The sequence below is a fragment of the Hipposideros armiger genome, unplaced genomic scaffold, assembly GCF_001890085.2.
Source record: "Hipposideros armiger isolate ML-2016 unplaced genomic scaffold, ASM189008v1 scaffold_540, whole genome shotgun sequence".
NCBI classification, from domain to species: Eukaryota; Metazoa; Chordata; class Mammalia; order Chiroptera; family Hipposideridae; genus Hipposideros; species Hipposideros armiger.
In genome coordinates this window covers 2,329-65,206 of record NW_017731890.1, presented here as the reverse complement: position 1 = coordinate 65,206, position 62,878 = coordinate 2,329, and the positions used below count along the sequence as shown (strand labels likewise).

The following is a 62,878-nucleotide window of genomic DNA, read 5'->3' as shown; positions in this document are numbered from 1 at the left end:
GGGCGGGCATAGCCCACCATCAAACAGGCAGTCTTATTGCTAGGAGCATGTGCTCTCACCAGCTGAGCCATCCTGCCACCTGTTGGCAGTTTAGCAGCAGCTCAGCTTGGGCACAGCGTCACTGGTCCATGTGGGAATCAAACTCGCAGCCCTGTTGCTCAGAACTCGTGCTCTTAAGCTAACTCTTAACCAACTAAGCCACTCAGCCAGGCTGCAAATGTTTTTTCAATAGAGAAGATAACCTCAACAGTTAGGATTTATTGCCCTGTAGAACATTAACCAGTTTTGTATCTAACTTAGCAACCTTATGAAGACTCCAGGGTTCTTTTTTGGGGGTTGTTATTGTTGGTTTTGTTTCTACTGAACTCCTCTCTTCTCTCTCCACAGGTAGGCGTATATAAATGTTTTTTTCTCAGATTCTTCATTAAACTAACCACCTTTGTCATCCTGCTGGTTCCTTAAGCTACAAATAACACTAACGTATGCTCACGATATGTTCCTATGAGATTTGTGTATTTAATATTTTGAAAACTAGACTGTGAGAAGCCTTTCACAGTATTTGGCTTTCCCCCCTGCCGATTAGGCCACTTTCTGTGGGGGCGAGTCCTTCTGTCTTTGGTTGTTAGTTTCTTCATCTATAAAATGGGAGCGGTGGGGGTGGCCGTTCTGACTCTGACGTGATATTTCTAACTCCTCTCACAGAGAAGCAAGACTGACATGATGCCATCAAAAAAGATGGATGCTGGAAGGGATGTTACGGATCATGTGGGGCAAACCTTCCTGCCTCCCACCCACTCCTTTGTCTTGATAGATGGAGAAAATGAGGCTCAGAGAGGTTAGGTAATATGTCCAAGGTCACACAGATATTATTCATAACGATGATTTATTTTAATGTGGTGTTGGACGGTATAAACCTCATGAATTTACATAATCCCTCAGCAGCCCAGTCAGGGGGCTCTTTGTCCCATTTTACAGATAAAGAAACTGAGGTCCAGAGGAATGATGTGGCTTGCCCAAGGTCACACTGATTTTCTCCTAACTTCCTGAATCCCAGGGAGCAAGAGAGAGGCTGGCAGGAGCAGCTCTGGTTTCCCCTTTCTTAAACCAAAGCATCCTCATTTGTATCTGTTGAATATCTGTTGGGTGGCACATAAGATTGCAAACGAAAAAGAAGTCCCCAAAGCTTGAAAACCCCTGCCCTCGGCCATCTTCATCTGCCCACGTACAGCAGCCTTCCCTTTTCTCCTCCTTTTTTGCCTCTCCTCTTCTCTCCTGTGAAAATCTCAGAAAAAAATTAAAGCCCACAGTCACGAGAAGAAGCAGAAAGACATGGTCAGCCCAAGCATGAACACATCGGTCTCTAGTCTGGAAGAGACAGAGTCACTCAATCTAAAGAAAAGTGTTCTCAGAGTCAAAGCTGGCAAGGACGAAAGGAGCTGCGCTGGCAGGGACTGAGCACCTTGTCAGGGAGAGTAAGTAAGGTTAGATGCTCCAACCAATGTTAACAGCAAGTCTCCAGATAGTAGAATTTGTGCACTTTTGTCAGATTTTCAGATGTTGATAAAAGCTAATTATTGGGCCGGCCGAGTGGCACGATGGTTAAGAACTGGCTTGGGACGCCAGAGGGCCCCGGTACGGATCCCACATATGAGAGCCAGTGACACTGCCCTCCACAGCTAAGATGCTGAACGACAGCTCAACCTGGAGCTGGGCTGCTGTGAGTCGACTGCGATGGCGTAGGCTGCAGCCCCTGTGGCAGTGGGTTGCCATGGGCTACCGTGTGTAACCAGCAGCCAGCGTGAGCGGCCAGCAGCCGCAGTGAGCGGCCGTCCAGAAGCCGGTGACTGATGTGCCTTGTCCGGGAAGAGCGCAATGATGGTGCCAACTTGGGCCAGTGAAGCAACGTCCTCCACAACTAGACTGAAGAACAAAAGGACAGCAACTTGTCTGTTCCCCTTCCCCCAATTCCCCAGCACTGTTCCCTTCCCCCCAATACCCCAATAAAAATCTTAAAAAAAAAGCGAATTATTAAGTGTTTGTCATGAACCCCTTGTTTTGTATGTGTATGATGTCATTAAAACTTCACAGTAACCCAATAAGGTAGAGTCTGTTGTTCTCAGTTTATGAATAAGAAAACCAAGGCCCTAGACACCCTGTAAATGTTCGTTGAATGAATGAATTTCAGCAATGGTTACTTGATTACATTTTCTAAGCCAGGGTGTTAATCAACTAACATGAACAAAGGTAAACAATTGCTAGACAACCCATCCTTAATTATATGTCTTTAATTGTAAAAAAGAAAAAAAGAAAGAAAGAAAGCCAAGGTCCCTGGAGGTTAAGTGTCCTTCCAAGGACATGCAGCTAAGAAGTGGCAGGTCTAGAAAGCTGATTACTGAGCTTCTCGTAAGAAGCTCAGTACTCTTCTTCTTTCTTTGTGCTTTTCCGTATTTATAAGTTTTTCACAATGAATACATGTTGTTTTCACAATCCTGAAAAACTTTTGCCTTGCTGTCCCTGCCCCCACATCAGCTGTGGCTTGGGGTAGGATGTCCAATGTCCCAGTCTTGCTGAGGTCTGCTCAAAATGTCCCTGGAGGGCCTCTGGCCCCTGGGGCAATGCCAGGGGCAGGTCCAGAGAAGGAAAAGGGAAGCGGGAAGGGATGTGAAACTTGGCCACTGGCCGGCACCGCCCTGCTCAGTGTCCCACAGGGGTCCCCGGGTGGACGGCAGGAGCAGTCGAGTTGACCACGGCAGCCAGGTGAGGTTAGTGCCCGAGTGCGAGGGGGCTGTGAAGTTCAGGGGACCAGGGAGCAGACCTAGGAGGCTGGACAACTGAGGCAGGGAGGGAGGGAGGGAGGGCACTGCCAGCTAGTCTGTGCCAGAACGGGATTAGGTGGGGCACTGATCCAGGACCCAGAATCAGGGAGTGAGGGGACCTTAACTCCTTGGACTTTGGGGGAAGCTAGGAGGTGGTGACACAGGCCCATCAGCTCTAGCCAGAGTCCCAGAGTTCCTGGGTCCTGGCCCCACAAAACACAAGAAGCTGGGAAAAGACTGGGAGGTTCAGAGCCCTCTAGTAGAGGGGTCCACAGAGGGGACAGTGGGTGGCAGACAGCCTGAAAGGAGCGAAGTGTGTAAGGGGTGAGTAATGTGTTGTATCTGTGTGTATGCATAGCTCTGCTGTCTGGGTGAGAGAGTGTCAATTAAATAAAGAGCAGGCTCAATAAATATTTGTTCAATGGAATTGATCATCTGTGGGAGTATATGGCAGGTGTGTTCAGGTGAGTAAGGGATGGAGTCTATCTGGGTGTCAGTGTGTCCAGGAGTGTGTGGGTGAGAGGCTGTTGGTGTGTCTGAGTGTGTGACTATGGGTGCTCTCAGTTGCAAGTATGTATCTGTGTGAGTTTGTGGTTCTATATATACATGTGGGTTCCCTGGAGCTGGATGGAGCGTGGACGTTGAAGTTCCTGGAGAAGGAAGCGGTGCGCTGGTGGCGGCAGTGGTGGGGATGAGTACGTATCACTGTGTGTAGGACTCAAGTGTGTGAGCTGGGCGTGCATGACTGTGTGATGTCCAGCCTGCCCGTGCGCGGCCGTGTCTCCACAGTGGCATCATGAATCCCAAGCGGTGGCTGGTGTTCTGTGCGCTGGCCGTGTCCCTGACCTCTACGGTGACCCAGAATGTGTGCCGAGCACCGAATGGGAAAGACGGGGCTGCAGGAACACCTGGCCGACCTGGGAGGGCAGGCCTCAAGGGGCAGCGAGGGGACCCAGGTAAGCACCTCTCCCGGGACCCCAGCCCCTCATCCCTTGGCCTGGCCTGGCCTGGCTTCCAGGGTGGAGTCTTGAGGGTGGCACTGAGAAGCAGGAGTCCACCTGGGTCCCCCACAGAAAGCCCCTCCAGCCTGAACTCGGTCCCAGGGGCTGAGGAGAGCCTAGACGTCTCCCTGGGCCATGTTCGCAGGGGCCCAGGCCTCTCCATATCCCGTTTACTGCCTGGGTCCTCTTTCTTTGGTCACCTTCCTTCTCTGGAGAATCGGTTGCTGCAAGCGATGAATAATAATTGTCCTGAAGTGGTGCCCAGACCTTTGTCATTGTTCAGTTGTCAGAACGATTAATGCTCTAGACTTTAGACTCAGGAGCTCTTGTCTTGCTTGCTGTGTGACCTTGAGTAAGTCACTGACTCTCTCTGAGACTCAGTTTCTTCATCTGTAAAATAGAGTAATAACCCTAGCTGGCACATAAAGAGGGATCAATTAATAGCAACTATCCTTTTTGCTTCTTTCCACCACCCCCAACTCTGTCCCCTGCTTCCCTCTCCCCAGCCCCTTCAGGCTTCAGAAACTCTCCCATTCAAGAAAAAAGCTTGAGGATGAAGGAAAAGAGGGGAGGACATAAGCAGAGTGGGACAGGAAAGTCTCATGGAATCTCCCCAAGCGTCCCAGTCCACAGCAGACCAGAGAGATCTGCAGAGACCTTTGCAGCAATTTGCATTCAGGCATCCTACGTGTAGTTCCCAAAAGTGACGAGGTCAGGGTCAATGGCCAGGTGGCGTGGAGTGCACAGCCGTGGGCAGGAGCACCACAGAGGAGCCAGTGTCCTGCTTTTCACAGAATCTGACATAGTCACACGTGCCTGTTTACGCTTCTCTCCACTATATAGAGAAGCAGAGACTCAGAGTGGTCGAGACACTTGCCCAAGGTCACACAGTCAGCCAGAATCAATGTTTTGAAGGCCCAGGCACTTCCCTATCCTCTATCCCACAGCATTTCAGGGTCCCAGCCATCTCTCTGAGGATGGGCAAACACTAGACTCTCACTCCCAACCTGGCCTTTCTCCCCACAGGGGCCCCTGGCATCCGGACAGGCATCCGAGGCCTTAAAGGAGATGAGGGGGACCCTGGGCCCCCTGGAAGCCCTGGTAAAATGGGCTACCCAGGGCCCAGTGGCCCCTTGGGTGCCCGTGGCGTCCCAGGATTGAAGGGCACCAAAGGCAACCCAGGAGACATCAATGACCAGCCGCGGCCAGCCTTCTCGGCGGTGAGGCGGAACCCGCCCACGGGCGGCAACGTGGTCATCTTCGACGTGGTCATCACCAATGAGGAAGGCCGGTACCACAGCAACTCAGGCCGATTTCTCTGTGGAGTGTCGGGCTACTACTACTTCACCTTCCAGGTGGTGTCCAAGTGGGACATCTGTCTGTCCATCATGTACACCAGGAGGGGCCAGCCCCCGCGTTCCTTGGGCTTCTGTGACACCAACAGCAGGGGAACTTTCCAGGTGCTGTCTGGGAGCACGGTGGTCCAGCTCCAGCAAGGAGACCAGGTGTGGATCGAAAAAGACCCCATGAAGGGCCGCATTTACCAGGGTTCAGAGGCGGACAGTGTCTTCAGCGGCTTCCTCATCTTCCCGTCCTCCTGAACCAGGGAAGGACCCCGCTCCCAAGCGTGGCCTCCTCTGCTCCCTGCCGTGTGTGTGACATGGCCCCGCTCACTCCACCTCTCTGTGTCTATGCTCTGCTCTGTCAAGTGAGGATGCTGTTGTTTTAGCCGAAGAGAGATCATTTCTTAGAACCCTTCCTGGAATAAATACCTGAGTCTGTCTGTGCTGGCCTGAGGTTCAGTTGCTATCCTGGGCATTGGGAAGGAGGCATAAGAACGACAATTATTGAGTGCTTGCAAGGCAGGCCTGTATTCAGTATTTTACACTATGTATTTGGCAGGTCCTGGGGGCCTCATCGACCTGGGTTCAAATCCCGGGGCCACCATTTACTAATTGTGCAATTGTGCGCATGTTATATGACTTCAGTGAACCTCAGTTTCCTAGTCTGTAAAGTGGGAATAATAATGGCACTTACCTCAAAGGGTAGTTGGAAGGATTAAACAGCTTAATATATGAAAATTGCAGAGCAGTGCCTGGTTTATCGTAAGGGCTACACACATTTTAGCTATTATTATATTTTGTATAATCTTTACAATGGAGCTCTGAGGTTGGTGTTATGACCCATTATTTTACAGATAATGAAACTGAGGCTGGGGGTTGAGGCGGACATAAAGCCCAGGTCAGTGTTTTTATGCGGAGGAGCTAGGATTTGATCCCAAGTTTTACGAATGCCCAAGCCTAGGTTTCACTGTTACCCTTCCCAGCCTCCACAGCCACACGACTGACAAATGACACACATGATTTCCAACCCTGAGCCAGAAAGGCGAGGGCTGGGCTCAGAGAGGGGGAGCAATTGGCCGAAGGGCACCCAGGAGTCCTCCCCGAAGGCAGTTTCCTGAGCCCAGTCCTGGGCTCCCACCCTGGCAGGTATGGAGGCGGGGGCTGCTGCCTGCTGGGCATCCTGCCTGAGCTGGGGACTGGGATGGTGGCACTTACCTCCTTCAAGATGTATGTGGGCCCATATTCCTGGACCAAAGCTCATCCGCCCCTCACTGACACATGGACACAATGATCTCCCTCGGTACATACTCGCTCCCTTAGACCCTTTCCTGCACACCCCTGGACACAACCACATGACTTATGCCTTCAAACCCACAAGACACACCTGGGGATATAAGTGCCATCATACACACATACCCCTGCCTCAGACACCTGAGAGCCCCCTGTAAACCATCAGGAATACTCTTACATACAAACCTTGAGACGCGTGCCCCAGACACTCCACAGACACACAGGTGTACACACCTTCCTCTCCTTCCAACATGCACATGCCTTAGAAATGCCCATGTTCTCTCACACACTGAGCTCTACGTACTGTGACACTCCCACGGGGACTGTCTCTCCCATCCATAACTGACACACGAGCAGCCTCAGGGTCCGCAACATACGCACAGCTCCCTACACCCAGCCCCCGACATCCACCCAAGACCCTCTCCTGGGGCTGCCCCACCGACAGGCTTTGGGGGTCAGGAAGAAGAAAGTGACCCCTCTGTAGCCCTGGGGCCGTGCTGGACTATGCACAGCTCCTCCGTCCCCCTTGGGTTTCCAGTCTGCCACAGACCTCCCCTTGTTCCCCAAAACACACACACCCATGGACTGGGAAAAGAAACAGATCTTTGAGCACCTACTATGTGCTGGACTTTTCATAACCATTGATGCATTTAATCCCAGCAAAATCGATGAGTACACTGAGGCTCAGAGAAAGGAGACATCTGCCCAAGGTCACGCTGCTAGAAAGCGGCAGGGCCTAGATTTGAATCAGCTCTACTGTACCCCAAAGTGGAGGGCTTCTTTCATTGCAGTGGGACGCAAAGAAAATGTCAGGGGTGGAGGACCCATTCGTGGCAGGAGAGTCCAGGCTACAGAGATGGTGGGTGGGGGCTGCTCCTTACCCTAAATTCCACCCATACCTACCCACTTCTGTGGAGGCAAATCACTGGCTGCTCTGGGAGGAGGAGACCTAGCTGGGCCAGGCAGGCGGGGCAGGGAAGGGCTGAGCACAGGCCGAGGCTGCCATCTGCTGGACAAACTAGACCCAGGCGCAAAGGAGGTGAGGAAGATAGGAGCTCAGGTGCCGTCCAGCCAGTCAGTCCCCCTGCCCCCACTCCCACCCCTGGGGAATCCCAGGGCCAAGTGCATTTACGTCCTTGCTCTCCTCCCACACGCTGCAGCCCCGTGCAGGAGGGTAGAGGGATCAATGGGGAGACTGAGGTCCTGAGGGTCAATCGCAGGGGAGAGGCAGGCCTCTGAGCATAGCATGGGGCTAAGCATCGTATGCATCACAGAGTCCTCGCCACTGCCCTGCAGGGGAGCTATTGGAACCCCTCATTTATAGAGGAGGATCCTAGGCTCAGGGAGGTCAAACCACTCACCCCGAGTGAGCTGGATGGCAGGAGTGGGGTCAGGGTTGCACTCCTCTACAGCCTAACACCTCCTTCCTCCCGGAAATCTCAAATGAGGAAAAGAGGAAAAGAGGAAAGGGGGCCTCTCCCAGCTCTGCCAGCCCAGCTCTGACTGGCAACCGCTCACAGGCCATAACAGACTCCAAGACCAGAGGCAGGGGTACTGGAGGTGAGGGAGGCAGTGCTGGCGGGGAAGGTGAGGTCTTCAAGGGCCCTGGCAAAGGAAGCAGTGCCAACATACAAAGCCTCCCACACCACCCAGTATACAGATGGGAAGACTGAGGCCTGGAGGGGTCAGTGGTCTGCTGAAGGCCTCAGGACAAGAGGGTGGCAAGGCTGGAAGGAGGCCCCGAGGCTGCTGACTCTGCAGCCCAGGGAGTCTGTCCACTACAACAGGTTCCTGTCATCAAAGCTGGCCCATTCTGATCATCCACCCCCACCTATGGCAAATGGGAGGGGGCATATGGAAGTTTCTAGAATAAGGTCTGCCACTTGACAAGTGCATATGAGGCTTGTTTCTGGGGGCAGCTACGCAGAGGGGTCAGAGCAAGGCTTTGGACCCCAAGAAACCACTCATTTTGTGACTTTGGGCAAAGACTTCCCCTCTCTGAACCTCAGTTTCCTCATCTGTAAAGGGGGTTATCACTTCCTCCTAAGGATGTTGTGACACAGCTGTGTCTGGGCACAATAAGTGCCAACAAATGGGGATGGATATCAGATGGGGCTGGACTTGACTCTAGGGGAAGTCTGCCCAGGAGGCTTATGCTCACACACACACTCTACCCTTCACCAGATCCGGGGCAGAGGACATTTCCTCATTTCAGACACTCATGACCCAGGGGTGTGGGTACACGGGGGCATCACTGCGGTCAGCCTCGCTCAGCACGCAAAAGAAAGTACTGAGTCAGGAAAAATTATGGGAAAGGGGATGTGGGATTGGGGGGAGGGGGAGGAGAGGGGGCCGCCCAGTCTGCTCTGGGCCCTCCTTGCCGTGTCTACTCTGACATGGTGTCCTCCTGCCTGGAAGAGGGGACGCAGATCTGAGGACATCTCTGCGACCAGACCAGAAACCTCCCATTCCCCAGGTGAGGCCAAGACCCCTGTCCAGGCAAGAACAATGGCAGTTTTCCCCCACCGGCTTCCTGAATCATGGCCCCGGGGACAGCCTGATATGTGAGAGGGAGGGGGGTCCCATCCCTGCTGAGCTAGGTGCCTGCGCTCAAGGAAGAGACCCCGCTCTCCCTCCATCCTGTGGGCCCAAGGGCTCAGGGGCCTGGGGAAGGGAGGGAGGTGGAGAGGGGGGTGACATCGTGCTGCGCTGGGGGGGCCACCTCAGCTCTCTCCCCAGGATGGACAGGGGCTCCAGCTCCTGGGCCCCCCTGGGCCTAAACCTGCTGCTACTCCTGCTTGTACTGCCATTTGGGGGCCAGGCCAGCGAACAATGCTACGGGATCCCCGGAATGCCAGGCCTGCCCGGGACCCCAGGGAAGGATGGGCACGACGGACTACAAGGGCCCAAGGGTGAACCCGGTGAGTCCGCCGGCCTGGTGGGCGGGGAGCCACCTAGGGCCTGGGGGCAGAGGTGGGCTGACCTGGGGGGAGGGGGACAGCAGCTTGAGAGCAAGGAGTGTGGTCCCTCCCGCTACACCTGCTCCCAGGGCAGAGTCCAACTCTCATGGCAGGTGGAGCCCCTCTGCCCTCAGAGCATAGGCCTCAGGCCTCCCCGGTTCCACCTGATAGCGGGGAGAGAATACGAGCACCTGCCCCAGATGGCGGCAGGCAGGCAGGACATGATCCATGTGAAACCTTTGGCAAACTCTAAAATGCTAGGCTACTGTTTTATTACAACCCCTTTACTACCTGCCCTACAACATGGACTCCTGGGGGAAGGTGGGGCCCACCCAGTGAGTGTATACAATGCACAGACACCCCCCCTCGGGTTCAAAACCCAGCCCCACCAATTCCCACCCTATGAACTTGTGAAAGTGACTTAACCCTGGAGTGCCTCTGTTTCCTCACCTGTAAAATGGGGGAAATGGTGGTCCCTACTGCACAAGGGTGCTGTGATGATTAAATAAGTTTAAATATAAAACAGTATTAAGCGCATGGTAGGTACCGGGTAAGAGTAGGCTGTGGCTGTTATAGCTACTATCATTGTTTTTACCAGAGATCTGTGCTCCCCTCCCGCCCAAGGATCTGGGTAGGTAGAGGGGCGGGGAGTGAGAGGTCAGGATCCCAGCCACAGAAGTTTCCGTTGGAGATTCAAAGGCAAGCCCCAGCGTGTGCGAAGGGGGCTGAGGACATGAGCGGGGCTGGTGTTTTGGGGGGCCTAGCTTGAGAGCGGGTGCCTACTGGGAGGCGGAGTGTGTCTGGAGGTGGCATGTGTGAGGTTGAGGTGGGTTTGGGCAGAGGTGATGGGGCGTGGCTAGGGGGACAGTGGGGGGGGGGCAGTGGACAGGAACGCCCTTAGGAATTTCCTCACTGTTTTCTTCCCTCCTGGCAATATTGTGGAATTCTATCCACATTCCAGAAGGAATGCTCAGGTTCAGAGTGAGCTGAATGAGAACCCCAGGTCTGCCGTTTTTCTGGACCCTGTACTTCAAGCTGCCTCAGGCCATCTCACTGCTCAGGGTGGCTGAGGGCCACCAATTTTTGAGCTCCTTATGCCAGGCAGAGCTCCAAACGCTCTACATATATGTATCTTATGGAACAGATAAAAATGTTACCTCTATTTTGCAAATGAGACAACGTAGGCCAAAATCTTTTGAAGAACTGAATTTACTCCCATTTTATAAGTGTCAACACGAAGGTTCAGAGAGATTGGGCAATTTTCCTGAAGTCACACTGAAGAATCCTGTTCAATTCCAAAGGCCACGCCTTTAACCATTACCTTCCACTGCCCCTCAGGCCCCTCTCCCCACTCTGTGTCCTGCCCCCTCCAATCAGCTGCGGGAAGACACCTCAAAGGATGACACAGGGTCCCGCTCAGCATCTGACAGCTATCGCAGGGACCTGACATTACTGAGCACTCCTTGTGAGGGGCCAGCACAGACCTTCTCCCACCCCACGCCTCCAGTGGCTCTGTGGATGATGCCCTGATCTCAACTGGGCACACAGAGGCTCAGGGAGGGGAGGTCACCTGCCCAGGGTCAAGCAGCTTGAAGCTTAGGGGGGGGGGATCTGCTGGATCTTCCTCTCCTAACCTTGGGACGGACCTAAAAGATTCACAAGCCACATAGAGGATCTCTCACAAATAGGTCTGCACAGACACCCACCCCTAAGGAAGTCAGGAGAGGAAGCAGCCATGAGGGCAGGGAGGGGTGGTCAGAGAGGGCTTCCTGGAAGAGGAGACTGGAGCCAGGCCCTAAAAGACGAGTATGGTTTGGATGAGGAGAGAAACATTTCACGGAAGGTCAGATGATCAGGGCCGTAACAAGAATCAGACACTTTGACTAAGATTCAGCCAGGCTTGGTTTTGAGTCCTGACTTTACCTTGTATCACCTTACATGGCCTTGGGCAAGCCTCTGGCCTCAATTTCCTCATCTTCCACACGAGGGAAGTTGAACCAGGCCAGCTGTTGTCATAAGGAGCTAAAGTGGGCTGAGGGGGGCTGGCAGAGCTGAAGAGAGCATCCCCCTTAAGGGGGCAGCTTCTCTTTGACCCCATCCAGTGATCCCCATGTGCTAAGCTGGCCAGGGAACAGATACAGGTTTTGTGGGGTTCTGAAGCCGATAAAAATGTGGAAGGTCCTCTTTAAGAAAAAACAATACAAAATTAGGGATACATTTGATTACAGGGAGGGTGGTGTTATACACATCTGCACACGCTACACAATTGTATTACAACTATACACACCCAAATCGTGCGTGTGAAATTGAAGCTCTGTGGAGTATGCGGAGGTCTCTGTTTCCCTGTTTTGATATTGTGCTTTAGTTATGAGAGATGTGCTGTTGGGGAAAACTAGGTGAAGGGCCCATGGGACCTCCTTGTCCTTTTTATTTTTCTGCAACATCCTGTGAGTAATTATTTCAACATAAAAAGTTGAAAAAAAAACAATTATAAATATAAAATTAGGCCAAAGTTCTTGAAGGGGCTGATGCAAGTTAATGGGGCCTGAAACGTAAGTTTCATGAGCTTTCCAGGAAATCCGCCTCTGACCAATCTTCTGATTTTTGTCAAGGAAAACTAAGGACCTAGGCTTTTAGGTGAGGTCTGTATTTGTTCATGTTGGGCTCCAAATAAATAGTTTTTAAAAAACGTTGTGCAGGCCAAACCGAAGGTATCTGAGGCCACACGCTGTTGTCCATGGGCTGACAGGCGTGGCCTCTGACATGCTGAGATCTCATCCAGCTCTGACACCTCCTAAGCTTGCTAGGTCTTCCCTCGCCATCACCAAGGCCAAGAGACAGGTGGCATAGCCAAGGTCAGAGGGCAAGTCTGAGGGGAGGCAGGGCTTGACCTAGAATCTCCCTCCCCTCTGGCCAGCATATAAGCTATTCCCGCCTCCTTACTCCCTACACACTTTTCTGAGGTGGAGGGTCCATCTGGGGGAAGGATGCTCTAGAGACCGAACGCCGGTGGTGTGTCCCGTGGAGGGTCCATCCAGGGTCCCTCTTCTCTGTCTCCTGCCCCATCACTGCCTTCCCACCTGCTCTTTCCCCAGGAATCCCAGCTATCTCTGGAACACGAGGACCCAAAGGTCAGAAGGGAGAAGCCGGCACACCTGGGTCTCCTGGGAAAAATGGCCCCATGGGACCTCCTGGGCCTCCAGGGATTCCTGGAGACATGGGGCCCCCCGGGGAGCCAGGCGAGGAGGGCAGATACAAGCAGAAGCACCAGTCAGTGTTCACAGTCACACGGCAGACAGCCCAGTACCCAACAGCTGGCAACCTGGTCAAGTTCAACACAGTTGTCACCAACCCACAAGGGGATTACAACACGAGCACGGGCAAGTTCACCTGCAAAGTCCCCGGCCTCTACTACTTTGTCTACCACACGTCGCAGACGGCCAACCTGTGTGTGCTGCTGTACCGCAGCGGTGTCAAGGTGACCACCTTCTGTGACCACATGTCCAACAGCAAGCAGGTCAGCTCAGGTGGTGTGCTGCTGCGGCTTCCAGTGGGCGAGCAGGTGTGGCTGGCGGTCAACGACTACAATGGCATGGTGGGGACCGAGGGCTCTGATAGCGTCTTCTCCGGCTTCCTGCTCTTCCCTGACTAGGGGCGCAGGCCAGCTCCAGCCCTGGACCGCCCCACCTCCCTCAGCTTCCCATAGAGGACTTGCTGTGCCGAATCCTTGCTCAGGCCATTCTCCCCACCTAATGGACTCCTTCTCCAGGAAGCCCACCCTGATACTCCATGCCTCATGAGTTCTCTCCCTTCTCTGAGCTCCTGTGGGAGTCACTGCTTTGACACGTAACCAACACCTCTAGTACTGTCATTAGTTTTTTTAAATAAGTTTTGGAAGAGGCAGGGAGATACATAAATAAATGATTAAATCAATCAATATGCATGGCTCTGATTCCTTGCTGCCAATTCCTAGAAAGAGCGGGTCTCTTTGTCTTTAGCCTCACACTTGCCACAGCTGTCTGTGGGCCCCAGGCTCAGACAGGGCATCTAGTTGGGGCTCTGTAAGGTTGGTGCCAATTTTGAGACACTCAGCGCCATTTTGGGAGAGAGATGCTCAAGTGTGGTTGGAGGTTATAAGCCGTTCCCAAGGGGCCATCTGCTGTCACTTGTTTGGGTGGGAGGCCCTGCTCACAGGTAAATGGGAGGGTGTTTTTATTCCCAGACCTGTGTCAACCTATGTTGAATTTCAGCAGCACCTGTGACAGGCGGGGTTTGAGCTCAGGTAAGCCCAGCATAGACAAAGACCAGATATGCAATGAATTTGTGCCGAATTAATGAGTGAATTGGGGTGAATGCATGAATAAGTTGGGTAAATGAATGACTAAAAGAGTAAATGAATGAGTGAATAAAAAAATCACGATAGCTAACATTACTGAGCACTTACTATTTACCAGGCACTATGCTAACCCATCTATTAAATCATTTAATATTCATGACCACACTCTGAGGTGGGCATTTATGGATCAGAGAGAGAGTAAGACTCTGTCTCTGGGACATCTGATATACTCTGGGAGCCCCCAAAAGACCATCTAAAACTGCTGCTGCCCACAAGCCATCAGGGCTTCACTGTGGGGTTCCTGAGGGTCGGACCTAGCAGCTGCAGTCCTGGTTGGGGGCCAGGAGGCCAGGAGGCCATCAGCGGCAGCACTTTCATTGTGGTGACCATGAGAAAGGGTTGACAGTTCAGGATCGAAAAGATAAAAAGTGTAACTTTCCTGTGCAGATGGAAGGTCCAACCTTGGAGCCCAGTGAGACCCACTCAGGCCTAGGACAACCTACTCTGGCCTGGCTGGGACCTCAGCTTGGTTCCACAAAGCCCCATGGAGTTCACAGAGACACCAGCCAACTGAGTTGGACTGGGAGAGAAGTGGCGTGAGCCCAGCTCTACAACTACCTCCATCCACTGGCACACCTTTGTTTCTGAAAGGGACTAGTCACACCTGTGCCTTTGCCCGTGATGTTCCTTCATCTTGCAGCACCCCCACCTCACTCATACCAATCCTCTGTTCATACTCTACTGTCAGGATTCAACAAAGATCGCCTCCTCCATGAAGCCTTCCCTGATGCTCCCCTTCGTGTCCCCATAGTGCCTTGCACAGACTTGGACCACAAACTCATGATTCTTTAGCGCCCAGGTCCCCAAACTTGGTGGTGCAACAAAATTACCTGCAGATTTATTTATAAAACAAAATACAGATTTCTGGACCCAAGCCTTCTTTATAAAGGTTTGGAGAAGATGGGGCTGTGGGTGAGTGAGCGCTTTGCCTCATAAAGCCAATGCATGTGGTCCACTGACTGTCTTTCATGCACTTACTCACTTATTGGCCTGCCTCTCCTGCTGGACGGTGAACACTCTTTGGGCAGGGCCGCTCAGACACATAGTAGGGGCACAGGTTAAGTGCCAGACGGGAAGGAGGGAGAGATAGACACACACACACACACACACACACACACACACACAGAGTGAGAGCCGAGGCAAGGGCCCAGGAGCCTGGTCTGGCTCACAGAGCCGGGGTGCCCCTGCCAGGGACAGGGCCGGGGTCACGGGGCCACGCCATTCACAGCTCCTTCCCTCAGCCACTTAGCAGCCTGCCCCGCGATGCCCCAAGTGATACATCTCTCTTCTCATTTCTCTTTTGCTTAAAAAATCAATACATCGTTTATGTAGGTCACAGTGTCAGATCAGAAACCTGTACTTTAGAAACGACAACTTTTGTGCCATTTTTATTTTCCAGAATTGTTTTCCTGTTGTTCTCCCTTCACCAGGAGAGACGGGCCTTTGAAAATGCCACCTGTCTGCTGGGCTGAGGGGAGCCAGGCGAGGGTTTTTATGGGGGACAGGAAAGGAAGGGGTGGGAGTGACAGGAGCCAGAGGGAGACACCCCAAGCTGCAAGGGATCTCTCATGCCACAGAATGTGGAGCGGTTTAGGTTTCTTTTTCCACACTTTATAGGGCTCATCCTTTCTCCATCAGGGAGGCAAGTCAGCAATTTTATGGGTACAGAGACCACCTGATCCCTAGCCTAGGCCTCCCCCTAATCCAGGCATGGCTCCTGTGCCCCAGGCTCCAAGGATTCTGTCTTTTCTTCATGTAAATCATACTGTTCCCAGGTTTGCATTGTGCCCACCAAGGGCTGGGCACTCATCTGAGCCCTGGACATGCAGGGTTACCTTGCTGGACCCCCACATCAACCCCAGGAGGTGGGTGTCCATGCCCCTGATTCACAGATGGAAAAACGAGGTCCATAAATGTGCCTGAGGCCACACAACCAGAAAGAGGCAGAGCCGGGATTCAAACTTGGGAGGGGCCGATTCCAAAGCCATGCCCTTCCCCCCTTCCCTGCTGCTTCTACCCCCAAGTTAAAGCCCATCTTTTCCCATTGCCATCAGCCACCAAAGAATTAGAGGCCAGGCCCAAGTGGCCTCAGGAACCCTCAGACAGACCCCTGGACCTGCACCCTCCTAACCCCTCTCTTCCTGCCCAGAAACCACCACCGTCTCCTCCTCACCCAGGCTTCGGTCCCTTTGGGTCTGTAGTTGGCTAAGCCCAGAAACCCTTTGGTTTTGTCAAACTAGCCTTTTTACCCACTACAGTTAACGATTTCCATCAAGCAGCATCCACAAGCTTGACAATTTTCTATCTCCAAGCACAGACGTCGAGAAGGGCCCTCCTGGCCTGGTGCTTGCTGGGCAACCACCCCTGAGAGGGGCGTCACATCACCTTAGACGCAGCCTCAGGAAGGGGCTGATATCTGGTGCCAGGATGCCTGACTCTGAGGCTTGCATCTGCCAGTTGCATGAGGTCTGGGCTTCAGCAGTCACTTCTTTTTGTGACATTTATCAGAGGAACAATGAAACTATTGTGCCGTTTGATGCTTCACACCAGTCTCCCCCAGTAGAAGGGACACTCCATGGGGGCAGGAACCAGGCTGGTCTGCTTGTGGCCCTATCTCCAGCATCAAGCACATAGCGGCTCATGATAAATCTCTCCCCCCTGAGCCTCAGTTTCCCCATATATGAGACAAGGACGATGAGCTGGGTGACCTCCGAGCCCCGCTCCAGCCCCAACTTCATGTGATTCCAGGATCAACAAGCAACAGGGCCCCCTGCGAGTGCCTAGTATTGTGATCAGCTTCAAGCCCTGCTGGAAGCAGAGGAAGGGGTATAAATAAATAATGACCACATTTAAAATTCATTTTTCATTACTAGATTATTTTCTGAGAACAGGAGAAGAGCAGGAGTGCAGACTGGGAAGAAAGCAGAAGAGATGAGCCCAGAAAGGGGATGCCTGGGACATGGCGTGATATTAACAATTAACATGCTCACTGCACTTTGCAGCTAACCCTCCCCTTTCTCCTCCACTGTCCTATCTGAATCTCCCCCGCCCCCTGCCCCCGTGCTCCATGCTTTCTGTAGAGCAGGTGTCATTATGGCCTCATCATATAACAGAGGAAACGGGGCTCTCTTGGGTTCCCTTGGCTGAGAACGTTTAGCTGGTAAATGGCAGAGTCAGGTTATGAAATAAGGTGTCTGACTCTAAATCCAGTGTCCAGACACCAGGCCGGCCGCATTTTCATTTCATTGAGGAACACCCCTGTTCCCTGTAGAAGATCATGAGATCAGAGGTCCTGGCACTGAGCCACCAGTTGTGGACATTTCCTAGCACAGCCTGTTCCCCCCACAGCTGCTGAGTTGGCGAAACCAAACTCACCACCCATCCACCCACTTACAATAAGCACCTCCAGATTGCAAAAACCGGACCTGAAACTGCCTGAGAGCAGCAGGACAGGGTGAAAGTGAAGTGACAGGGAGGGGGCTGGCCTGCTGGGCCCATGGGAGGGGGCCGTCAGGGAAAGGCCCTTCCCGTCTCTGGGGAATGGAACTTCCGCTTTGGACAGAGAACAGCAGGCTCCCAGCTCCTGGTCCCACTGCTGCCCGGCCAAACAGCATCACAGGACGCCAGGTTCCCAGGTGAGGATGGGGCTCAGTGCCTGGGGGGACTGGCCAGCAGGACCAATATGGCGGAGGGTGTTGACTCCCAAAGTGTAGGCCTTACATCCCCTGCCTCAGTGCGTGCCACTTGGGGTGTTTGACAGTGTGAATTCCTGCCCGGGCCCAATCCCAGACCTTGGGAATCAAACTTTCTGGAGGTGAGCTTGGGGGTCTGCTGCTACCCAGGTCTCCAGGTGATGGGGAGGCAATCTAAAATGGGGAGCCACCAGCAAAAGGGCTTTGGGGTCCCCGAGACTCAAGCTGAGTCCTGTTTCTGTCTCTTAGGTGCTGGCGATCTGGGGCAAGTCAACCTCTCAGCCTGAGACTCTCTCTGGGGAGAACAGAACCTTTCAGGGGTGCTGTGTGTCCTAAAGGAGATCGAGCCCACCCAGTGCCCAGTGTTTAGCACACTACCTGCATCAAGATATGTCAGAGGCAGAGGGGAAAATCAGAACCCAGGTCCCCCTCGGCCCAGCCCAGCATTGCTCCGACACCTGACTTCTCATATTTCCTTGCAGTCCGCTGAGAAAACTCAGCTTCACCCTTTCAAGGAACTAATTTGACTCGCAGGTGGAATTGTGGTTAGTTAGTACTGAAGGAGCTCAATGTTTGTAAAGGAGGGGGTGGGATCAGGCACCACACCCGAGACCATTTAATCCTCTGGCAGTCCTGTCAGAGAGAAGCTAACTTTGCCAAAGGGGCTCAGAGAGGTTCAGGTACTTGCCTGGGGTCATGCAGTGAGATAGTAGCAGATTGGGGGGGAGGGTGGGGGGCAGGGTTCAAGGTCAAGTTGGCTTGACTCCAAGTGAGACGGAAAGGGACTGTTGGGGCTGGAAGGCTGGAAGATGAAAGGGTCAGTGATGTGGGGAAGGACGTGAGGGGTAAGGCTGATGGTGGTCATGCATGGTGAAGGCAGGGGGTAGTCAGACCAGATGAGTTTTAATTCTGAACCCAAGTCGGAGACTCAGTGGTCCCTAAAATGGGCCAGAACCTAGATCTTTCCATGACTCACCCTACCTCTCATTTCCCCAAGGTCAGGACCCTGCACCCCACCCCGTATCCCACCCCCACCTTATTGGTCAGAGCTCTCCATCCCTGGGCTGCCTCTGCCTGTGAGACCCCCCTCTCCCTGAGCCTTATCTCTCAAAGGGACCAGATCTTCCTTCCAACTAACTTCTGTCACGTCCCCAAATTTGGGGATTCTTGGATGATGGTGATACTTTTTTAAATAGCTAACATTCAGTAAACATTTCCAACATGCCAGGCGCTGCTGTAAGCCTTAACTCACCTGTGCTCCCACCAACTTTATGAGGTAGAGATTAGTATTATCCTCATTTTATAAACAGGGAAACTGGCAGGGGAAGAGATGTGACCCGCTTGAGGCCCTTAGCTAAGTGGCACAGGTCTGATTGGGACCCCGACAGTTGCTTTCCTTATAACACTCCAGATCCCTCACCTCTGGTGAGTGCTTGCTGACTATCAGCACCAATAATAGTGACAATAAAAGCCCCCCCTCCCCAGGCGCCGGCTTCAGACCCAGCATTGCTCTAAATGCAGCCCATGCATTAGCGCCTTCTGTATGGGCCGTCTGGCTCCAAAGCCCATGTTTTCACCACCAAGTACAACAGCCTCTTAATGTAACACCCTGTGAGTTTTAAGATCCAGCGGGTGTGGGTTTGAATCCCAGCCACACGGGGCTGTGTAACTTCAATCAAGGTTCTCGCCCTCTCTGTGTTCAGCTTCCTCATCTGTACAATGAAAACTCAGGGATGCTTTCTCAGGGAGCTGTTGTAAGGGCCAAATTCAATGAGACAATGACATGCAAAGTGTTTGGCACAGAGCTTGGCACCCGCTAAGTGCCCAGCGCATGGATTATTCAAGTCGTCAAACTGTCATTTTGTAAAACCTCCAACAAGAGTGGGAACTGAAGCTCATTCAAAGATAAGTAGGATCTTCTGAGTCATTTTCTCTTTGGAACAGGGTAGAGACTAAGCCAGTCATTCGCAGCCCTGGTTACGTGCCCGCTTTGTGGCCTCCCTGTGTTGGGTGCCCAGCACAGGGTCTGGCATAACTCAGGGTTTGGGGCAATTAATTGATCAAGACCAGACTGAGGGGGCAAGGCTGATTTTCTGAGCACATGAGCCAAAAACCAGCAGGTTTTTCTGGTCCCAGGAAAACTTCCACATGCCAAATTCTGGGTTGAGGCAGAGGGGGCATGAGTTTTGCCACAGCTCTGCCATTAACCAACTCATCAGGCAGCTGCGGGCAGGTTGCTCTCTGATATTTGAGCCTCGGCTTCCTCATCTGCAGTATGGAAAAATAATCACAACCCAATTCCCCAGGGTACTGTGAAGATCAGACCACAGCAGCAGCAAGTCTGAACAAGAGCTCAAAACTCCATGAGCCTCACATGGGTCCCCATAGTTATCCTCAGGCGTGGGCAGGGGCCACTCTGCTCTCTCATTTTCAGAGCAGGAAATAGCTCAGCTTCTGTAGGTTGAAGGTAATGAGGGAAGTCTTCCTGCAGGAGGAAGGCTTTGACCTGAGCCTTAAAGGATGGGAAGAATTTGGATCTGGGCAAAGGCGGAATGAGCTGCCTTGGTAGATAATGAGCTGCCCACCACTGAGATGATGCAAGCCAAGGATGGAAGAGCCCTCAGTAAAGATGTTATTGAGAAGACTTAATAGTAGCCTGAGGGTTCCTCAAAAAGTTAAACATAGAAATACCATAATACCCAGGACAGTAATTCCACTCCTAGGTATATACCCCAAAGAATTAAAAACAGGTTTTCAAACAAATCCTTGGTCATGAATGTTCATAGCAACACTATTCACAATAGACAAAAGGTGAAAACTTCCCAAATGCCCATCAGTAATGAATAGATAAACAAATTGTACTATGTCCATACAATGGAATATTATTCAGCCATAAAAAGGGACAAAATACTGATACATAGTACAATGCAGATGAGCTTTAAAAACATTATGCAGCGTGAAATAAGCCAGCCAAAAAGGGTCACATATTGTGTAATTCCATTTCTATGAAATGTCCAGAACAACTAAATTGGTCGAGTCATAAAGCAGATTAGTGGTTGTCAGGGGCTGAGGGGGAAAGTGGGATTGGGGAATATGTTTAATGAGTACAGAGTTTTATTTTAGGGTGATAAAATATTTTGGGACTTGATCGAGGTGGTAGTTGCATGATATTGCGAATGTGCTAAATGCCACGGAAATGTTTGCTTTAAAATAATCAAATTTATGTAAATGTCAGCTCGATTTTTTTTAAAAAGAATAGGTTAAGGGTTGGACTAGATGACTTTTAGGGTCCCTTCCATCCTGAGAATTCATACCAGGGGTTACCGGCTAGGCTGAGCAGTTTGAGACAGCCTAGGGCTTCTGGTTCTCTGGGATTAAGAAACGGTCAGCACTGCCCTCTCACCATGGCCCACAGCCCTTTGGAGGGGCCTGAGAATATTGCACCAGAAGAGATGAGCTGGGATGCTGGCAGGGACACCGGCTTCAGTGCCAGCCAGGCCTGGGTTTGAGTCCTGGCCGCAGTTCTTCCTATGTGACCCCAAGCAAATGGCTTGGCTACCTTGAGCTTCAGGGTCCTCTTCAGTGTTGAAATAATTAGGGCAGCTCCCAGGATGTAAAGTGGCCCACTGTGCAAGCAGCATAGGCACCCTGACTCATGAGAACACTTAGAATAAAATCCAAAACCCGCACACCCCAGCCCTCAGGTCCTCACCTCCTGTCACTCTGACCCCTCACTCCCCTCTGGCCACACCGGCCTCCCTGCCGGTCCTCCGCCTTCCAGGCTCTGTCCTACCACTGGGCGTCTGGCCCCACTGTCCTTTGCCCCTGGGACATCCTTACCCAGGCCTTTTCTAAACCTTCAGGTCTTGGCCTACACATCACTGCTCAGAGACGCCTCCCCTGACTAGAAAGCTTTCCTGGTGGGAGGACTTCCCTCACAAAACCAGCCACCTCCCACCCCAGCCCAGGAACTCTCCCTCTGGATACCCTTCCCTTCCTGGCAGAGCTCATTACTGTCTCTAACTGTTTCTGTTCACTTGTATGTTGACCTGTTTATCATCAATCTTCCCACAGAATGTCAGCTCCAGGAAGGCAGAGAACATATCTTTTTTGTTCACCATTGTATTCCCAGCACTCAGAACAGGGTCTGGTAGACAGGACAAGCTCAGAGAACACATGATGGCGGAACAAACAAACAAATAACTGAACGACTGAATAAACGAACAAACTGAATGAATGAATGAATGAATGAATGAATGAACGAACGAACAAATGAACAAATAAAAAAACATGACAAGTCACCACAGTAGTAACCTACCACATCTTCTTATCCCCCTACAGGAAGCAGCTGAGACAGTGCAATGATGAAGAGCCCAAGGGGTGGCGTCCTGGCACTGCTGCCATTGCTGCTCCTAGGTTCACTAGATGTCTCCCAGGCCCAGAACAGCTGCACTGGGCACCCGGCCATCCCTGGCACCCCGGGGATTCCTGGGATACCGGGCTCCGACGGCGTACCTGGGACCCCAGGAACAAAGGGAGAGAAAGGTACTGCAGACTCTTAGACAAACGAGTGTCACTGACCAAGGCCCCACCTCCTGCCTCCCAAGTCACGGTTGCCCACCTTAGAGATGGCAAAAGCACTTATAAGTCCATCAGCTTGCTGAGCCCTAGCAATAACTTTGCAAGGAGGGAATTCTGATTCCCATTTTAGAGACAGGACAACTGATATCCAGAAAGGCTACTGACTTGCCCAAAGGAGCCTAGTAAATGTTGAGGCTGAGACCAGACCACGTACCCCTTACCACTAACCCAGGTAGAGAGAGAGTGCCACCACAGTCACACAGCCCTGAGTCGCCTCCAGGGTAGATGGCTTCACCTCTCTGCGTTGCTTATTTCCTCACCTGTAAAATCAGGACAATGATACTTTTGCAGGTTGTCACAGGGTTCAAATGAGACATTGTGCTGTAAAGACAACCCCCCCCACCCGTGAAGTCCAGTTCATTCATTCATTTACCCATAGCCTCCCACTCTCCCTACATAATTTCATTTTAATCCTACGAAATCTCATCATCCCCGTTTTACAGATGAGGAAGCTGAGCCTCAGAGACTCTGACTCAGTCAAGGTGGCACAACTGACAATGGCAGACGTGATGTGAGAAGCACATTTGTCTGTCCTCTGAGCCCACAGTCTCAGCCACTAAACTCTGCCACTCTACAGGGAAAGAGGTTTTATCTTGTGTTGTGCCAAACCGAGGGGTAGCGGCTGCTTGGAGTGATGGAGTGGGAGGATTTGAAGGCCCACTTCCAAGTTTAGCAAGAAAGAATGCCGGGATTGATTAGGGATGTCAGCCACGAGGGAGGGGGCGGGATAGCACATGTGCCAAGCATTCATTATCCCTGATCCAGGCTTATACCTGAACAAGGGTTCTATATGAGCTGGTGAGGAGGACCAGCTCAGCACCTTCCTTAAGGAGACACTGCTTCCCACCCACAGGTGTCAGTCCCCAATTCTGCCAAGCATATCACAGACTTGGAAAGCTGGCTGGAAGGGAACTTGGAGGCCCTCTCTGACCAGCCCCCTGGTTTTCACAGATGGGAAGCTGAGGCTCAGAGAGGAGCAGGGACCTGTCCAAGGTTACATGGCCAGGCCCCCTGCCTCCCAGCCCAGGGCCCCTTCCTTTGGTTTTGTGATCTCAGCCTCTCCTTTCTGCTTTTCCAGGGCTGCCAGGACTAGCTGGAGACCATGGCGAGTTCGGAGAAAAAGGAGACCCAGGGACTCCTGGAAAGCCAGGAAAAGTCGGCCCCAAGGGCCCTGTGGGCCCCAAAGGCTCTCCAGGGCCCCTTGGAGCCCGTGGTCCCAAGGGTGAATCAGGAGACTACAAGGCCACGCAGAAAATCGCCTTCTCTGCCACGCGGACCATCAACACGCTCCTGCGGAAGGACCAGCCCATCCGCTTCGACCACGTGATCACCAATGCCAACAACAACTATGAACCTCGCAGTGGCAAGTTCACCTGCAGGGTGCCCGGCCTCTACTACTTCACCTACCACGCCAGCTCACGAGGGAACCTATGCGTGAACCTCGTCCGAGGCCGGGACCGCGTGCAGAAGGTGGCCACCTTCTGTGATTACACCCAGAACACCTTCCAGGTCACCATGGGCAGCATGGTCCTCAAGCTTCAGCAGGGGGAGAACGTCTTCCTGCAAGCCACGGAAAAGAACTCCCTGCTGGGCATCGACGGTGCCAACAGCATCTTCTCTGGGTTCCTGCTCTTCCCAGACCCAGAGGTGTGACCTATGGGGCTGAGTCACCCCCTTCTCAACCCCTTGCCTGCCAGTAATGCTCAATTTACCCTCAACACCACCCCCATCCGGCCAAAGCATACAGCAGGGCTCCATGGATGCTGAATAAAAGAGTAAATAAACTCTTCAAGGCCAAGGAACAGTTGTCTAATTCAACTCTATGTCCTAGCACCCGGCACATAGTAGGTGCTCAGAAGTGCTGTTTGAATGCTGGTTGAATGACTGAACAGTGAATGAATAAATGAATGAATGACATCTGAAAACAGAAACTCTATCTAATTGGAGGTGACTGGAGGACCATACACTGTGTCCAGCTCTGTGACAGCCACAAAGTGGGAGATGGGGAGGAAACACCATCTATTAAGTACCTACTATGCTCCAAGCACTGGGCTAGACCCTTTCCTCATTCTCTCATTAATCCTCACACTCATTCTTGGAGATAGGCTGCATTGTGCCCAGTTTACAGAGGAAAAAACTGAGGATCGGCGGGATGAATGAATTGTCCACAGCAGAGCTGGGATTCAAGGGTAGGTCTGCCTACTGATGACCCAAAATGTCTTTCAAGGCAGCATATCTAGGCCAGCCCCTAAAGGGGCTTTCTGCTTATAACATCACAGGTACCTACCCAAGGGATCAAGGGACCTTCCTCCAAAGTCCCAACTGACCTTGAAGCCAAGAGCTTTCCCCTTTTGATTCTCTCCACATACTCTCCCTCCCAATATCTTGCAACCTGGCACAAACTCAGCCATCCAGTTAGAACAAATGTCACTCCCCTGCTCAATAACTTTCAGTGGCTCCCCACTGCCAGCTGGATTTAGTCCCAGCCCATGAACCTGGCCTTCAAGGCTCTCTATGGGTTGACTTTTCTGTCTGACTCCCTCCTTGGCTTGACAAAGGATATTCCACTCCAGACCAACTGGGCCCTTTCCATATTCTGTGCAACCTCCATGCTTTCCTGCCTCACTGCCCTCATTCTCACTGTTCCCCTTCCACTCTGCTTATCTAAGTGAGCATTTTTAAAAACCTCATTCAAGCAACACCTCCTCTCTGAAAGCCAACCGCTGCAGCCTCACAGCTCTCATTCCTCTGACCTGTTCTAACCCCATTTCCACTTGCTCAGGTCTGAGCATGCACAGCCTACATCTGGCTTTTCACTCATGCCCACTCCATCTCTCCAATTAGGCTATGAGTGCCTTAGCCTAACTGGACACTGCCCATCTCTGAATCCCACAGAGCCCAAGATGCACAGCAGCCATTCAATAAAGACTCGCTGCCGGATTGGCCAAGCCCACAGGCATATGACTTGCCCAGAGTCCCAGCCCTGCACCTGCTCTCTACAGCCCCTCCCTACTAGCCCTAGTCCACTAAGACCACCAGCCAATCCTGACCTGAGGTAGGAGGGATTTAAGGCACTCTAGCCTATCATTTAGGGTCATGGCACTAGTCCAGCTTCCTGTTGGGCTGGCCTGTTTCTCAATGCTCCATTCATTGGTCATGGCTTCCGCCCATCTCCTGGGCCTCAGGCCTGGCCTTTTTTGACCTGCCCCAACCTCAGGTTTTCTGAGAGATACCTGGAGCCTTTTGTCCAGGGGCTGGGGCTTCTTTTGCTGCTCAGCCCTTTCAGTACAACTGTTTGTCTGGTCTTTGAGACTAGTAATAACAGTTATAATAATAGCAACCACACCACAATTGAGTTACTGTGCACCCGGTGTTTTACATACATTAGCTCATTCAGTCCCTACCACAAATCCTAGAAGGTACATAGTATTCTCCCCATTTTATAGATAATAATCTGAGCCTCTGAGAGGGCAAGCAATTTGCCCCGAGTCACACAGCTGACAGGTACACAGCTGGGATTGGAGAAACAAACTGCTTCTGTTTGGCTCAAAGCTCTTGCTAAACCTGTAAACATACCACCTCCTTGCCACCCTCATCTGCTGGAATCCCCTTTGCAGCTCCCTTCCACAGTGCTCCAGCCTCTCACCTGACCCCACTGGACCTCAAGTGTCCATATTCTCAAGCCTCTGCAGTTGGGTCTGTCTGTATGGGGTTATACTTCACCCCAAGGACAGATTTTGCTGCTGGTGTTGAGCACATGCAGGGCACCCCATCTCCCTGGAAGGGCCTAGGCCAAGCTGGCCATAGCCAAGAAATCAGAGCTTGTCTCTAGTGTTGCTTCAAGCCAGCTAGCTCTCCTGCAGGACCTACTCTCCTCTGAGGCACTGGCTCTTGAGTCAGACAGACCCAAGTTCAAATCCTGCCTGGGCTTCTTACCAGCTATGTGACCATGTCAAGTGACTGCCCCTGGTCTCCTATTTTACCCTCTTATAAACAAATGGTGCAACAGTGAGCTTCCTGGTACACATCCTTGATTCTTTTCCCGGATGAAATTCCTAGAAGTGGACTCCCTAGCCTAGGGGAAAGAATGTGCAAACTTTGAAGGCTTTGAGATGGGTTTCCAGATGGAGGGCTGGGCAGTTAAGGCGGAACTGCCAGGCCAGCTCCAGGCTTGCTGCCACCAGGGGGGAGCAGACACCAAGAGAAAGGCAGGCTGGATGCCGGGTTGGTTGACTTATAGGTGAGATGCACCCCCCCCTTTCCCCCCCAGGATGGGAGCTTCTTGCTCCTCCCTATCTTCTCCCAAGCCCATCCCCCTTCCTGGGAGGGCTGTGAGCTTCCAGGGAGGGGCTGAGAGTCAGCTTTGAAGACCCAAGTTCCTCTAAGCCAGCGTTTCTCAACCTGTGGGTCGCGACCCCTTTGGGGGTCGAACGACCCTTTCACAGGGGTCGCCTAAGACCATCGGAAACCAAAAGATATTTACAGTACGATTCATCACAGTAGCAAAATTACAGTTATAGAGTAGCAACGAAAATAATTTTATGGTTGGGGGTCACCACAACATGAGGAACTGTATTAAGGGGTCGCAGCATTAGGAAGGTTGAGAACCGCTGCTCTAAAAACCAAGGTCCTCAAGGTGTGGCTGCAGCATCAGTACCACCTGGGAGCTGTCAGAAATGCAGGTTCTCCAGCCCCACCCAGACTGACTGAATCAGAACCGGGCCCTGCAATCTGTGTTTTAGCAAGCCCTCCAGGTAATTCTGATGCAGCTAAAGTTTGAGAATCACTGCTCTGGACCAGGAGCTGCCAGACTTCCTGTAAAGAGTCAGAACGATTTTAGGCTTTGTAGGCCATACAGTCTCTGTAGCAGGGAAACGGCCATAGACAATATATAAATGAGAGTGATTATGTTCCAATGAATCTTTACAGATACTGGAGTTTGAATTTTACAGAATTTTCACGTGTCACGAGATATTTTTCTTTTGATTTTTTTCCCCCAACCATTGAAAAATGTAAAAACCATTCTTAGCTTGCAAGCTACCCACACCCTGTGGGCTGGATTTGCCAATCTGCTCTAGACCCAGTATAGCTCCAGGCTTGGAAGGAGAGGAGCAGAGACTTAAAGCCAGAACCACCTGACTCCCAAGCCAGTGTGCCACCCATTAGGCCAGTCAGTCAGTTTCCCACCTTGGCATAAGGACAGAAAAACTCTGGGCCTCGTTGCCCTTGACTGTAAAACGGGCGTTGCAATCCCACCCTGAGTGATCTGAGGCACTGGGTCTGCAATTTTAGTGGGCAACAAAAACCCCTGAAACATTGTTGGTGTCTAGGCTCCATCCCAGAGGTTCAGGCTCTGTAGGACAATGGTCTCAGAGAGACTATTCAAATCCCAGCTCTGCCGCTTACAGGCTGTGTGTTCTCAGGCTAATTACTTAACCTCTCTGGGTTACAGTTTTCTCATCTGTAACACGGAAGTGATAATCACGCCTACCTCTGACAGCTTATGAAGGCTAAATCAGATTCTATGTACAAAGCCCCAGGCACACAAAAAGGGCTCCACAACTATTAGCTGTAGTTATCAGTGGTGGGCTGTTACTGGAATTGGGGTGCTGTGATGGCGCAGGGCTCCTCAAACTTTCATGTATACAAAAATCACCTGGGGTCCTGGTGAAATGCGTATTCTAATTCAATAAACCTGGGTGGGGTCTGAGACATTGCTTTACTAACAAGCTGGAGTGGCTGGAGTGGCGGGGAGAGGGGGCAGGTGTTGAGCTGGTGATGCTGAGCTGAGGCCACACTTTAAGTGGCTGGGGTTGTGAGCACTGGTTCAGCATGTTGTAAACTTGAATTCTCTGGCCTGTGGGCAGTGTTAGCACAGGGGCTAGCGATGGCGGGTGCTCAGTGACAAACCTCTACTGTTATTGCTGTCATTGTGATCATTGTGATTAGGTTCTGAGGTAAGAGTGAGGGAGTTCACGGCAGAGAAAAGGACGAAGGGTGGATGGTACATTTCCCCAACGCCGAACACCCCTTGCTCTGAGCTCTGCGGGTCCCGCTCTAGTTTGTCCTCCGCGACCCTGTCTTTCTGGCCTCCTGCTGACAACAGGGCACCAGGTGGATGCTCCCCTACCCACCTACCCAGCACACACATGCCCTCCTTTCAAAGCAAGCTGTGAGCTGCATTTATTTTTGCACGTAGCCAGGCGGCATTCTCATAGACAACACTGTGGGCCAGATGCAGGAGAAAGGGGGTGTTTGTTCAAGAAATCCAGCAGGGCCCACCCAGGGAGGGACACCCACAGCAGCGAGGGAACCTAGAAGAGTAGGAAGTGCCCTGGATGGGAAGTCAAGAGCTCCCAGCTCTAGGCTGGTCTTGGAACCTGACTTAACCATGTGACCTCAGAAAAGTTGCTACCCCTCTCTGAGCCTCAGACTTCCCCACAGACGGAGTCTAATGTAGACTTCCCGTACATTAGACTCACTTATGATGAAACAGATTCTCATGCCTGCCCCATGCCTACCGGTTAGGAACCTAGGGGAGCTCATGACACCCATAGGAAAAAGGAGAAGAGTTATTACAAGTCACTGACCAGGAAAGAAGCCATGGCCAAGTCCCCCATGGCCTCACTTACCCAGCATCCTCGCCTATACAGAACACAGCTAGGACCCAGAAGAGAGCAAAGGAGGCCGGCAGTGGACATCTCACAGCCCACAGAACCCAGACGATTCATGCTCATCAAATCAACAGATTAAAACATGGATGTGTTAGTTCATATGACTGATGGATTAATCTTTCTTACCCCAGAAGTACAGGGCCTGGAGGTGGATATATGTAATATATGCTCAGTAAATAGTGGTTGAATGTAAGGAAGAAAGGCAAGATAGAAGAAATGTCAAAATTATGTCCTAACCAGAAAAAGAGGGAAGGTAATAATGTTCCATGGGCCCTTGGGACACTTTGCCTGGGAAGGTTTGGCATTTCCTGGGGCAACAAAGGCAGGCAGGCAGAGAGGAACCTGAGATCATGGCTGTGCTGGTCATACAGACATTCCTCCATTTAATCCTGGCAACAGCCCCGCCCCCCACACAGGCATGGCCGCCCCGTTCAGAGACAAGGAGACTGAGGTTTATTCCCCAAGGATGCAATAGAGAACCGGAGCCCCAGAATCTGCAGCGAGACACATGTGTGTATAGGTCTGCATGGCACATACTTGTTTGGAAGCCTCCTTTCTCATTTCTGCTCCATATCTTCCTGCCTCCCCCATCTCATTTTCCCATTGTCTTTCACAGATTCTTCACATCTACACCATCTCATCATGTACTTGTCCCTATAAGCTCTTACAGCATCTGGGGAGCAGAGAGGCAAACAAGCTGACAGCAGAAAGAGGGCAAGAGAAGCAAAGTATGTTATACAGGGCACCTACTATGTGTCAGGCCCAGTGCCCGGTGCTGGGTGTGCGTTCTCACAATTGGCTTCTCGCAAGAGCCCCACCAGGTTTAATTCCAGCTGGGTGACCTTGAGCAAGGAAGTCACCTCATCTCTGAGCTGTTGTTTCCTCGGCTGTGAAATGGAGTGATTATTGGCTAATATTGGTATGAGCGCTAAATGAGCTAGCGTGTGTAAAGGTGCCTGCCTGGAGCATAGTAGGCACACAATCGAGAGTGGTTATTGTGAAGAACCGCATGCCACACCTGACACGTAGGGAGTCCCCAACAAACGTTAGCATTCTCAGCTGTGAAATGAGGCTATTGGTTGTGGTGAGGCTCGTTTGATGAGGCAAAAGACCTTTGCAAAGTGAAAAGTCCTGGGCCCCTCTTAGGACGAATTTCCCTTTCTCCCTCCAGCCTGGGTTTGCGGCTGCGTCACGGTGCGGGCCTGACTGCAGGCTCGGGTTCCTGAGTTAGCACCTTTCAGGGCAGCTCTCCCTGTGGGCACAGGTATCACAGGGGAGACAGCTGGGACCTCGTTAAAAAGCTGTTTGCAGACCTTGTTTGGAACACGTCAGCTAATGTGATTAAAGACAGTACATAAATGTCAGCCTTGCCGGACTGCCCCAGCTGGTTTCCGGGGAAGGAGACCTGAAAAATGTCTTCATTCCTTCTGTTTTATGGCTCAGGCCATCAGCAGCTTGTACAGAGGGCGTTCGCCGTGCTGGGAGCCTGTATTGGGCCTGTGAGGAGTTGGCAAGCAGGACTGTCTGCCCTCAATCTGACAGGTAATTGTGGGACCTGGACCTCCCTATCCCCTTTGAGCCTGTTTCCTCATCTATAAAATAGGGGCAATAATCTATGTGCCATGGACTAGTAAGAAGATAAAGGTAACATTCGTAAGGCACCCAGGGGTACCTCAGCGCCTCCAAGAAAACAACACTGTGGACACCGTGGGGAATTGAGATGCCCCTTTCATTGACTCCAAGCTAGGAGGGACGGAGATCCTCAGTGTCAGGACATTAAAGATAGGTAACGGGGCAGAGGAAGGTGCAAGGGCACTGGTCCCAGAGTCATTACCTTACTGTGTGGCCTCAGGTAAGTGGCTCCACTCTCTGGGGCTCGGTTCCCTCATCTGTAAAATGGGGGGTTTATCCCTGGCCTGTCAGGCTCTTCCTTGTGGAGCATTGTGATGAGGCCACAGTCTGGCTTGCCATGTCCTCGCTGGCCCTGGTGGCCAGGGCGTGGAGCTTGCCCAGGTCCTGGCACTCCCCAGGCCTGGGTTTGAATCCTGGCCCTCTCCACTGGCTGTGGGAGTGTGGGCCAGTCCTCTCCTACCTCTGGGCCTCCTACGCTCGTCAGCAGGAGTAGGCATTCGCTGTGGCCAGGCCCTGAGAGGCAGCCTGGTGTACAGAAGGAGCACTGGGCTGGGAGCCAGAAGGCCTGGGTTCGAGTTCTGACCTGAGCATCCACTTACTCTGTGGCTTTGGGAACCATCCTTCCCTCTTGAGCCTCGTTTTACAGATAGGTTTCCCTATCTGTAAAAGGAGGAAGCTAGGCCATATGATCTCTGGATCACTTCAGCTCAAGCACGTTGCATTCTTCCAGGAAGTGAAACAATGGTTGGGTCGTGGACAAAGGCTGGTTTAATGATTAACAAAGGGACAGAATCGTATGGCGGGAGAAGCTTCTGGGTGCTGTTGGAGTCCCCAGCCAGGTTGAAAGATAAACCCAGAGCAGAAGCGAGCTCACCATGCTACTACCCCAAGCCCCAGATAAAGGTGTCACGGGGAGACCTGCTTCCCAGACCCAAGGAGAGTGGGGTGACGACAGGGGAAGGGAGGTGAGATTCCTTTTCACAAATTGTTCTTTAGCCTCAGAAGAAGGAAATAACAGCGGCTAACATTGACTGAGCTCCTCCTTTGTTTCAGGCTCTGTTCTAAATACTCCTTATGCCTTATCTTGTCTAATCCTCGTGAGGCAGGTACGATTATGGTGCCCATTTCACAGGTATGGAAACTGAGGTACAAGGAAGTTACATAACTTGGCCAAGCCCTCACAGTGGCACATGGCAGAGCCGGGACGTGGACTAAGACAGTGTGGCCCCTGAGCCTCTCTCTTGATGTATCAATGATGGGGAATCATTGAATGAGCACCTACTGTGGGCCAGGCTCTGTGTTAACTTCTTTACAGCATGATCTTCATTAATTGCAGCAGCATCCTTAGGAGGAAGGCATTTCATTAATCATAATTTGCAGATGAGGAAACGAAGGCCCAGGGGGATAAAGTGCTTGCCCCAGTCACACTGAGTTGGGGTTCTGACCCAAGTCTGTCTCAGTCCAGGGCCCATGTCTGTCCCATGGCACCAGGCTGGACAGGACCTCTCTCTAGAAACCTTGAGGGGGTGCTAAAGCAGGTGTCAGGAAGAGATAGAATTGTGGCTGGTGCAGAATATGACAAAAGCCCTTCAGGTCCCCCTCCAGAGCTGGGAAGGGGGGTGCAGGACATAGCTAGGTGATGGGGAGACCCCCGCAAAGGATATTTGGGAGCTTTGAAGGGCTGTTGTGAAGTTCACATGACATCAGAGGCATAGAGGCAGGTTTCTTTATTGAGTATCCGCTGCATCCCAGGCATCACACTAAATTCTTTGCATTTATTGTTAGCAGATTCTTATTTGTGATGTAGGTACCATTATTATCATCCCCATTTGATGGATAAGGAAACTGAGACTCAAACAGGTGGAGCCATTCGTCCAGGGCCATACATTTAGCAGGAGCCAAACTCAGGTCTGTGTGTCGCTAAGACAGTGCCTTTTCCAAAGGGGTGCACTTTTCCTCCCAAATTCAAGGGCTCAACCAATCTAAAGTGCACAGCATGGTGTCTGGTGGATAGCAGGTACACCGTAAGTGGAAGGCTGCCCTGTCCTTCCTAGCCCCCTCCCAGGGCCCTGAAAGGGTTAACTCCCCTGCGGGCCCTGGTCACCCCGTCAGCCCCCCATCCTCTCCCCTGCATTATGAGGACCAGACCAGCTTCTTGTTCCAGGCAGCTGACGGGTTCTCTGCTCAATGGTTCGCGCTCCAGATATTAAATTACTCAAAGTATTTGGCCTGTCCCCAAAGCGGCTGCTGCCTCCTCCCTGCCCCCGCCACTCACCTCCCAATACAAGGTCAACGTTCTTTAGTAGAGGGGGTAGCTCAGAGTATGAAGTGAACTTATCTGGAATTAGCCTGCGTTGGGGGATCAGGGAGCCTGGGAAGGAGGAGGCTTTGGTACTGTTGGGACTTTCCAGGGGAGGAGATCCTGTCTGTGACCCCCATTCTGGGTCCCAGGTCTGTCCTGAGCTGAGGACTGCTCCCCAAATCCCAATACTGCAGGCTATGGAGAGGCCCAGGACTCCTAGCCACCCCAAGTCCCTCAGGACAAGGCCAAGGGTGACCTGGAATAGGTTCCCATTGTGTGAGGGGTAAGTGGGCTCTCCTCTCGTCTTCCTTCCCCCACTCAGTTGTCATGGCAACCACAGTGCGGGGTGGGAGGCTGGACCATTCAGCTCCTGGCCAGGCTACCCAGCATGCTCTATTTTTACCCAGTTTCTCCCTCACTGCCCTTCTGCAGGCAGGGGGGTGGGGCTGATCCTACCCTGTCACCAGCCTGCAGAGGGTTCACATCCAAAGGTCACCACCTCCAGTCCCTTGCCTTCAGATGGGAGGTTTTCCTGCATGGCCTTCAGGAATGGGACTTTCATGAATGTGGTTTGACAGAGAATGATTTGGGGGGTCTCTCTTCAGACCCCTGGAGTTAATGAAGTCAGTTAAGCCCTGGGATTAGAAGGTCGGGGTCATGGGTACAGCCCATGTTTGCAGAGTAACACCCCACCCCACCCCTAGCTCCCACCAGCTGTTTCAGAAATGCCTAAAGCTGGTTGTCTAGGGAACTGCGGAAGGAGCGTGGATAGGGCCTGGTAACTCCATCCCAAGTACCCACAAGCATAGTCCCTCAGAGCACATACAGGCTAGGCAGTGGGAGCCTCGCCGCCTTTTCCCTGCCCAATGGAAGACATGTTTTCATAATAGTAGTGCCTGCATTAGCCAGCTCTCACCACCCTGGCCTGGGGGTTCATAAAGTCAATGCCCAAAGAAACTGGGCGTGGCTTTTGTCATGGCTCCTCCACTTGGGGTACACTGCCACCAGGTGGCAGTAGTCACTGCCAACATGCAGGGTGTCCCCGAGATTTCAGTTTATATCTGTCCACCTCAACCTATAAAATAAAATGCCATTACTTTTTTACTTTTATGTTATCACAGGACTTGACACATAGATGATGTTAAACAGGCTTTAAACAAACTCTATATTTTGGCAGGATAACAACAGGTGATAGATAGCACAGCCTCCGGAACCAGACTGCCTGAGTTCAAATCCTGACTCAGCCTCTTGCTAGCTGAGTAAACTTGGCAAGTTACTTACTCTCTCTGTGCCTTTGTTTCTTTCTCTGCAAAATGGGAATGATACAAATGATCTCCCTCAAAGGGCCGTTGTGAGGACTTAATGAGTTCATGCACATGAAGTGCTTAGAAGAGTGCCTGGCAACACTAAGCTCTTAAACATTGTTGGTTATTAATATTTAAAGATGATGCATGAAAGCAAAGTTTCAAAAATAATTTGTATTCTACGATTCACAGGCATCTATCTTCCTCTGCTTGGTCTTTTATCTGGTGTTTCTAATCTGGTGATTCGTTTTGGGGCTGCACAGCCAGACGCCCATCATCCGTCTGGAAGCTGCCTCCAGCTCTCTCAGACCCACACTTCCACCCCCTAAGTGTTGCTGGGGTCTGTCCCCTCCACTCCAGGCTCACCACCGCCCTGGTCTCACCCTTATACCTCAGCAACTCTTCCCTGCCTCTTGCCCTGCTCCTCTCAGACCCAGCATCCTCGCAGTAGCCGCAGCAATCTTTCTAAAATAAAAATACTCCCCTGCTCAAATGCCCTCTGTGGCTCCCCAGCGCCTCCAGCATAAAGTCCAGTCTCTTTAGCTGAGTCCCTCTCCCCCGCCTCCCACTCCAGCCTCATCTCCCTCCTTCTGCTGTCAGAATGCTGTGCTCCTGACCCAGCAGCCTCTCTGCGGTTCCCCCAAAGCCTCAGGCCCTCGCATGCCCTGCGGCCTGTGCAGGGGCTGTTCCCTCTGCCCGTACCTCCTCCCTTTCTCCCTTGCCTACTCAGCCTCAAGATTTGGCTCCTGTCTCCCCTTCTCTGAGAAGCCCTTCCTGATCCCTCTGCAACCTCCAGAGAGGGTGGAGACCCTTCTTTGCATGCCCCAAACCCTCTGTATGCTGGCAGGGCCCTGTCTTAGTCTATCTGTAGCCCCAGAAATGCCCCCTTCACGAAGCAGGCGATCTGAGAGCCTCTGGGGAACAAACCCAGGATGACCACTCTGCTTTGTTCATCCCGGCATCTTCTCGTACCCGCTTCCTCTGTCCAGTGCCTCCTCCTCATCCGCCCAGGTCTGGCTAAGTGTCACCTCCTCCAGGAGCCTTTCGGTAACCCTGGCCCCTATTTCTTCCCTCTATGGGGTATTTCACTCCCTCCTCCAGGTGTGAACTCAATAGGTGTGAACTCAACACCTGTAACACTGCAGCTATACCCCCAGGCCCTAGCACACTGCTCAGAAAATATGTGTTGAATGAATAAGCAGATGAGTGACCAGAATTATAGTCTAGATCCGTGCGATCGCAACTGAGTGCGTTTGCCCTCCCCAGCCCCCTGAGACATTTGGCAATGTCTGGAGACATTTTTGTTTGTCGCAGCTGTGGGGAGTGTGATGCTGAGATCAAGCGGGGAGGGGCCAGGGATGCTGTTAGACATCCTACAATGTACAGAACAGCCCCCACAACAAGAATGATCTGGCCCGAAATGTCAACAGTGCTGAGGCTGAGAAACCCTAGTCTAGAGTTTATTACATATAAATCTGTGCCCCTGGCACACTGAGGACCCTCCAGGGTGGAACCTAATCTTCCTCCTCTGTTTTCTCAGCGCCCACTGGAGAGCAGGCACTCGATCAGCAATTTTTTAAAAATAAACTCATGGGTGAGATAATTCCTGTCCTTTCCTCTCCTTAGCTGCCTCCTCTCACTTGGAGCATGGCCTCCAATGGTGTCGTCGGATGCTCCTTCTGGGGCTATTCCTGGGTCTCAAGGCTTCAACTTGCCAAGCCCCTCCTGATTCTGCTGGCCCCAACCTTCTTTTTCTCAGATTCTCCTGATACCCACAGTCACGGGGGATAAACTGGCAGGAAAGGGAGGCCACATTTCCAAGATTATAGGGAGCTTTGCTAGGTGTTAGGGGCCCTAGGATTGAGTCCTGGTTTACTTTCACCTGCTGTGTGACTCAGCTAAGTCCTACCCCTCTCTGGGTCTCAGGCTCTCAGCAAGGTGATGGGAGGAGATACAGGTTGTCTCTGGGCCTGTCCCCTCTAACAGACAACCCTAGGTGTCCCCTCATCTTTGCACCAAGCTCCCACATGTGAGAGTGCTTCCACTGAACCTCTGGGTGTAGCTCAGGACTTCCGGTCCTTCCCGGACCTGGACGCTCTGTGCTCTCCCACGCACACAGGGTGCTGCCACCGCCGCCGTCTCCAAGGGTGCCGCTGTCAGCTGTGACCCCTGTGCCCCCAGAGGCAGCCAAACAAGCGGCCTTTGTGGTCTGGGCGCAGGCGGCCCCAGGGAGCGGCACAAAGGGTGGAAAGAAAGGCGCCAATCCTCTTAGGACCAGCCGCGGTGCTTTCCCACTGCGGCCCATCTGCTCCCGGGGAGCCCAGCAGAGTGGTCGCCCGGCCTCATGGCAGAAAGCAAGCAAAGCTGCCCCCAGGAATGAAAGCCCGCCGGGCGGCCCAGATCCCCACTGCAAACACAGGCCTGGCCAGGGGCCTGGGAGGGGGCAGGGCTGATATCCAAGGGAGAACACGGTTAAAAGCGCCGCCCCAGGAGGGAGACCTGGGGCTAATCCCCGCCTGCCACTAACCTTCCCTTCCCACACCCCTGGGCCTGGCTGGGGCAGTGACGGGGGAGGCTGGGATCCAAGGTCCTCCCTCAAGTGCCTCGGTGGGGCCCTTTATATGTATCCCCTAGATTTTTCTAGCAGCACCCCATTTTACAAATGGGCTTAGCAAGGCTAAGTCACTTGCCCAAGGTCACCCAGCTACTACGTGGCAGAGCTGGGATCTTAACTCAGTGCTGAATCTACATTTATTCTTTGATGTGACTGAGGTTCGCTGAGCCAGGGCTCCACAACCATGTTTCTTACTGCTACCTTTGACAGGTGGGGACACTGAGGCCCAGAGGCAGAAGGTGACTCTAGTCCCAGCCCCCATAACTCCATGTAGAAACCTGGGCCAGTTAGCATCTATGAACCTATAAATTGGGGATAAGATTCACTACCTTGTGGGGTTATTGCAAGCATTAAATTAATTAAATCATTAGTTATAGTCACTTAAAATAGTGTCCAGTTCATGTGTAAATGTCCCAGAATGTTAGCTAGTATTAGCTGTGGAACTGTTCACAGCAGTTTGGGGGAGTGGACAGATAATATTATTCATCCCATTTTGCTGATGAAGAAACAGAGGTTCAGAGTGGGGAGCTGGCTTACTTATGTGTAGTAGCAGAACCAGGATGGGAATTCACCTCTCTGCTTGTCCAGCAATCCTGTAGTCCCGGAGTTGGGGTGGTGCTGGGGAGGTGCTCTGGGTTTAGACTCAGCTGGACTCGGGTCCCAGGCCCAGCTCTGCCACCTTCTGGCTCACATCCTCAGGCTGGCCTCACTTTCCTCATATGTAAACTGGGGCTCTGTGAAAAGGATAATTCTGAGGGTCTGATGAGAGGCTCTGTTAAAGACTTTAACTCCAGGGCCTGGCACATAGTAGGTGCCCGATAATGGCAGCCGCTGTTGGTATTCAATGGCCCAGAGCAGGATGGATTCCTGAACAGGAAGAGAAAGAAACAGTGAGTTTCCTCCCATTAATGGCTGGCTCCAAACACTCCTTTTTTTCTGTGGTTGAGGTTTGCCTGGCTGAGGACGGAGCCGGACTGAGGGGGAGGGAGGTGCTGGGATGAGCAGAGGGAGGCAGCAACTGGGGCCCAAGCTGAATCCCTTCCAGGGAGGGGACTGCGGCCCCATTACCCCCATCCCCACGAGCCCCACAGCCCAGGAGTAGCGGAGTCCAGAATATCAGAGCCCAGATGCTATCTCCTACACACACACACACACACGTGCACACACACACATGCGTGTACACACACACACACATACGTGTACACACACATACACACAAGGCCCAACTCCGACTGTTTTACAGATGCCTAAACTGAAGCTCAGGATAGGGGCTGTTTCTCCCTGCAGCCCTTGAGGGGATCTGGCCCTGAATCCCACCAGCCTCTCTCCATGCCTTGCCTGCCAAGGAGCCACACAGCGGGCAAGGTGGCCAGTGTTTTTACGCTCCTGTCAAAACTGGCAGAGTAAGCCATCCCACTCCTCCATCCCCCTAGATGGGCTCTGCTCAGAAAATGAAAGTGAATCCATGATTCCCTCCTCTCTCTCTCCTGCTCTCCCCTCTCCTTCCTTTCTATCTATTCGCTGCTTCTCTGACTTTTTCTCTCTTACTGTCTCTTTTTGTCTCTCTCACTGTCTCTCCTCTCTCTGTTGTTGGTCTCCCTGCGCCCACCCCTGCCTGTAACACATTCTCCACAGGGAACCTGGCTGTGTGTCCCACTCTAGGTACCAAGGGCTCCCCTGGGAACTTCCCCCACTGATCTGTCCCTCTGGAGCTTGGGGGGTGCGATCAGTGCAAAGTTATGGTTGGTTTGGAACCAGTTCCAGCCCTGTCACCAGCCCCAGACAACTCATTTCTGAGCCTCTTTCTTCCTCTGTGCACACAGCCAGGGCACACGAAGGGCATGGCCCCACAAACGTTCCCGTCCCTAAGAACCAGGGCCACTGAGGGATTTGAGGAATTATATAAGAACTTGATGCATCTTTGAAAATGGTCCCTCCTCCAAATCCTAGTGTCTCTTCCACCCCTCCCCTGACTCCCATGCCCTGTGTCCCCAGGGACCCCCATCTCAACACCCAGTCTGACGTCCTTCCCAAAGCTTTGACCGCCCCTCCCAGAACAGACTGGGCCTGTGGGTCTTGACTTTGATTCACCCCAAGCTTGGGGTGATACCTTGGGGTGAATCACAGCATTCCCAGTTAACGTGGGCCCCATGGGTCATGGGAATAAGAGGGACCAGGAGCCAGGGGTTCAAATCCTGCCTGTTTCACACATTGGGCAAGTGACTTTACCTCTCTTGGCCTCATTGCTGCTCATCAATGAACTGGGGATAATTGCTGATTTGTAGTTGAAATTTAAGAAAGGGGCGGGTTATAAAAGAAACTGGGGCTAAGGTGACATTTTGCCTAATCCGTTGATTGGTCAATTTACATACAACAGAATGTCTGCTCTGCATGGGCCCTTTATACTTATGGGGAAACTGAGGCTGGGAGAAGGAAGGCCACCGGCCAAAGGTCCCACAGTGAGTGGCAGCAGTGCCCAGACTTGAATACCAGCCTGGCTCTCAGCTGTTCCTCAGTGCAGACTATCAAAGACAGCCAATTCCAGGAGGCAGATCAAAGGCCTGCTTCTTTATTCACAAAGAGAAATCCTCATTAAAACATGGCTAACGGCTGAGGCAGCCCGGGAGACGGGCCACATCTACACAAAAAGAGAATTAATGATCTCGGGCAGACTGTGCTGAGTGTCAAGGGAGCCATTCAGTGAGTCTGAGCTGAGGTAAGCAGGGCCAGGGCAGGGGTGGTCTGGGTGGGCTTCCTGCAGGAGGAAGGGATGCAGGCAAGCCTCACAGGGAAGATAGGATGTCCAAGGAAAGTTGACTACAGCCACTATTTATTGAGCACCTACTATGTTCCAGGCACTGAAAGGATGGGGATCCTAGCCTATCCCCATTTTTTTTATAGGAGAAAGCTAAGAGGTAAGGGACCATCGAGTGATGTCATAGGGCACATCAGGGCCTGAATTTAAATCAGGTCTGGGGTTCCCACACCTCTAAGCTTGTCACCACCTGGCTGCACTGCTCCTATAGAGATAGTGCATGTGTTTGAGGGTAAGAGGGGTTGGGAACATGGTCTGTCACCAGAGCAATTTGTCAAAAGCAAGATGCCTGGGAAGTGGGGTAGAAAGGCCTGAGGAGGTCCTGGCTAGAACGGCTGGTTGGGGCCAGTCTGAGAAAAGGTCGTGCAAGAATGCTGGGTTGAGGGGTTCATGCGTTCACCCCTCCTTTGAGCATATTTTTCATGAGCATATATTTCATGAGCATCTACTATGCAACAGACACTGTTCCAGACACTAGGGACACAGCAATGACAAAGACAGCCGGTACCTGGCCTCATGGAGCTACTCTATTGGGGGAAAGGATGGAGCATAAACACATAAATCACTAAAACCGTTTCAAGTGGTCTATTCGCCTTTTAGGGCTGCTGCAAAAAACTACCACAAACTGGGTGACCTAACACAATAGAAAATGTATCGTCTCATACTTCTGGAGGCCAGAACCCTGAAATGAAATTGTGGCCATGCCACACGTCCCCTGAAGATTCTAGGAAGAACCTGTCCTTGCCTCTGCCAGCCTCGAGTGGCTCCTGGAGTTTCCTGGCTGGTGGCAGCGTCTGCCTATCTCTGACTCCATCTTCACATGGCCCATTCTCTGTGTGCACTCCTCTTCTTATCAAAACTTACTCCGCTTTACAGAGGAGGAAACTGAAGGCTCAGAGAGGAGAAACGACTCAAGGTCACACACAGCCTGGGGGTGGGACGCCAAGCCTGACTGATCCCCAAGTGCTGCGTGGGTACTCCGACTCTATACTACATGTAAGGGGGTGCTGGGCCCTCATTACTTCCAGGCAGGAAGGTCAATCAGTCCCATGGGTGTCAGCCTGGAAGGAAGGGCCATCATCTGCCTAAGGTCCAGCCCTCCTGGCAGCAGCTCCTGATTGTCCTCGGGGACCTTCCCTCCTCATTTGATGTCTATGCAATTTAGGGTGGGGAGGCTGATACTGCTGCCCCCCCTCACACACACACACTTCCAGTTCCAAAAGTGGGCACACATCCCAGGTCTGGCCAATTAGCGTCTGGCTTTGGTGACCAGTTCCAAAATGGACATGTGATTCATGTCAGGCCAGCAGGAGTCCATCTAGGAATTTTGTGGGTGAATATTGAGAAAAGGGAGCCTTGTTTTTAGTGGGCTTGCTATGCAGGAAGCCACTTTGCCAACACATGAAGAGAACGCTTGGGGACAAAATTCTTGGAGAAGAAAATAGAGGCAAGAGATGGGTGACTGATGACATCATTTGAGGGCCTGGATCCAGCCATACCAGCATGGGTCTAGAACATGGGCAGAGCTCACCCAGTTGCCCGAGGAAGGCCCAGGGCAGCCTGGGATTGGCATTGGCATTCTTACATTCCGAATCGGCCATAAGAGACCTCACAGAACAGTATCAGAGCGTAGGGCAAAGGTCAGGGCTGTGGCTTAATGCTGGAAGGACCCACATTGGGGTCATCTGGCCCAGAACCTGACTCTACCTGGCAAGGTGTCTAGATTCTCAAAACAGCAGAGATTCAAAGATGAGGAGTGCTGCCTCTGGTATCTTCCTTACTGAATCCCCCAAATCTTCCCCACCCCCTAGCTGGGCACCTTGTGCACCCATCAGAGCCTCATCAAGCTCCAGCCCTGCTCCTTCCACGGCCCAGTTCCCCTCTGGGGTGAGTGAGCCCTTGCTAAGCCTCTCCTTGGCTGCTCCTTCGAGGAGCTGGCTTGGATTACACAGTGTCTGTTCAGCAAGGCTGGGAGGAGGCGGACCCTCACCCACTCCCCCTGCCCAGCTGATGCTCCTCCTCCAGGCCACACACCCCTTACCTCCCCCCTGTCGGTCTCACAACAGCAGTGGGTGCACCCCAACTTGGGGACCTTCCTCCTGATCCCGGCAGCTCTGTCCTCTGTGACACTCTCCCTCTTGCACAAACTCATCCTCTCCATGGCCCAGGTGCCAGTCTCTAGGCATTGCACCTGGGGGTCCACGGACACCTCAGACTTGCTCCTCACCCAGAGCCTAGGCTGGGCAGCCAGCACCCAGCACTTCAGCTGGAGCCCTGGGCCTGCTTCCCAGTCCTACAGTCAAAACCATGCCCCAGGCCCTGCCTCCCACCCCACCAACATCTCTTAACCCTGCCCCTCCTCTCCAAGCCCCCACTCACCCTTCTACCTCAGCTCCCAGGACTGGGTGGCATGAAAAAGCTGCCTCCAGGATACCATTACCCAGTTCATCCTCCTCAGAGTGTGCTCTGGGAATCCACCAGACCCTGTCAGGGGGTTTGGAAGGACACAATATTTTCATGAAAATAAGCCAGACATAAAAGAGATCAGCAAAAATGTAAAACAAGGCCACTCCACCACTAAATACTTTTATTTTGGAATATACAGTTATCGTTCATCAAAAGATATTATTTATTTTAACATGTAATTTGTTACTTGGAAATGAATTAATAAATAAATATATTTGTTTTCTCCATGTACTGGATTGAGTCCAAGCCCCACAGCCTTTTTAAAGTTCCCGCAAGGTGTGCTGGTCCCTCTTTTATCTCCAGATCTCTGCCCACACTAGTCCCTCTGTCCCAAATATCTTCTTTCTTTGCCTTCTTCACCTGGCTATCACCTATTCCCTCTTCAAGATGAAAATCAGACATTTCCTCCAGGAAGCCTGCCCTGATGCCTCTCGTCGGGACTGATGCCACCCCCCCTTGCTTCCACCACTCTCACACTGCCCTCTTTCCAAGTACCTATCACACCCTTTATTGAAATCGTCTGTTTTGGTGTGTCTCCCCCACCAGACTGCAAGCTCTGTGCTCATCTCTGCATCCCTCACCCCTGCCACAGAGCCAGGCACAGAGTAGGTGCTCAGTGATTTTGCAGCTGAATGAATAGCCTATGCCAGGGAGATAGATATTGATAGGCCCAGAGTTTCTAGACAGGAGGAGCTTCAAGGCAGCTTTCCTGTTACAAGGTGTTTTGGAGGATGGCTGCGGGGGTCTGCTTGAAATGATAGTGTTCATACAGGTTAAGCCATTTCGCTCTCTCAGCCTCTGTTTGCTTATGTGTGAGATGGCATGAATGACAATACCTCTTCTGTGTACTTACAGAAATGTTTTGTAAACCATAAAGAACTGTGTACATGCAAGATTTTCATTATAACTATGAGAACTGGCAAGGGACTTGGAGTTGACATGACAACCTTAATGTTAGAGTGAGAAAGACCTGAGCAACTGACTCATCCAGCCTCCTCATTTTATCCATGGGAAGCTGAGGCTCGGACAGGAGGAGTTACTTACCTAATGTCACACAGTGACATGAGACGCAGGAGGGGCATTTTCTGTTCTCCATTCATAACCCTGTCTCTCCCACTGTCTACTCAAGGGGCCCCAGAATCATGGGACGACCTCCTCACCTGGCATCAGAAAACCTGGTTTCTATTCTGGTCTGTCCTTACTTTGCACGGGAAAGAAGTTCCTTACCTCTGTGCCTGTTTTCACAGCTGCCAAAATAAAGGGATGGATGGATTAGCTCTAAAATCTGTTTCGGTATAATTGATCAATAAGCATAAAGAAAACATGTTCACCATCCTACAAAGAAATATAAATTAAAACAACAATGAAATAAAAAGTGATAATACCCAGTGTTGGCAGGCATGAGCTGAAATGGGCACTCTTGATACTTTTGGTGGCAGTGTTATTCAATAGTGTCAAATTCTGTTGTCAAAGTCTTTTAAATATGGTATGTATAGCCTTTGGCCCAGAAACTCCACTTCTTTTATTTTATTTTATTTTATTCCAAGGAAATAATGAAGAAAACTGAATACAGGAATGTTGTTTATTGTTTATAATATCGAAGGGGGGGGGAGAGAGAGAGAGAGAGAGAGAGAGAGAGAGAGAGAGAGAGAGAGAATACGTGTCAAATCAAAGGACATTGCTCCTGTCAATTGTCAAACATACACAATGGAATACTCAGCAACTGCTCACACTAATGATGCAACAGTGCATTTATAGAAGTAGAAAAATTGTTGACTGGAAAAAGTAGGTTATAAGCAGTACAAGTAGAACATTCCTATTAATATTATTGTTATTGTTTAAAAGTGTATGTAAGAAAACAGGCAGGATATTCACCAAAATGTTAAAGGTGGTTATCACTGGGTGCTGGGATTAGGGGTGGTTTTTAAAAATATATACATTGGGGTTGTTTTGCAGTGTTTGTATATTTCTTGTGAAATAAGAGGAAAAATAGGGTCAAGTCCCTCTCAGCTCTGAAATTCTAGAATGTGGGGCTCCACTTCAGTTGCATCCTCATTAACATCAATGCATCCCTTTCAGCCCTAGTGTGAACCATAGAAAACAAGAATGACAGTCAACCAAAGAGGAATGTGGATTCGGTGAGAAAATGCCAGGCACCTTTGGCGAGGACGTGAGCAGTGGAAGTCGCACACGTGTACCATCCAGGAGAAGGCCCTTCTGTGACTACAAGGGCAGGAAACCAGGTGGGAGTGGAGACAAAGGAGTCCTTGGCGTGTGAAATGGGACTTGGAACAGGGCCCACTGGGAGGGGACAAAGGGTGGCTGCCCAGCCCGACAGCTAGTCCTGACTCGGGGAATTCCAATGATCAGAGCACCTGGGGTAGCTTGCCTTCAAAGCCTTCAGAGCATTGCACCCCTTTTTACATTTGGGGAAACTGAGGTCCAATGAAGTGGATCAGAAATGCCTTTAGACCTACCTGGGCAAGAAGGAGCCTTGTCCCCTTCTTCTTCTTTTTTTTTTTTTAAATTTAACATTTTATTGGGGAATTGAGGGAGGGAACAGCATTGTGGACTAGGGGAAGGGGAACAGAGAAGTTGCTGTCCTTTTGTTCTTCAGTCTAGTTGTGGAGGATGTCGCTTCACTGGCCCATGTTGGTATTATCATTGCACTCTTCCTGCTCAGAGCTGGTGTTCCCAAGCCAACTCTTAACCAACGAGCCACTCGGCCGGTCCCTTGTCCCCCTTCTTAAGAGCAGTGCTTCTTAAACTATCTTATTGCAAAGGACCATTTTGCTTTTTAAATTTCCAATCTGTTGCAGACTGATACTTTTGTAAAAGACATTAAAAATAAATTACTAGTAAGGTATCTAAAGTAGTCAAATTCATAGAAACAGAAAGGAGAATGATGGTTACCACGGCCTGGGGGGAGGGGAAAAGGGGAGTTTTTATTTAAAGGGTGTCGTTTCCTCTTTGCAAGATGAAAAAGTGCCAGAGATCTGTTTCACAACATTGTGACTATACTTAACACCACTGAACTGTACACTTAAAAATGGTGAAGATGGTAAATTTTATGTTATGTGTTTTCTACCACAGTAAAAGAAGTTTTATAACTCACAATGAGACAGATGCCAATATATAAAACGCTATTTTGAAATGACTGTCATAAAGCAATGGTAGGAAAATTGTGCAGGAAATGAGAGAAGCATATTATATTTGTCTTAGGACATTTTATAAAATAATTATAAAAAGATGAATTACTGGAAACATGAGTTTGGATGTAGAAGCAATGCTATATTGCTATGAAAGTTTTCAAACACGTACTCTCGGTTTCCGCACAGCTCATGCACCAGCCACAGCCCACCAGACCACACATGAGTAGCACAGAGCCCCACATGTCACACATGCAAACACTTTATTAAGGAACGTGTGGAGCCTCGGTCACTTGGCCAGCACATGCTATTGCCATCACCATCTGCACTCGTGACTGACACTGTTCAGGCCCCAGGGAGGGGACGGGAAACCCTGCTACTCATCTCTTGCTCTGTGTCCCCCACACAAAGGATGGCTGCATCCAAAGCCACCAAGGCTTGTGGGGCTGTGCAGCTGTTAACATTGCAGATGGACCCTGCTTGGGAGCACAGAGAAGCTTTTAGCAGGGTAAGAAAAGCCTTTGCTCTTCGGTAAGAGAAAAACCAAATTAATTAATTTGTTAAATCCTTCCTCTTAGATAGCACGAGTGCATAAATTCCCAGTAGTGCCAAGCCTCCATTTCCTTGCTTCTCTGCATGTCCCAATTTGTGGTTCCAGAGGTGCTCGAAAAAGGGCATGGTATCCGCAAGAGTTGCACAGGGCAGCTGAGGAACATTCTGCAATATTAAATAATTCATATCACTCTTAAGTTTGTATACTCGTATATGTAGGTCCAGATGTAACGTGCCTCAAACACGGCACCCATCACTTACATGAGAGCTGGATCTGGATAGTGCTTTGACAGACAGTAAAACTCAAGATATACGTGATAAGATTTATATGAAGAATTAAGTCGTTCGTCATATTTTTCACAATAACCATAATTTATCATACACCGCCCCATTACAACATTTAAAATCGCTATACAAAATTCGTGGCTCATTTCCTAATCTAAATCTATTGCTTTACGAATATTATTGACAATTTGTTGCTACATCCTCTACAGAGCAAGTGTTTCCCAATTGAAATTAATTAAAAACTACCTAAGAAATACAGTGATTGGAGAAAGGCTGTCTCATTTCATATTACTGTCAACAGAACGCAAATTATGGGAAAAACCTTGATTATAACAACACAATTACTGATTTTGCTGAAATAAAGGCAACAGAAACCAAAACGATAGAATAAATATATAATAATTTATGAATCATGTATATTTTTATTGTATCACCCGCTCAGACATTATCAGCCCATCTAGAGACAACCCAGGGGTGTGCAGGAATAATTAGATTCAGTTACCTGGGACACTTTGCTGGTTTTCAGTCATATAAAAACTGGAGCTTTACACGTTTTATTATTTGTTATAATGAAGGTATATTTGTCATAACTCATTTATTATGGATTAGTTTGATTGAGGTATATTTGTTGTAACTCATTTATTATGGGTTAGTTTGATTGATAACTTTCAAATATTCAGATCTATGGTTTGATTGATAACTTTTAAATATTTAGATCTATGGTATGTGGGACACTGTTTGTATCTTGCCCTGGACCCAAAAATGTTTGGATGGATTTGGCCGAGAGACCTGCCCAGGGCCATGCATGACCCACATTGGTGAGTACACCTGAAACTAATATAACTAATATACTATTGTATACCAACTATACTTAAATAACACACACACACACACACAAATATTGGTGACATATTGAAATAGGGGTCAGGATATACAGGGCTAAATGAAATGTGTTATTAGAATTTATTTCACCTGTGTATTTTTACTTTCTTTTTAACGTGGCTACTAGAAAATTTAAAATTACACAGGTGGCTTGCATTATTCCCATTGGACAATACTGCTCTAAACCAGCGCTATCCAACAGAACTTTCCACAATGACGAAAACGTTCCATTTTACATGGTCCAGTAGGGTAGCCACCAAGATGTATGTGACACTTGAGAACTTGAACTATGACTACTGTGATTGAGAAAGTGAGTTTTTCATTATATTTCATTTTAATTAATTTCTAATTGAATTTAAGTAGTCACGTGCAGTGAGTGGCTCTTGTATTGGATAGTGCAGCTCTAGGCAATTACCCTTTTCTGCCCCGTGAAGACAGATAAGCAGCACAGTATGTTACAGGCATCCTGATAGATGTGTTTATACTGGTTATGGGGGGCACAACGGGGTGTTCAGTAAACATGAATGTCTCCATTGTAGTTATAGAAATGTGACTCAGAGAGGTTTAGAGAATGCCAAGGTCACGTAGCTTAGAGGTGGGTAGAGTCAGAGTCTTTTTAAAAACTGTGAATGAGGTATCTTACATTCTTTTTTTTCTCACCGAGCCTTTGAAATCTGGTGTGTATTTTACATTTATGGGACATCTCAGTTCTCATTAACCACATTTCAGTGCTCAATAGCCACACTTGGTTGGCCAGTGGCTACCACGTTGAACACAGTGGTGGTAGAGCACAGACCTACAGAACTGGGTGTGAATTCTACCTCCTTCGCCCGCTATAGTCCTGTGTGACCTTGAGGAGGTTAGTCTCTCTGAGCCTGAACATCTGTAAAATGGCTGTGATATTCTATATGTGATATTATATTATCTTATATATTATTATTATTATTATTATTATTATTATTATACCAGCAGTGAGTGTTGTAAAGATTAATGAAGAGAATGAGCATAAAGCCTGTAGCACAATGCGTGCTGCATGGTAAGCCCTTGATAAATGCCAGTTGTGGTGTGGTTGTTAGTATCACGGGTGACGCACCAGACTGTGAGTTCCTAGAGGGTAGGGACCAGGGTCTGTTCATCTCTGACCCCCTCCCCCATACCCTACCCCCTTGCCCCCCGGCCCCTGACCCAGAGGTCCCCTCTCTGTCTGGGCCTCTGTCTGTAGTCAGACAGGTGTGAAGGTTGCTCAGCTTTTGTGCCCGTCCCCACCCAGTGTCTAGCTCAGAGCTCATGACTCAAGCTCAGCAAACATTTTCAGCCCATGAGGCAGCTGGTTCAGAATCAGTTCCCCTTGTGGTGAGTGGGGGCTGGGAGGGGAGAAAGCTGTGGGCTAGGAGACAGGAGACCTGTGGATAACTCCATCTGCTACCTTGGGTGGTTACTTTCCCTCTCTGGGCCTCAGTTCTCCACCTGGCCATGAGCAGGTCAAGCCTGATGAATGTCAGGGTCCTTCTGTAGCACCAATACAGCTGGTAATGAGGCCCCTGACCAGCCAGTCTCTGCTCAGAGGGGGGAGCACAGCTGATGTGTCCCTCCTCACACGTACACTCCCGAGGATGGCCAATTAGAACACCCAGTCCCTGCCCTTGGAGAAAAGGTCAGGCCTGGACCCCAGATCTCCTGACCCTGAGGTACCTGCCATCCCCCTCCCTCTGCTGAAGAAGGTGAGAGAAATGGAGATGCACAGCCCATGCTTAGGAACCAGCTGGCCATCCCCGCTCAGTCACTCACCAGTCATGTGACCTTCAGCAAGTTTCTTACCTCAGTTTCCTCATCCATAAAACGGGTGTATTAGTACTTACCTCGGTGGGATGTTGTGAGCCCTAAATCAGCTAATGTACATAAAGAGCTCAGAACAGTCTCTAGCTCTTACAGGTACTGTTCAACTATTCACTGTTACATTATTTTTCACTGTTATGTAAGTGTGTGTGTGTGTACATATAGCTTGATGTTATATTATTATTTTATTTCATTTATACTACTAATGTTATTATATTACATGAATTATTTTTATATTCATCCCACATGAAGCAGGTGGAAAAGGAGGTAAAATTGGTACTATTGAGGCATCCCAGGCATTTAACGGACTTTATCTTGTTCAGTCCCCACATCAGATCTATGAGGGTGCTATCGCTGCTCCCATGTCACAGATGAGGAGACAGAGGCTTAGAAAGGTGAAAGGACTTACCCAAGGTCATACAGCCAGCAGAGAGCAGAGCAGAAATTCGAGCTCAGCTCTGACCCCAAAGGCTTCATTGTTTCTAAGCTTCTGTCTTCTTAGAGAGCTAAACTCTGGGTTCTGTGGCTGAGTTCCTGGAAGGGTGACCAGTCCAAGCTTCTTTCTGCTAGGAAAAACTACCCCCAGATTCCCTCTAGAAGTTCTGGCCCCAGGCTGGGCCCTGTTAAGTCAAGGTCTCTACAACTGCCTCCCCCATGGTCCTAGTCCCAGCTGTGGCCTTGTTGGGTGTTTTCTAGACAGGTCTTGACTGCAGCCAGAACAAGGAGGAGCTCAGAAATTGCCCTTCATTTGCATAATCCCCACAATCCCATGCAGGCCCAGCTCCCTTCTGTGATATTAAGTGGAGGAAAATGTCCTGGGGAAGGAAAGCAGGCTCCTGATTTCCAGTCCTTGTCCTCTCATGCCACCCCTATTGCTCGCTCCTCCCACATATAAAATGGGTATGGTGCAGGACTGGAATTCAGAAACAAGAGGTTTGAACCTGCACACACGTGTTCCACCATTTCCAAATTCCACTGAGGCTGCTGGGGCCCCTGGAACCACCAAGGGAAGGAAGGCCTAGCCTTTGCTCAGAGACCAGCCACTGGTGGAGGTTAAATGTTCAAATGTGTGAGAAAACATGCGGTTTGCATTTAAAAATTAATCCCAGAGGAAACTAATAGACAATTAGTTAATAGGTGGGACGGACAAGCTGGCTGCTTTCCAATGCTATCTTAGGCAGTTACAGTGCTGAACTCTGCCCAGCCTTCGAGATGGCCCTACAAAGATGAGAGCCCGCCTAGTCTCCTTAAGCTCCTTGTCACAGCTCTGTAGGTGGATGTCTGAGGCCAATTGTCCATCCTGCTTGATAACCCGGGAACGTCTCACCATTGTCACCCACTAACTCTATGCGACCTTAAGTTAGTCACGTTTCTTTTCTGAGACTCAGTTTCTTCACTTATAAAAGGAGAAGGGTGGAGAAGCTGACGGGAGGCTTTCTCAAATTTAAAAATTCTGGAGTTCTGTTGTCATCAATGTCAAACACTTGTATGAGACACAACATCTAGGGTCCCACTTTTGGAGAACAGAGTCGTCCAAAGGAAGTCTGGGCCCACCACCTCAAGGCCCCTTCTCCTTCCCTCTTCTCAGAACCTCTCCTGGACCCCAGATGCCTGTCCCCATCTGGGCGCAGAGATAGAAAAGCTCCAGGATATCCGAGTCCTACTCCTGACACTGCCTCAACCTACCATGAGACTCTGGGCAAGGCCGTTCCCTCTCCCAGGAGACCCAAGGGCAGCAGGACTTTGGTGGCATGAATGCTCTGCCCACACTGGGCTGAAGTGCTGGCTGGGCCAACCCCAATCTCCCCTGAGAGGCAGAGGGTCAAGCAGTCAAGGTGGGTGGGAAGGGGGACAACCTGCCCTGAAAAGAAAGGGCTCAGAAGCCTCAAACAAGCACCCTAAGAATATTTTGAGGGGTGCATGAGATAACATCTGTAAACTGCTCAGCACAGCCCCTGACAGCTATTGTTATCATGGTTAGGCCTCCCAAGGCTTTTGCTGGGTTTCATTAAGTCCTGATCACAGAGTAGAGAGATTCCTGGTATTTGATTGTCAGATGTGTCCTTCCAAAAACGCCTGCGTCAATTTCTTGCAATCCAGAGAGTCATCACAACTCATATGTCACCACCTCCTGGAAGCCTGCCTGCTTATCATCCCTTTCTCTTATCCATCCATCCATCCATCCACTCACCCATTTCATAGATACTTTTAGAACACCTCCTAGTGCCTGGCCTTGTTTAAATGTGACCCAGCTATAATCTTTGCTCTAATGGAGCTCCACTCTTATCCCAGACCCTGGTTCTACGGTTTTTTCCTTTCATGTACAAGGGTCTATAAAGAATGCCGTATTCTGTCCCATTGCCCACCCAGTCTGGGTCTTTTCTAATTGTGCCTGGACAGGGGCAGCTCTCTTGGCCTTTAGTGCCTCCACACCCAGCTCACCAGCCCAGCAACCCCACCCTGCCTCTTTGTTGCCAGGCACCCATAAAAACAGCTCTTTTAAACTCTAGGAGACGGGCAAACTGGAAAACGGCCGGCCAGGTAAGCAGCCATAAAAACTCTGTGTACTCTTGTGTGGCGCAAAGATCAAAGCATCCTATATCAGCCTCTGTGGGCCACAGTAACAACCTTTTACCTGGATTTGGCACTCTACAGTTTACAGAGGCATTTCCCATCTCCTGTTTCCTTTCATCTCCCAACAGCTCCCTGCCACAAGGAAAGGGAGGTTCACAAAGCGGTACAACTACCCACAGCCCCAGAAAGAGTCAATGGTGGTATTGGGATTTGAACTCAGGTCTCCTAACATTTAATCCGGTGGCTTTTCAATCACATCACAGCTACAAGCTTCAAAAAGGCTTTAACCTAGGCGTCGGGAGGCCTGGCTCCCAGCCCAGCATTCAGAGCCTGTTGAGTGATCTTAGGTAAGTCACTTCCTCTCCTGACTGCTGTTTCCGCCCTAAAGTGGGGAGGGCTGTCAGGCTCACAAGATTGTTCGAGGATCAAAGTAGATGATAGGTGGGAACAGGCTGTGGCGACAGGCTGCCCACTGCAAGCCAGTCACCCCCACCCCTACCAGGACCCTTGGGTGCAAGCTGGACAACCCAGGCCCTCCCAGGTCCCAGGAGGAAATGACTCTTTGACTCTAAGTGGTAATTCCCCGTGGCTCATGGATACTCGGTAGCACTTTACTCTCTGTTTCCAATGCCAAGAAGGTTCTTTTTGCTGGTGGGAGAGAAGTTTTGATTCACAGTAGCAAGCAATTACGCAGTACCCACGTGCCAGGCCTTCCAGGATTCAGAGGGGAGCAGGATTCTCTGTTCCCTGAGGGGCTTCCGATCTAGAGCGGGCCATGAACTAGTGGGGACAGGAAACTGATGTCTCACAGGTATCTTCCAGTGGCAGGTGTTTAGCGTGTGTCCTTTTATTCTATACTCATATCGAGTCTGTAAGGATTAGGTCCATATTACAAATAAAGAACCTGAGGCTCAAAGAGGAAAGGTATCCTCCCTGCTCGAGATCACACAGCCTTGGACACATACCTCCCTTAGCTCCAAAGCTCAGACTCTTTCCACTCTGTGAGGCTGCTTTGCAAAAATACAAGATGAAGGAAATTGCGGCGTGAGCATGCTGGGAAAGTTTGGAGTGGGGCAGTTGATCTGTGGCAGGATTTCGGGAGGAGGCGGTATGTGAGGAGGTTTTTGGAGGATGAGTAATATTCTGGAAGACAGGATGGGGAAAACGTGGTCAAGAGTGAAGCTGAGTATGAGAAGGGTTTACAGGTGGGAATGGAAGGTGCTGCTGGAGCGCGGAGGACAATAGGTTGGCTGGAGCAGAGGGGACCTGGAGGTGAACAGTGGAAGACAAGGCTGGGAAGGTGGGCTGGGTCCCGCCCGTTCCTGAGGGGCCTTACCTGCTAAGCAAGGCAGTTTATATTTATTGCAGGGAGCAATGGGAGACATTGAAGACTTTTGAGCAGGAAAGTGGCTCAATTGGAGATTGAGAGCGTCAGGAAAACCCTCCAGGGGCTGAAGAAAGAGGATGAGACTAAAGAGCCATCTCCTATACTTTGCATTTAGTTTCCCTCTGACATCGAATAATTAAAAAACATCAAGCACTAACTGTGGACCAGGCTCAGTGCTAAGTATTTCCATGTGTTATCTTAGTTCAGCCTCACAACTCTAGGAGATAGACACTATTATTAGCCCATGTTACAGATGAGGAAACAGAGGCAAAGGAAAGTGAAATGGCTACCCCAAGGTCACAGGGCTCAAAGGAGGGGGAGCTGGATTTGATTGCAGGCATTTTCTTTCCCAAAGCTATGACCCTTCAGAATGAGAGCAGGAGTTTTTATTCTCCAAAACTCAGATGACCTCCACTCCCGAAGGCTGGTCATGGAATGGAGTGGAGACCCAGGGAACAAAACATGGAAACCCAAGACCCCAGAACCTCCTACCTTGGGCAACCTCCGCTCTGCTGTAGCTCTTGGAGGGTGCACACACTTCCAGGGCCGCCAGGTGGCAGTGGGGAGACTGGCTGCTCAGCGGCACAGCCCAGCCCAGCCTCCTCCAGCTCCAAGTCACAAAGACCCAGGGTTGGCAAGGAGGAGTGAGGCTCAGGGTGGCTTTCAGGGGACCCACCCCTCCTGGTTGTTCTTCTCCACAATCCGCGCAGCCTCTGTGTTCAGAGGGGCTTCCAGAGCAGAGCTGTGTTCGCAGGTATCCCCAGATGAAGCAGGAAGGCAGGAAAGAGTTGCCAGCTTTATGGCCATCTCTTCCCTGGACTAGTACATAGCCCATAGCAATACTGTTACCTGTGAGGGTTTAACAACCCAGGGTACTGCTCAGTCCATAGTGGTAGGTGGGAGAAAAATAGGACACAGCGCTGTGCATACAGCAAGAGTATATAGCTATGTGCAACATGCTTGGACCCAGAGAAGTGCCTGGAAGGAAATGGATCAAAGCATTAATAGTGGCTCTCAGGCTGGGGAAATTATGGCTTGTTTTTGTTTTCCTTCTTAACTCCTGTATATATTCTTTATTTTAAACAATGAGTGTGTGCTACTTTTGTCGTGAGGTAGAAAAAAACGTTTTCTTAAAAGAAGGAGGAAAGATATTAGTTGTCAAGAAGATTTTTTTAATCTTTCGACTGTCACCTCCTCCAGGAAGCCTTCCCTCCTTCTCTGGGCAGAGGTAGTGACTTCTTCCCTTAGAGGGTTTGGTTTTGGATGGCCTCTATTAAAGGGCGCTTTTTACTCCATAGAGTAATTATTGCTGTTAGTGTCTAACTCTACGCTATTCAATGTGGTAACCCCTAGCTACTAGCCACGTGTGGCTGTTGAGTACTTGAAATGTGGCTAGCAGGAACTGAGAGATGTGGAAATATAAAACACACACCAGATTTGAAAAATGTAGTATGTAAAAAAGAATGTAAAATCCTGTATTAATTACATGTTGAAATGACAATATTTTGGATATGTTGGGTTAAATAAATATATGAAAATTAACTTCACCTGTTTCTTTTTACTTTTTTGTGTGGCTATTAGAAAGTCAAAAATTATATATGAGGCTTGTATTATGAGAGAATAAAAAATTACATATGAGGCCTGTATACGATGCTGGTTCATGAGCTTCTTCATAAGGGTAGATCAGTAACTCCACCAGCTCAGGCCCAGAGAGGGGAAGAGGCCTATGTGAGGACACAGAGCAAACTAGTGGCAGAGCTAGAACTTGAGCCAGGTTTCTATTATGATAAGAAACTCCTCTTGGCCTGGCATTGGCTCCAGGTGTGATCTGACCCACACCTGGCCATGTGCCCCCTCAGTCCTGCCTCTGGGCAGGGGAAGGGTACTGGGATGGAAGTCGGAGACCTAGGTACACTGAGAGGTGACCGCTATGCTTTCCCCAGGCTCTGTCAGTCAGCATAACACATTTCCCTTTCAGAAACCCCTCTACCTTCCCTTTCAGGAAGAAGGCCTCAAGGACAACAGAGGGTCCCAGAGCTCATTAGCATCTCCTGGTATGGCTGAGATGAAGACACAGATCCTACTGTCACCATTGAATTCATAGCACACGGAGAAAGTCAGGGTTGAAAGTGGCCTCAGAGAAATCTTGGCCAATACCCTCATTTTGCATTTGTGACAAGTGGGGCCCAGAGAGGGTGAGTAGCCTGCTCAAGGCCACACAGCAAGTTAAGGAAGGGCTGGAATCTCAGCCTAGGGCTATATAGGCCAGGCCAGTCCCATAGTCAAGGAGGATGGTGGCATGGGATCGTACCCAGGCTGCCCCAGACCCTGCTAAACCAAGTCAAATGCAGCTTCCCCTACCTCAGATCAAGTCATGCTCTACTTATAATCCCCAATGGCTCCCCACTGTGCTGAAAATACAATCCATGTTCCTCCTCCACAACCTAATCTCCACACTCCAGTTGGTTGCCACACTTCAGCTGCTATTTCTAGAAGGTTCTGCATTTGCAGTTCCTTCCACCTGGAACTCTCTTTTCACACTTTTGTATAGTGGACTCCAAATCGTCCCGGTTCCATCCATCGTGCTCCCTCTTCTAAGAGGTCTTTGCTGATCCCTCCCTGGCTAGAGAAGCCCCCTCTCCAAAGTCACTGACTGTCCCATCACCCTGTTTTATTGTCTTCTTAGCATTTATCATCTTAATTAGCGCGTCCATATATAGGTATTCCCGAAGCAAAATGTAGGTTCTAGAAGAACAGGGCCCTGTCAGGCAGATTCATGGCTGTGTCCCTGCCGCCCCAGTATCTGGCACGTAGGAAGTACCCAATTAATGTTTATTAAATCAAGTTTGATTGAAAGAGACATGGATAAATCAGGTCACTGAAGCCCAGTTCCAGCTGCACCCCCACCCCCAAATATGCCGTGTGTCCTTGGTCAAATGCTATTTTCCCTCTCTGGGCCCCAATTTCCCCTTCTGAAAAATGGAGCTCCCACTACTGCCAGGCTGGCTGGCAGGGTAGGCTGGTTGAATTAGCATCAGTCTGGTTGATGGGTGTGAACACTGCTTTGTAAACTGTTAAAGCGTGATTGCAAATGTGAGTAGCTGTTGTCATTAGACAAATGAAGCTTAAGTTGCCTCTTCCTCTGCTAAGGAGGGGATTGGGTCAGAGACTCGCTGGGGCCTCCCACACTGGGAGTATATTGTTCTGAGTCTGGGCACTGCCTGCAGGTAGCTCACTGTCTGCAGGGGTAGTAGAGGTAAGACACAATCAAAACAAACAACCTGAGACACCAGCAGTGGACCATCTTTCAGGAAACAGATAATAAGTGCAAAATGGTCTGAGAGGGGGTGAGGCCAATGTCATTTAAAGCTCTCGGTAGGGGGTGGGGTGGGGCCAAATCCAAGCCATTGGAGTAGAGAGGGCAACCAGGTGGAGTGTACAGCTGGGACAAAGGCACAGCTGAAGGCAGTTGCCACAGAGACCAGTGAGGAGGGGCCTGGCCAGACTGCAAAACCAAACCACCCTATAGGGTCCCAGATGGGGAATAAAATAAGGTTTAGGGAGAAAAAGGTGGGAGAGAAGGGGCCTTTATTCTACTGTGATCACATTTTTCTTTTTAGCCAGTTAAAGGCCCTAGACTGATGTCTATCTAAATATATAACGTAGAGTGAGTGACTTTCCTCTTCAGGCCTCAGTTTTCTTATCTGTGAGATGGGGACATGGGAAGTGGACGAAATGACTCCTTAAGCTCTATGTGTCCATGAAAGGCACTGGGGATCAGCAATGGGGTGGGATGGGCTTGAGGTTGAATCCTAGTTCTGACTTTCTCTGTGACCTTGGACAAATTACTTATCTGGTCCTCAGTTTTATCATCTGAAAAGGTCAGCGCCTACCTCATAGGGTTGAAAGATTAAGGGAGACAATGTATAAACAAAGCTTAGCCTAGTGCCTGGTACTAGATCCTTAATAAATGTCACTGCTGTTCCTATTTTGAATCAATGAGGGTAGTACCACTGGGGGTGGATGGGTAGTAAAGGCCTGGGGGAGAGAAACAGCAGAAGAGCTGAATCCACCCAACACGTAATAGGTGCTCAAGAAATGTTTCTTGAATTGGGAAGGAGCCCAGCACCTAGATGTTGGCACCGGTGAGTGCAATAGCTTGAGGCTGCTCTGCCCGGGAAAGAGAGTCTTGCCCCAGGATGGGCCAAGTTCAGGGTCTCTCAAACCCTGGATCCCCTGGAAAGTCTGATAAGCAGGAAGTGAAAATAAAAGTAGCCCCACCTCAGGAGTCTGTAGGCTTAAGAGGGGAAAGTCCTCCCACCCCATTTCTTCTCTCTCTGGTCACCTCAGCTGTCTTCTTCCCAGGCAGTTTCTACCAGCCTTCGAGCCTCACTTCCTCTTGGTGTTTTCCGGGATGACACCCATTTTAGTTGGACTCTTGAAGCTTCAAAAGAAGACCCAATTTTCCAAACATTAAATGAAGTCTCAGAGTCCGTGGTGCCTTTTTCTTGGTATGGACTGAAGGGTAGGCCCTGAAGGCAGGCGAATCGCTTGGGCATTTTGATAGTTTGTGGGACAAAGGCACAGGCAAGGTCTGGTGGCATAGTCTGAATTTAAACTGTACTTCCATTGGGTTCCTACACCCACTCCACAGAGCCGAAGCTCATGGTTAAGTCTTGTCAGGGCCAGGGGCCCTGCCTGAATGATTCCCCGAAGCCCCCTGCAGCCTGCCCACCGTCCGGCCTCAGCGAAGCCTGTTAATGATGATGGTGATGAAGGCTGTCAGAGCAGGGCTGGACCCACAGGGATGGAACAAGGGGTTGTGTCCTCCTTGAAAGGACAGCCATGCACAAAACCATGGCTGCACAGACAGGTCCATTCCGTGGGGGAGAGTGTGGGGAAGGGAGCTTCCCCAGATGCCCCCAACGGGCCTCTTTCACCCCCTTAATACATTGGGAAAAGATGAACAGAGGAAAAATACAATGTACCGATAGAAGGGACTCCAGGGAGGGGCTCCTGAGCTAGCTCGAAACAAGGCAGGGAGAGTAGGCCTGGGGTCTACCTGCCAGGGTCCGGCCCACCCCTTCTGGAGTGACACCCCCCACCCCCACCCCAGGCCCTCGTTTTAGCGCCAAGGCCCACTCTCCCAGGCGGAGGCCCCAGCACAGTCCCAGCGCCTGGGAAAGCCGCCTGTTTTGTTCCCATCTCTATCCCCCCTTCTATTTTTCTCTCTCCCTCTCTCTCTTTCATTCATTGCAGTTCGGTCCCTTTCGGAGCCGCAAGGACCGGGTGGCAGGGCTGAGCAGAGGGGGTAGCACTCCAGGCCTGACAGGTACGGCCAGCCCCCACTTTAGGCAGCCCCTTCTTTCGCCCTCCCCCCGGGTCCCCTCTCCCTGCCCCTGTCAGCCGCGCCAGACGCTCTCCGGCTTTGCAGCATTCAATAAAAATTCAGAAACATTTGGGCTGAAATCGCTGCTTTATCTGGAGGAGCCACAGCGCCGGGAGAGACCACTGCTGCATGGGGGGAGCCCGGTGTCTCTGTCGCCCGGGTGCGCAAGGTCTCCGCGCTTCAGCGCCCGCGCTGCCCGCGAGTGCCCCGGCGGACGCGGGAGACCAGGGCTTGGGGGGCACGCGCGGCGAGCTGGGGTCCGGGGCGCGTGTGTGGGGCGGCGGTGCGGCCGGGCTCCCCCCGCGCCCGCGGCTCAGGTGGGCCGTGCCCAGCGCTGGCGGAGCCCGGGTCCCTGTTCTGCCCGGGCTGGATGGCTCATTCTGCTGGCTGCACGGTGGCGGCGGCTGTGTGTACGCCGCGCCTCGCCGCTCCCCCTGGCCCCCAGAGCCCGGGGCGCGCGCTCCCGGCCCTGCGGAGGCTGGGGGCCGCGCTGCTGCTGTTGCCTCTGCTCGCCGCCGTGGAAGGTGAGCGGGCGGGCGATGGGGGCGGGGAGCGGCCGGGCATGGGTGGCTGCCGGCGCCCACCTCCGCCCTGCGGGCCGCAAAGTTTGCCCCGGGGCTCGCGCCGGGCGCAGGTGGCCGCAGGGAGGTGTGTCCGGCCGCGCCTGGAGGCGCGGGCCCCGCGGGCGCCCGGGGAGCGGCGGGCGCTGATTGACTGTGCCAGGAGGAGGCGAAGGGACCATCTTGCCGAGGCTTTGTAGCCAGCTGGGCGAGCGCCGCCCAGGGCCGGGGGCTGCCCACGCGCGCTCGTCGCAGCCGGCCGGAGCACCCCCCTTCGCGCCGGCTTGGCCTTTCTCGGCACGGGGTGGACGGGCGCCGGCCGGTGGGCCCAGCGCGCAGTCGGGGCTCGAAAGTTTGGCAGGGAGCAGAGGGAGGGAGGCACCGCGGCTGGCCTAGGTGGGGGCTCCGGGTCCGCGCCCCTGGGTTGGGCTCAGCGCCCCGAAGAGAGGGGACTGGCAGAGTGGAAGTGAGCGCGCCAGCCGCCCCCCCCCACCCGCTCTCTCCGCGCTGGTGCTTGCCCATCGCCCGCGGCGTACAATGGGGTTCCCTCCCCGGGAGAACTACGGGGGCATGGAACCGTGGGCATCTCTCCGCTGCGCGGGTTCTCTGGGCACCCCTGCCGGCCACCGCCCCGCTGGCGGCAGAGCTCAGCGTGGCCGCTGGAGCCCCGGGAACTCTCCAGCTGCCGTCAGGGCCAGACCAGATGCTCTTGCCATGTGTTGGCCTTGGCCAGGGTCTCTGGGCCCTCTCCCCATGGCCTTGTGTGTTGGTACCACCCGACCCCCAAGGAGATGGGGGACTACCAGGTCTCCTGGGCCAGCTTGCTCTGGAGGGAAAGTTAGTGGGATCTGGGTGTGTCCACCAGAAATGGCCGAGCTTGTAGGACAAGAAATGAATATGAATAATGGTTCTCATGTGTACTGCACTTTACAGTTTTCTATCCGCTTTACAGTTTAGGAAGTACTTTGAACCCTATGCAGCTCTCTGTGGTTTACAACATGCTGCACAGTTGACAAGGTACTTTAAGATTTACAAAGTGCTTTCCCACTCACAATTTTGTTGGATTCCCCAAAATAAGTCTTCCTAGGAAGCCAGGTGAGTATGATTCTCACTCACTTTTAATAGATTGGGAAACCAAGACTCAGAAGTCAGTGGCTGATAAAAGGAGAACCCAGATCTGAGGTCTCTGAAGTCTGGGCCAGCTTGTCCCTAAATTGGATGACCCCTTCCAGGATTCTGCCACCATGGGCTGAGGGGTGGAACATATTTACACTTATCTCAGGCCACTTTGGGGAGGTGGGAAGCCCCCTTCCCCGCTTGCAGCTAAAACAAAAAAACCCAAACTGATCAAACCAGGCCTGGGGGCTGCAGCCTCTGGGAATGGCACAATGGGGATCATGCTATAGCTTTAGTTTCTCTCTCAGTAATGAGTGTTTTAGTGACCGTAGTTTGGGGTGTGGGGGTGTGGAGGGGTGTCCCTGGATGGCAGCCACAGTTTCTGGCATGAAAGCAGCTGTCCTCCCAACTCCTGGAGGTTTTGGAGGCTGCCTGCGGTTTCCCGGAGTGGGGCCACTGGGGCTCCGAGGGTGCCACGGGGCCCTGGGTGTGGAGGGCAGCCCTGGTCCAGGCTGCTGGCGGGAGCTCCTTGGAATATGGCTGAGGTACCACTTATTAACTCTGGCTTTGGGGAAATGACTCATGCATTGGCCCGCTATACATTGGGATGTTTACAGTATTATGGGGAGCTTGGCATAAATATTGCTATGTAGGTTGCAGTCAGCGGTGCTGGAGGGGAAGAAAATTGGCCCCTCTTGCGTTGGAAGAGGCCTGGGCGTGTTTTTAATTACCGTGGGGTAGATGGAAAGGCCACGTTTGTCCAGCCATGGCCCTGGCAAGGGGTGGTTGGAATCTGGTGGGCTGTGGCCAGGATGGACCCTAGGCCCTGGACACAGGGCTGATTGGCTGTTTACGTCACAGGAGGGGACGGCTGCTAGAGCTGCCACTTGGGATAGGGTGGGAAGAGGGCTGCAGTGGGCACTCTGAACCTCATTTCAGGCTCTTCCTTTGTGTCCTGGACACAAAGGAGTCTAGTCTATTAGGGGTTAATAAGGAGCTGGCCAAATGGATGGGGACATAGTGTGAAGTGGAGGTTTGGGCTCTGCTTCTAATTTCCTATGGGACCCTATGCCAGCTCCCTTCCCCATAGGAGCCTCAGTTTCTCTGGGTGTAAGATGGTTTAGCTAATCTCTTGGGGTTCCATCATATGCACCCTGCTTCCCCACTCTGAGCCTCAGTTTCCTCATCTGTCAAATGAGGGTGATCATAATGCTCGTCCTGCCTGTCTCACAGGGGTACTTGTTGAGATTCAGACCAGATATTGGATGGGAAAAGTCCCCCTTGAAAAACTGCGTGAGGCCTTTCAGGGGTGGAAGATGGGGATAGATAGTGTTGTTTGCAGCACATCCCCGAAAAGACCAGGGTCCTCCTGTGAGCAGCGCAGGCTGTGGAAACAGGACTGAGCTTGGGGTGGTGGGAGGGCAGCCCCTGGGGCTCCCGGAACCCAGACACATGTGGCCACCACTCCTTGCCCTTCCCCCCCCCCCCACATACCCTATAGTGACAAGGCTGTCCAGAGTGTTAAGGTCCTAGGAAATCCCCAGCCTTCGGAATGTGAGTGGAGAGAGGCTGTGTGTGTATTGGGTGTGTGTGTCGGGGGCGGGGGGACTACTCCTGAGTTAGGATGGTAAGCTTAGTATCTCCGCCAAACAATGAAACCACCCCCCATGGGAAACACAAGTCTGGAACATCTAAAGTGGGGGCTTAGAGAGGGATGGAAGTGCCCTTGGGGACGCATCCAATAAGAGAAGAGGCCAGTGACAGACCAGCCACTAGATGGAATCCAAAGGTTGAAGTTTAGAGAAAATCGGGTCTCCTCTGTGCATTTGTTCTTTTGATCTCCAAATATTTCTGGAGTTTCCTCTCTGGCTGGTATGGTGCTGGACCCTGGGATAGGCAGTGTGGTAGGGGAAAAGCTGACAGGGAAAACAGTTGGCAAGGTTTAATGTGATAAGTGTGTCCCAGGGTGCTGCCAGGAGGAAGTTGTGAACCACCTGGGGCAGCAGAGGCAGTTTAAAATGGAAGAGGGTTATTTTAGTCTTTTATGGGTTTATCCTTTGCCTCATTTTCTTACTACCCATTCTCCCTGGAATGAAACTTTCTCAGCCACCTGTCATGCTAACACGCTATGTTCTCAAAAGTTAAGGAGGTTGGCTTTGGGACTTAGAGGAAGAGGAGTATTTTGCCTGGAAAAAGAAGTGACATGTGTAAAGACACGGTGATTGGATACTTGCTTGGGTGTATCCGAGGGGAACAGGTGTTGAGGGCAAGTGGGGGATGGGGTTCAGAATGGAGGGTAGGGCAGGTCCTGAAGGGCTAGAATGGAAGGGTAAGGAGTTTGGACTTGATGCTGAGGGCAGTGGGGAGCCATTGAAGGTTCTTGAGTCATTGAAGGACCTGGCCAGACCTGTGTTTGGAAAGATCACTGACTTCCAGTGTGCGGGATGTTAGATGAGCCAGACCTGCTCCTGCACCATCAAGGAAAGGCCAGCTTGTCTGTTCCCTGCTAGGCTGTGAGCTCCCTGAGGAAGTTCATCTGGGTCATTTTTGTGTCCGTAGTTGTAAAAAGAGCTCAGGTCAAATGCCATTTCCCCAGAGGCCTTGCCTGATTACCTCGTCTAAAATATACCCACTTCTGCCACTTTCTATCCCACCTGCTTTGTTTTGCTTCATAACACCCATCGCCACCTGAAATACATCAGAAGTTTGTTAGTTTCCTTGTTTTGTGTCCACCTTGCCCACTAGACTGTACACTCCAGGAGGAAGAGGTTTTTACCTGCCATGTTTACTATGGTGTCCCCAGTACCTAGAACTGTGCCCAGTCACAGGAGTCCCCAGTAACTGAATGACAGTCAGCTAAGGAACGTTGAATGAATGCATGTTGAGTGAATATATTACATTGTGTTATGCAATGTATTATATTGTGCTATGCAATAAGTTTCAGGGGACTGATACAGAAATGGAGGAGAGGGTCCATCTGTCCAGGTAGATGAAGGAAATATTCCTGGAGGGAGAAGCCAAGGGAATGGCTTGCAGGAAAGTGTTTGTGTGATATTGGGTAAACCAGTTCAGCCAGAGCTAAGGATTCAGATGGACCAGCAGCAACTATACACTGGACAAGTCCCCTTTTTATGGGTGTCGACGGAGCCTGCCCCCTCCACTCCCTGCACTTCTTGTCTTTCCCACCTCCATTCTACCCTTC

General features: G+C 51.2%; 3 protein-coding genes across 11 annotated transcripts; all 3 read left to right on the top strand.

Annotated features, from left to right (window-relative positions):
• The first annotated feature begins 2,568 nt into the window (after window positions 1-2,568).
• On the top strand, window positions 2,569-5,600 carry C1QA (complement C1q A chain). Of its 6 annotated transcripts, none has more exons than XM_019668817.1 (3): window positions 2,569-2,757; window positions 3,577-3,772; window positions 4,844-5,600. In XM_019668817.1, the coding sequence occupies exons 1-3, from the start codon at window positions 2,584-2,586 to the stop codon at window positions 5,416-5,418; spliced, it is 945 nt and encodes a 314-aa protein (XP_019524362.1). In that variant the 5' UTR covers window positions 2,569-2,583; the 3' UTR covers window positions 5,419-5,600. The 6 variants fall into 6 exon arrangements, with proteins under 6 accessions (XP_019524362.1, XP_019524363.1, XP_019524365.1 ...); XM_019668818.1 differs by having other exon boundaries at window positions 2,569-2,762; window positions 3,606-3,772; XM_019668820.1 differs by having other exon boundaries at window positions 2,674-2,757; window positions 3,606-3,772.
• A 3,202-nt stretch (window positions 5,601-8,802) lies between these two features.
• C1QC (complement C1q C chain) lies at window positions 8,803-13,347 on the top strand. 2 transcript variants are annotated; one of them, XM_019668814.1, is made up of 3 exons: window positions 8,803-8,949; window positions 9,178-9,371; window positions 12,506-13,347. In XM_019668814.1, exons 2-3 carry the CDS (start codon window positions 9,191-9,193, stop codon window positions 13,060-13,062), a joined length of 738 nt encoding a protein of 245 aa, XP_019524359.1. In that variant the 5' UTR covers window positions 8,803-8,949; window positions 9,178-9,190; the 3' UTR covers window positions 13,063-13,347. The 2 variants fall into 2 exon arrangements, with proteins under 2 accessions (XP_019524359.1, XP_019524358.1); XM_019668813.1 differs by having other exon boundaries at window positions 8,804-8,926.
• A 3,927-nt stretch (window positions 13,348-17,274) lies between these two features.
• On the top strand, window positions 17,275-23,941 carry C1QB (complement C1q B chain). 3 transcript variants are annotated; one of them, XM_019668811.1, is made up of 4 exons: window positions 17,275-17,441; window positions 17,748-17,763; window positions 21,840-22,043; window positions 23,218-23,941. In XM_019668811.1, exons 3-4 carry the CDS (start codon window positions 21,860-21,862, stop codon window positions 23,790-23,792), a joined length of 759 nt encoding a protein of 252 aa, XP_019524356.1. In that variant the 5' UTR covers window positions 17,275-17,441; window positions 17,748-17,763; window positions 21,840-21,859; the 3' UTR covers window positions 23,793-23,941. The 3 variants fall into 3 exon arrangements, with proteins under 3 accessions (XP_019524356.1, XP_019524355.1, XP_019524357.1); XM_019668810.1 differs by lacking the exon at window positions 17,748-17,763 and having other exon boundaries at window positions 17,279-17,441; XM_019668812.1 differs by lacking the exons at window positions 17,275-17,441; window positions 17,748-17,763 and adding an exon at window positions 17,790-18,043.
• Window positions 23,942-62,878: the final 38,937 nt, after the last annotated feature.

What these genes read in the sequence shown, in the direction of transcription:
- C1QC (XM_019668814.1), top strand. Translation starts at nt 9,191, where the DNA reads ATGGACAGGGGCTCCAGCTCCTGGGCCCCCCTGGGCCTAAACCTGCTG. An exon ending in AGGGCCCAAGGGTGAACCCG is followed by an intron (nt 9,372 to 12,505) that starts GTGAGTCCGCCG and finishes CTCTTTCCCCAG; the next exon opens with GAATCCCAGCTATCTCTGGA.
- C1QB (XM_019668811.1), top strand. Translation starts at nt 21,860, where the DNA reads ATGATGAAGAGCCCAAGGGGTGGCGTCCTGGCACTGCTGCCATTGCTG. An exon ending in AGGAACAAAGGGAGAGAAAG is followed by an intron (nt 22,044 to 23,217) that starts GTACTGCAGACT and finishes CTGCTTTTCCAG; the next exon opens with GGCTGCCAGGACTAGCTGGA.
- C1QA (XM_019668817.1), top strand. Translation starts at nt 2,584, where the DNA reads ATGTCCCTGGAGGGCCTCTGGCCCCTGGGGCAATGCCAGGGGCAGGTC. An exon ending in GAGTTGACCACGGCAGCCAG is followed by an intron (nt 2,758 to 3,576) that starts GTGAGGTTAGTG and finishes TGTGATGTCCAG; the next exon opens with CCTGCCCGTGCGCGGCCGTG. An exon ending in GGGGCAGCGAGGGGACCCAG is followed by an intron (nt 3,773 to 4,843) that starts GTAAGCACCTCT and finishes TTCTCCCCACAG; the next exon opens with GGGCCCCTGGCATCCGGACA.